The following is a 72,089-nucleotide window of genomic DNA, read 5'->3' as shown; positions in this document are numbered from 1 at the left end:
TACAACAGCCAAAAAAATCACATAGGATGTTGCATTGAGAGTAGTTAGATATCTAAAAGGTCAACCTGGACAAGGCTTGTTATTCGGGAGTTCATCTAATAGTCTGATAACTGCATTTTATGATGTTGATTGGGCCTCTTGTCCTCTTAGTAGAAGAACTGTAACAGGATATGCAATTAAGATAGGTGAGGCTCTTCTGTCATGGAAAGCAAAAAAAATAGACCATGGTGTGTAAGAGTTCAGCTGAAGCTGAATACAGAAGCCTAGCGTCTACTATCTCAGAATTGGTATGGTTACTTGAGATGTTAAAAGAGGTAGGGGATGAAGTTCAACTGCCAGTGCAAATATATAGTGATAGCAAGGCTTCTATACAGATTGCTGCAAATCCAGTGTATCATGAGAGGATTAAACACTTAGAAATTGACTGCCACTTTATAAGGGAAAAACTACAATAAGGCATGATCTTAATCAACTATATTCCTACACAAGAATAACCCGCAGATGTTCTAACAATAGGACTGTATAAACTACAACATGGATATTTGTTGTCCAAGCTTGGAGTACTAGATATCTTTACCACTCCAAGCTTGAAGGGGAGTAATGAGATATAATCAGTTGTAGTAGAGCGTAGGAGAGTTAGAAGTAGTTAAGGGGAGTAGGGTCACTTTGCTAATTCTGTTATGAATAAATATCAAAAAGTTAGTCACTAGACTAGTTACAAAGTGTGTCAGTGTGAACTATAAAGATGATCTCTACTGATGTATTACGTAGCCTTTAAGCTCAAATCAATGGAGCTTCTTTTCTTTCAGTTTCTTGTTAAAGCTTTACATTTTATTTCACATCATTTATACATTTCCTCGTATATCTTACATTCCAAGTACTGACCACATACATTTTTATTATATTTTTTGATAATATTAATTCTGACACTCATTATGAGGCTTGTGTTTAGTAAAGATCTAGTTAGCTGCAGTATGTTTGGTGAGTCCTCATCTCACGAAGGACACCACTTATGATTTTTCCTAACTAATATATTTCAGTTTTCACACAGTATAGTGAAATGGGAGTTTTTCTTAGCCCCTCAGTTTGGTAGAGGCTTTCCTACTGACAGTTAGATTCCGCTTAGGGTTGTTGGTTTTAGATTTTTGTTTAGTGCTAAGTTAGACTATTTCAGACTTACTTCCGTATGTAAATATTTTTGTCAAAATGTATTATCTTAGTGTCATGCCATGTCATGAGCTTAACTTGGAATTACTTGTGTCTCTACGCACCGTGACACATCTAGGGGTAGTCTTGGGGTGTAACATAAATAAAGTTGCAATGTCGTGTGTATGCTTCTTGACCCAATCTTTCTTGAAAAATAATAAATGTTTGGTTCATGAACGAATAGACTCAATTTGTAGGTTTCATACAAAAGAAATAAGAGATCACGTTTACACATCTTGACAAGTTTGAGTTACAGTTGAGGTTGCAACTTTGCGTCTTTGACTAATAAAATTTGACAATTTTAAGCGCACCATGGGTAAAAGATTATTCAAGATTGATTTTATGTCAAGTATAATTTTGAAAAAGCAACTTTGTTAGAAGCACATAATTCAGGGGTGCGTCGTACCTTTCTCTAGATCTACAAAATTGTTAGGGAACATGAGTATAAAAATAACAATAATATAATATTTATTTATAAGTGTGCGCAAGCAATGCTTGAGACGAGGAAGGTACTATTCTAAGAAACTATTCCAACTATATGAAATATTTGTCTAGGATTAAACAAGTCTTCTCTATAAGAGAAACAATAACAACAAAATATAATTACTACAAAAACCAGCAAGACGGGTAAATGATTTTTGTTACTAAAGAAATGCTTCGTTCTTCGTTGATCCTTTGAGAACTCATATTCGCAGTTTATAAAAGAAGATATGTATGACTTTGAAATGAAGAAAAGAAACATGTTTGAGTGGATGATAAGTAGCTAATGTGACTACATGTTACTTCACGTGAAGGGACATACAAATGAAAGACCAAACCCATCACATGGAAATCCATAACTTGAGACACAATTCTATTTATAAAATGTAAAGAAGAATAGTCCTCAACTTAAAGAAAGTCCCCTCTGTCCATCTCAAAGAAATGTATCTCTTTGAATTTTCTTTCCCTCTCTTAATCATCATCATGTGTTTTACTTATTCTACATGGTGGTACCTTAATCATAGATGGTGGAAATTAAGCTCATTGCCAACAAATTTGCCTATTGTTGGAATGTTGCCTGAGCTTATTCGAAATCTTCATCGTGTCCATGAAAAAACAACTTGGTCCTATTTTTGCCAACTTCAACATGTTAGGTACTAGTGATCATGCGAATATCCACTATATCCTTAGTAAAAAATTTCTCAAACTATCTCAAGGGTGTTGAGTTCCGTAAATATTTTGATATTTTTGGAAATGGGATCTTCAAATGTTGATTATGAGCTATGGGAAATTCTTAGGAAGACACAATGTACTTAATGGGACATGCCAAGTTCCAAACTTTGTTAAAAAGAATATAGGTGAAACTATAAAAAAGGGGCTACGACCAATTCTTGATGATTTTGCTGAACTAGACACACTGTTTGATTTGCAAGATATTTTCCAAGATTCACTTTTGATGTTATCTGTGAATTGTTACATGATCATGATCCGAAAAGTTTGTCCATTGGTTTACCTTATGTGCCATGTGAAAAGGCGTTCAACGACATTGTGGATGCACTTCTTTATAGATATATCTTTCCAGAATGTTGCTGGAAGTTGCGAAAAATGGCTTTGAATTGGTAAAGAAAAGAAGCTTATTCAAGCATGGGAAGATTTTGACCAATTCTTATATCTTTGCGTTTCTCGGAAGCAAGAAAATATGATGCATAAAAGTACAATCAAACATGAAGAATTCTCAATTTTAAATGCGTTCATCAAAATGTACAATCAATGGAAAGATGATGATTTGGGTACTTTTCAAACATTTCTAAGGGATACTCTCTTGAGTTTGATGCTTGGTGGTAGAGACACTACAAGTGTAGCTCTCACTTAGAGAAGAGATTCAACAACAATTGCATCAAAAAGAAAGACGAAAATCTCAACTTTTTCTATATACGAGAAACAAGAAAACTTGTCTATCTACATGTTGCTTTTTCTGAAACTTTGAGGCTCTCTCCATAAGCTGCATTTGAGCATAAACTTCCACTTGATTTTGACATTCTCCCGAGTGGTCATCTTGTTATTCCAAACACGAGAGTTATGCTATCGTTCTATATGATAGGGGAGAATGAAAAGTTTATGGAGAAAAGATTGGTAAGACTTCAAGCCAGAGAGATGGATTTCTAAACGAGGATGAGAGATCAAACACGAACCATCTTTTAAATTCACAGCCTTTAATGCCCCAAGGGCTTGTATAGGGAAGGAAATAGCATTCACTTGTAGTGGCAGGTACCATCATACACAATTATCATATCCAAGTGGAAGATCAAATCATTTCTCCAAGTTCTTCTGTTATCATTCAAGTGAAACATGGTCTCAAAGTTAGGCTCCTCAAAAGGGTTCCTATCGTGTGAACAATGATCGGGATTCGAACCTAGATGTCATGTATGTTTTGAGCATCCATTGCATTACAGGTCTCCACGGATTCCAAGGATGTTCAAAAAGTAAGATTTGACCAACATATAATTTTTCGATGCAGGATATCCGCTAGACTCCCTGAAATCACCATAGCTCCGCCCCGTAATCATGCATCTTAATAAAATACATTTGAGTACATCGATACAATTTTCCTCTATTAGTATTTATTTTATAAATGCATCATGAAATGTCTTAGTTTAACTTTCTATTAATGTAATTAAACTCTTCTTATTATATATTTAAATATTTACTATTGTATGAGATCGACTTATATTAACGTGAATCTTTTCACCATGGTTATGGGGTGTTGGATCTTTTAATAACTATTTAGAAAAATTGAGTGGAGATGTTTCTTTTCCTTCTTTTGTCATTTTTCTTTTAAGGGGTAATGACAGGGTTGATCGTTCGATCTACAGTTATGGATGAGGATTCTCGAGACCCCAATAACTTTTATTTAGATCACAAATTTATATTGTGAAACTTTTATAGATATATGAAAAATATTATCTATGGAATTTTAAATAGAGATCTCTTGATGATCTGCGACTAAGAAGGAATCAGGTAAACTCAAATTCTAAAGTTGATTTTGAGTAATGACTAGTTGATGTGAATGTGTGTTGCACATTTATTTCTAATTTTTATTATAGAATTTGTAAAACAATATAGTATATCGGAAAAGTAATTTTGAAGCTATGCAACTTACATTTGCGGTCACCAAACCAAAAATAATAATCATCAACTATACAAAGACTCAAATCATAAAATTTGAAGTCTTATCATGTAAAATATCCTAATATAATTTACTAATATTTATACGTATTAATATTTTTTCTAAAATCAGATATATTATCTAAAATCATTTAAGAGTTTGTTGAAATCTACCAAAGTAAACTACAATGTCATATGAAAATCGTACTTGACCAATAAAATAAAATAACAATTGTGGTCATAAATGTTGGTTGTGCATTAAATTAAAGTTGATTTAGTCAGTTACTTTGCATGATCAAAGATCTCACTCCTAAAAGCAATTGATAAATCAAGGAATAGGAAGAAATGCAGTCATGCACACAATATATATAATTCTATATATAGTCAAACAATTGGTGTGCAATGAGACTTTCTTAGCCCACTCTTCTTTATTACTTGGTTTAATGTATTTGAGTTGATCATTTTTTGGAAAAAGTCTTTTTATCTCAAAGAGATCGTGGTAATTAGGTTTGTATATACTCTATTTATTTGAGATTATACCTAAGGAGATTTTATTAGATATATTATTTATGTTGTTGGTTTCTTTTAGTGGTGAAAAATGGGTGAGTTGGGTGCGGGTTAAAAATGGATAAACATAAAATGGATAATTATTCAACCCGCTCATATTTGATATGTGTAAAAATTGATTAGATAATAAATGGGTTGGGTAAATACTAGTTTGTCCATATTTACCCATATTTCATGAATAAATAGTACTTTATTTAAGAATTGAATATGAAGAAAATATTTTAGTCTTTTTCAGATGAAATATGTTGAAAATTGCTTTATTTAGTTTTATTTTATTATAAAGTAAAAAAAATTAAAAATTTTCGGGGTTGGGGAGAGTGTGTGTGTGTGGGGTGATAGCGGGGTCCAGGGTAGGGTGAAAAAATAAATATTTGAAGTTGAAAATATATTTTTAAAAATAAACTTAATATTTTGGGGGTTGGGGTTGGGGGTTGGTAGGGGGTAGGGGTGGGGGTCGGTAGGGGATAGGGGTTGGGGGGTATGGTGGGTGTCTAGGGTAGAGTAAAAAAATATATATTTGAAGTTGAAAATATTTTTTATAAACAAACTTAATATTATTTTGTGTGGGTTTGGCGGGGGATGAGGGGGCTGGTACAGGGAGGGTGGGGGTTGAGGTTTTGGGTGAAAAATTGAAATTTTGAGAAGTTCAAAATATTTTTAAAAAATAAACTTAAAAAAATGTATTGGGGAGGGAGGGGGGGGGGGGTTTCGAGGGTTGAAATATTAAAAGGGATTCATATATGAAAGTTTTAAAAAATCACTTATAAGACTTGGCAACAGACGGTTTTTTGAAAATTTGGAGAAACTTACAGTACCCATATATGACCCGTAGTTTACCCATACAATACTCATAATTTAATTGGTAAATTATGGATATAGGCCCAAATACTACCCATATTTAAAATCACTCTTTCAACCCATATTTGATGAAATATTTGGGCGAGGGCAGTGAATAGTGGGCTTAAATTGTCAGCACTGGTCCCTTTTGTTAGATTTTTTTCTTTATGATCGATGTCCAAATTTATTTGTTTTTATTCTTTAATAATCTATTCTAATTATTGGTCTTAGCTAAGCAATTACAATCATTATGTCATATAGGATTACATTATCTACTTGTATACAAATTTAAGTGTCTATTTATGTATATTTAAAATTGGAGGACATAAATATTAATTAAAACAAAAATAAAGATCATATTTATATATTACACCTTTAACATTTTTAACCATGTTTTTTTGAAAAGCATAACTATATACCTTTTTTATATTAAAATTCTTATTTTATAGATTTGAAGTATTCAGTCAAATTTTTAGGAAAAAGAGACATACGCTAAATAGTGACTTAAATGTTAAAAATACGCGTAAACTATCATTGTTTTTAGTTTTATGCCTAAAGTATTGAAAGTTATGGGCTAGGCCTGTTTGGCCGGTCTGGCCTAATCAGTGATTTAATAGGGCTGGACTAATTTTTGAAGCCCATATGAGAAAAGAGCTTTTTAACCCACCCTAAATAATTCTGTTGATTTGTGGGGCTTGAGAAATATCGGTAGGGCCGGCCCGTGGTAAAATTAATTAAAAAATATAATGTAATATTAATTTAAAATTAAAGAGAGTCCAAACTCAAAACAGTTAGATTAATATTTCTATTTAGATATTTATAGTTTTACTTGAAATAAAAACTTAATAAATATTATAAAAATAATTTTATTTGTGAATTTGATTAAAAAGTAGTAACGTTAACATCATGTAATATTGTTTTGTCGATATTTATGATGGCATTATAATTTAAAATTTAAATATAATGATTCTAAAAGTAATATAATTTTTTAAAAAGTGGATTCGGCCCACACAAAAAATGAGCTAGTCCAACCTTATCCGTAAAATGTCGAAGCCTATATGAATTAGCACGGATGGGATGAGTTTGCCTATATTTACAGTTGTAGTGAGAATCACAATTAAATTATCACTCATAAATTAAGAAACAGATTAATGTTGATTAATAAAAAAAACATGTAAACACACATTTTATCGCGTTCTGTCCACGTCATTTTTCTTTATTTCCTCCTCCTTCCCCTCCCCCTCCCCCACCCCTTCCTATATTTACGAACATCCTTCTCGGTTTTATACTTTGTTTTCTTCTATTATAGGCTTTTTATTGTCCCCGTGGAATTCTTTTTCATGTGGTAATTTTTCTTTAGAGTGTAATACACATTATCATATATTTGTGTTTTTTCAAATTTATAAGTGATAATTTAAATATGTTTCTCACACTTCAATAATTTAAGTGTAAAGCTTAAGAAATTGTGAAAATTTAGATATATTTTGGACGTCCGCAAATCACCATTATACACCTTTATCACTGACCACCATCATCAGTCATTTTCACCATTCCATGGATTACAAGAACGCTATGTTTGTCACCTTATTTTAATTTTTACTGTCAACTAGATATATTCACATTAATATCATTTGAAAGTTATTTGAATTGATTTATTTTTAGATATTTGTAAATTTAATTAGTTTTTATTTTTAAAAAATATTTGGCAAAAAACTCCAAGTACTTTTACTTTTAGCTTAAAAAGTCAAAAAATAAAAAATATAATGTAAACAGCTACCTATTTTTGGCTTTTGACTTTTGGCATTTAAATCACTTAAAAAGAATCATCCAAACACCCTCTTAGTTGCAATAGATTTCATTTAATTGTTATCATGACGTTTCATAAGCACTAAATAATAATAAAAAGAATATGAAAGCCGTACTAGCAAAAGTGAGGTCTTGTTTATTTATTCATTTATTTTATAATTAAATTATTTTAATTCATATTTTAACGAAGTAAAAAAATGTTTTTAGCTTTTCCTTAGAAGAAATATTGTTGGCTACCTAACATAAAATAATATTCCTTGCAACTTACCTAAATCTAGGAAGTTCTAAAATTGAGCATTTATAAGTCTTATCACAACTTTGATAATGGCCTTATTTACTACTAAAAAATTATTTATTTATTTGAAAAAATATTTATTGTCTATTTTTATAAATATTTTTATTGAATTAATGGAAATCTTATAGTTTCACATGAAAATATAAAGAAATTTTCTCTATTTCTACCATGTTATAATAACGGTCCATCTAGTTATTAAAATCACCTTCAATAATATGCCTGAGTTAGAAATTTTGTATATCAAGTTTAATTAAGTAGGTCAGCTTCTGCTGGGTTAACAAAAAGTTTCATGTATTCTGGGGTGCTACTTAAAATAGATATGATCAAACTCTAACTTGATAATGAGTGGTAAGAAGGATGGAGCACTGCCTAAGACCGCTGCATCGGCCAGCGGTCTCTTGACCGATGTACTGTATAGAAGCAATAGTTCCACCAAAATTTAAACCTTTTTCTTCCGGTTCAAGTTATAAAAAAAAAAGACCTTTGATAAACTCGATATAGAGGAACACATCTCTCAATAAGACGCGTCTCCAACTTCATCTATAAAAACTCTTCATTAATCTCTCAAAAACATTACCAAGGGAAAAAGATTGATGCACGCTATACAACAGCAACTTGATGTCTGAATAGGTTATGGTTTATGAGTATAGACTTTATATGATGTAATGTTAATATGATACATAGAGTTGACATTGAAATCATGATTAGAACTGCCATCTTTATATATAAACAACATATTTCTTTTTTATCTTTTCTTTGCTTTGCTTTTGTAACGACCTGTTTAGTCGTTTTGAGCAGCAGACTTTGATTCTGGAAAAACTGGCAGAAACAACGGACCCCACGACGGACCGTCATGAGCACGACGGACCGTCGAGGGGGTCTTGTTTCAAAACACTTAGAAATTTTGATAATTGGGTACTGAAATCGACTCTCTGAACTTCGTAACGGAATGGCAGGACGTACCGTCACAGGTGTGACGGACCGTCACAGGTGTGACGGACCGTCACAGACTCTTCAGAGAAATTGAGTCTCTGAACTCTGTGACGGAGCAGCAGGACGGACCGTCGCAGGCGCGACGGGCCGTCACAGGCTGCGTAATCCCAGGCAGGGTCGGATTTCTTTAAATGTTTTAAAGGACGTTTTTGAGTATTCCTTCTTTAATTATAAAGTTAGTGGGTTAATGTTAATAAGTCTAATTATTTGGGGGTTAAAAGAGGTAACCTTAAGTTAATTAGTGGGTTATTATTGCCATCTTTTATTCTTAATTATATGCTAATTAGGATAAAAGAAAGAGGGCTTGAATAAAGAAAATAGAAAGAACAAGAAGAGAGAGAGAGAGGATCGATCGAGAAGGGGAAAACACAAAGTTTTGGGAAATTTGCTTGCTTGATCACGAATCTTCGGTGGAGGTAGGTTATGGTTTTTATACTATACGTAGTAAACTCTTAATAGCGAATGATATGTATGGGTAGTATTGTAAACCCTTCTATATGCTTAATTGTATGCTTGCATGAATGTGATTATGTAATTGTGATGAGATAAGCATGATGAAGTTATTGAATCCTAAATCTTGAAAAAGAAACCCTAATCTACTTTGTTAATGATGATGCCTTAGTATACGAGAAGGCTTGATGAACGAAAGTAGTGAGATTAGGGGATCGGGTGCCACGTTCCGGTACCAGGATAGTATATGAAGATCGGAGTGTCACGTTCCGACACCAGGATAATATATGGATCGGGTGCCACGTTTCGGTACCAGGATAGTATATGAGGATCGGAGTGTCACGTTCCGACACCAGGATAGTATATGGATCGGATGCTACATTCCGGTACCAGGATAGAATATGGATCGGGTGTCACGTTCCGACACCAGGATAGAATGAGGATCGGAGTGTCACATTTCGACACCAGGATAGTATATGAGGAGCGGAGTGTCACGTACCGACACGAGAGGAATAAAGATAATGAATCTTGAAAGATGTTAATATATTCAATTTAATGAACCTAATTCCCAAATGAGTATGATAAGGAGACGTGAGTCCTCATTGATGTGTTTGGTGTTGTAACCAAGGGTTATGGTAATTGTAAATGTTGCATGTTAAGGATATTAGTTGATTTTATGATGTTATCTGATATATACTGTTTTCTATTTTGAGTTGGCCGATGATACCTACTCAGTACTTGTGTTTGTACTGACCCCTACTTGTATATGTTTTCTTTTGTTCATTGTGGAGTGCAGCAAACGTACCGTCATCTTCAACTCAACCGCAACTCTAGCCAGTCTTCATTACACCAGATTTTAGGGTGAGCTAAGGCTTCTAGCTTGGACTGGGTCTTCTTCTTCGTGTCTTGATGCCTTGAAGTTTCGGCATAGACTAGCTTTTCATTTATTTTAGCTTCTTAGATACTCTTAGATTTAGTAATTTGAGATAGATGTTCTTGTGATGATGACTTCCAGATTTTGGGATAATAATAGTTATTGATTTTATTAATGAATTTAAGTCTTCCGCATTACCTTCTGTTGATATTATATTGAAATGTTAAGGTTTAGATTGGTTGGTTCGCTCACATAGGAGGGTAAGTGTGGGTGCCAGTCGCGACCCGATTTAGATCGTGACAAACTTGGTATCAGAGCATTAGGTTTGTTGGTCTCATCACACAAGAACGAGTCTAGTAGAGTCTTAAGGAACGATAGGGGGACGCCTTTACTTTTCTTTGAGAGGCTATAAGACTTTAGGAAAATTCCATTCTTTCTTCCTTTCGTGCTATTACTTGGGTCCAATTGGTATCTAGGTGATACAAATTGGTATCTGACCATCTTCACTCTATTTCGCAGATGGTTAGAACTAGAGCAACGACTGCGCCAACATCAACATCGGCAAGACAAGAAGCGTCTGAACCAGCCACTGGGTCTGTAGCTAGAGGAAGAGTAGCGGCAAGAGGCCGTGGAAGAGGTCGTGGGAGGACGTCCTCTAGAGGGAGAGGACAAGCACCTAGCCCATCTGGTACTAGGGTGGTAACTACTCCACCGACTGAGGAAGTAGTAAGAGAAGGGGAGGATGGGGAAAATGAACAAGTACAGGATGAGGGATTGCCACCCCAACCTACCCCAGAGATGATCAATCAGGTTCTTGCTTACCTTAGCGGGTTATCTGATCAGGGCCAGACACCTCCAGTGTTTTCAGCACCAGCACCTCAGGTTCCGGAGGTACAACATGCGGCTATTGTGGCTCCCCGCATGGATGCCTCATTTGAAATAGGCATGTTTCCTCGTCTGACTACAGGGCCGATAATGACAAATGATTAACATGAACTTTTCAGTAAGTTCTTGAAATTGAAGCCTCCAGTCTTCAAGGGTGCTGAATCTGAGGATGCCTACGATTTTCTGGTTGACTGTCATGAGCTACTACACAAGATGGGTATAGTAGAACGGTTTGGTGTTGAGTTTGTGACTTATCAGTTTCAAGGGAACGCCAAAATGTGGTGGCGGTCACATGTTGATAGTCAACCAACTGAGGCACCACCTATGACTTGGGCATCATTCTCTAGCTTGTTTATGGAGAAGTATATCCCCCGGACTTTGAGGGATAGGAAAAGAGACGAGTTCTTGAGCCTAGAGCAAGGTAGGATGTCGGTTACTGCTTATGAGGCTAAGTTTCGTGCATTATTCAGGTATGCCACCCAACTTTGTTTCAGTCCACAAGAGCGGATTCGCCATTTTGTGAAGGGTTTGAGATCAGAGTTGCAAATTTCAGCCTTACAGGTAGCGGCTACGGCGAAATCTTTTCAAGAAGTGGTACACTTCGTGATAGAGGTAGAGGGAGTGAAGCCAGATGACTTCACCATGGCAACTACATCAAAAAGGTTTTGAAAGGGAGGTGAGTTTAATGGTTCTTACTCTCAACTTCAAGAGTTGTTGAGCAAAGGCTTCATCAGACCAAGTGCATCTCCTTGGGGTGCTTCGGTGTTATTTGTGAAGAAGAAGGATGGGAGTTTTCGGATGTGCATAGACTACCGGCAGTTGAACAAGGTAACTATTAAGAACAAGTATCCCATTCCTTGCATTGATGACTTGTTCGATCAGTTACAAGGTGCTTGTGTCTTCTCTAAGATTGACTTGAGATCCGGTTATCATCAATTGAAGATACGGGCAACGGATGTGCCAAAGACTGCTTTTCGAACTAGGTATGGCATTACGAATTTGTAGTAATGTCTTTTGGTCGTACGAATGCCCCTGCTGCTTTCATGAGCTTGATGAACGGGATTTTTAAGCCATATTTGGATCTCTTCATGATCGTATTTATTGATGATATACTGATATACTCAAAGATCAAGAAAGAACATGAGGAGCATTTGAGAATGGTACTGGAAATGTTGAGGGAGAAGAAGCTCTATGCAAAATTCTCCAAGTGTGAGTTTTGGCTAGATTCAGTGTCCTTCTTGGGGCACGTGGTGTCTAAAGAGGGCGTGATGGTGGATCCTTCTAAGATTGAGACAGTGAAGAATTGGGTAAGACCTACTAATGTGTCAGAAATAAGGAGCTTTGTTGGTTTAGCCAGCTATTACCGTCAATTTGTCAAGGGATTCTCTTCCATTACTTCCCAATTGACGAACTTGACTAAGCAGAATGTTCCATTTGTATGGTCGGACGAATGTGAGGAAAGCTTTCAGAAACTCAAGACTTTGTTGACTACTGCACCAATCCTTACCCTGCCAGTGGAAGGTAAGAATTTCATTGTTTATTGTGATGCATCCTATTCGGGTTTGGGTGCCGTGCTAATACAAGAGAAGAATGTAATTGCTTATGCTTCGAGGCAATTAAAGGTGCATGAACGTAACTATCCGACCCATGATTTGGAGTTGGTTGCGGTAGTATTTGCATTAAAGCAATGGAGACACTATCTATATGGGGTTAAGTGTGAGGTCTATACGGATCATCGTAGCCTACAGTATGTCTTTATTCAAAAGATTTGAATTTGAGACAGAGGAGATGGATGGAACTACTGAAGGACTACGATATCACTATCTTGTATCATCCGGGAAAGGCTAATGTTGTGGCAGACGCCTTAAGTAGAAAGGCAGGGAGCATGGGAAGTCTAGCTCACTTGCAAGTTTCCAGACGTCCATTGGCTAGAGAGGTTCAGACTCTAGCTAATGACTTGATGAGATTAGAAGTAAATGAGAAGGGAGGATTGTTGGCTTGTGTGGAGGCAAGATCTTCTTTTCTTGACAAGATTAAGGGAAAACAGTTTGATGATGAGAAACTAAGCAGAATCCAAGATAAAGTATTGCGAGAAGAGGCTAAGGAAGCACAAATCAATGAGGAAGGTGTTTTGAGAATCAAGAGAAGGGTATGTGTACCCCGCGTCGATGATTTGATCAACACTATTCTGACAGAGGCTCATAGTTCAAGGTATTCTATACATCCTGGTGCAACCAAGATGTATCGTGACCTAAAGCAACACTTTTGGTGGAGTAGAATGAAGTGTGATATTGTTGATTTTATTGCCAAATGTCCAAACTGTCAACAAGTAAAGTATGAACACCAGAGGCCCGGAGGAACACTTCAGAGAATGCCCATTCCTGAATGGAAGTGGGAAAGGATTGCAATGGATTTCGTAGTTGGTCTTCCAAAGACAATGGGTAAGTATGACTCTATTTGGGTAATTATGGACAGATTAACTAAGTCTGCTCATTTCATTCCGGTCAAGGTGACTTATAATGCAGAGAAGTTAGCCAAGATTTACATCTCAGAAATTGTTCGGTTGCATGGGGTTCCACTCTCCATCATATCAGATAGAGGTACGCAGTTTACTTCTAAGTTTTGGAAAAATTGCATGTGGAATTGGGTACTAGGTTGGACCTTAGTACTGCGTTCCATCCTCAGAACGATGGTCAGTCTGAGCGAACGATTCAAGTGTTGGAGGATATGCTTCGTGCATGTGTGATAGAATTTGGTGGTCATTAGGATAGCTTCTTACCCTTAGCAGAGTTCTCCTACAACAATAGCTATCTCTCAAGCATTGATATTGCCCCATTTGAGGCACTATATGGGAGAAGATGTAGGTCTCCCATTGGGTGGTTTGATGCATTTGAGGTTAGACCTTGGGGTACTGAACTTCTGAGAGAATCGTTAGATAAAGTGAAATCTATTCAAGAAAAGCTGTTAGCGGCTCAAAGTAGACAGAAATTATGCAGATCGAAAGGTTAGAGACTTGGAGTTCATGGAGGGTGAACAAGTCTTGTTGAAGGTTTCACCCATGAAAGGGGTGATGCGTTTTGGTAAAAGGGGTAAATTAAGACCAAGGTATATTGGTCCCTTCGAGGTTCTGAAGCGCATAGGGGAGGTGGCTTATGAGTTAGCCTTGCCTCCAGGGCTGTCCGGAGTACATCCGGTGTTTCATGTGTCTATGTTGAAAAGATACCATGGGGATGGAAACTACATTATCCGTTGGGATTCAGTTCTGCTTGATGAAAATTTGTCTTATGAGGAGGAGCCTGTTGCAATTTTAGATAGAGAAATTCGCAAGTTGAGATCAAGGGATATTGCATCCATCAAAGTTCAATGGAAGAATCGACCAGTCGAAGAAGCCACTTGGGAGAAAGAGGCTGATATACAAGAAAGATATCCACACCTATTTACAGATTCAGATACTTTTTGTCGCCCTTATTTTTCTTCTTATGATCGTTCGAGGACGAACGATGAGTAAATTGGTATCTATTGTAACGACCTCTTTAATCATTTTGAGCAGCAGACTTTGATTCTGGAAAAACTGGCAGAAACAACGGACCCCACGACGCACCGTCATGGGCACGACGGACCGTCGAGGGGGTCTTGTTTCAAAACACTTAGAAATTTTGATAATTGGGTACTGAAATCGACTCTCTGAACTTCGTAACGGAATGGCAGGACGTACCGTCACAGGTGTGACGGACCGTCACAGACTATTCAGAGAAATTGAGTCTCTGAACTCTGTGACGGAGCAGCAGGACGGACCGTCGCAGGTGCGACGGGCCGTCATAGGCTGCGTAATCCCAGGCAGGGTCGGATTTCTTTAAATGTTTTAAGGGACGTTTTTGACTATTCCTTCTTTAATTATAAAGTTAGTGGGTTAATGTTAATAAGTCTAATTACTTGGGGGTTAAAAGAGGTAACCTTAAGTTAATTAGTGGGTTATTATTGCCATCTTTTATTCTTAATTATATGCTAATTAGGGTAAAAGAAAGAGGGTTTGAATAAAGAAAATAGAAAGAACAAGAAGAGAGAGAGAGAGGATCGATCGAGAAGGGGAAAACACAAAGTTTTGGGAAATTTGCTTGCTTGATCACGAATCTTCGGTGGAGGTAGGTTATGGTTTTTATACTATACGTAGTAAACTCTTAATAGCGAATGATATGTATGGGTAGTATTGTAAACCCTTCTATATGCTTAATTGTATGCTTGCATGAATGTGATTATGTAATTGTGATGAGATAAGCATGATGAAGTTATTGAATCCTAAATCTTGAAAAAGAAACCCTAATCTACTTTGTTAATGATGATGCCTTAGTATACGAGAAGGCTTGATGAACGAAAGTAGTGAGATTAGGGGATCGGGTGCCATGTTCCGGTACCAGGATAGTATATGAGGATCGGAGTGTCACGTTCCGACACCAGGATAATATATGGATCGGGTGCCACGTTTCGGTACCAGGATAGTATATGAGGATCGGATTGTCACGTTCCGACACCAGGATAGTATATGGATCGGGTGCCACGTTCCGGTACCAGGATAGAATATGGATCGGGTGTCACATTCCGACACCAGGATAGAATGAGGATCGGAGTGTCACGTTCCGACACAAGGATAGTATATGAGGAGCGGAGTGTCACGTACCGACACAAGAGAAATAAAGATAATGAATCTTGAAAGATGTTAATATATTCAATTTAATGAACCTAATTCCCAAATGAGTATGATGAGGAGACGTGAGTCCTCATTGATGTGCTTGGTGTTGTAACCAAGGATTATGGTAATTGTAAATGCTGCATGCTAAGGATATTAGTTGATTTTATGATGTTATCTGATATATACTGTTTTCTATTTTGAGTTGGGCGATGATACCTACTCAGTACTTGTGTTTGTAATGACCCCTACTTGTATATGTTTTCTTTTGTTCATTGTGGAGTGCAGCAAACGTACCGTCATGTTCAACTCAACCGCAACTCTAGCCAGTCTTCATTACACCGGATTTCAGGGTGAGCTAAGGCTTCTAGCTTGGACTGGGTCTTCTTCTTCGTGTCTTGATGCCTTGAAGTTCCGGCATGGACTAGCTTTTCATTTATTTTAGCTTCTTAGATACTCTTAGATTTAGTAATTTGAGATAGATGTTCTTGTGATGATGACTTCCAGATTTTGGGGATAATAATAGTTATTAATTTTATTAATGAGTTTAAGTCTTCCGCATTACCTTCTGTTGATATTATATTGAAATGTTAAGGTTTAGATTGGTTGGTTCGCTCACATAGGAGGGTAAGTGTGGGTACCAGTCGCGACCCGATTTGGACCATGACAGCTTTTCTACTAGTTATTCCGGGCATCAACATGATGCGTTATATAAAAATCTAATTTATTTTTAAGGATATTGTTGACTTTTTCGAGTTTTTATTTTACTTGTGTGTTATATAAAATGTAGAATTGAAATCCACTACATTAATCGCATTTATTGATTTGTACAAAGTGCTAATCATCTATTGAGTGAAATCTTGGTAACTACTGTCTCTGTTTACGTTTAGACACATGCACTAAGAAAAAAATAACTCTCATAAATATTTTATCACACTATATCTATTTGATGTTCAATATCAAATATTAGAATATAATTAAAAATAAATAAATAATTAATAATAGCTGTAAAATATAAAAATAAATAATTATTTTTCCGTAATATGTGAAAAATAACAAATAAAAATAAAATTCTTTTTTTAAATAAAGATCAAGTAAATATGAACAAAGTGCATTTTAAACTAGCTCATTATTCTTATCTACATAGGCATGCCCATGCTCAGCACTGCCCCAATTAACGGTCCAACGCTACATCTTATATATTTGAGCTCATGTTAAGAAAACAAAGTCTAAGTATGATAATTTAAAAAGAAAACAATATAAATTTATGATAACTTTGGAAGTAATAAGGACGATAGATACGAAACAAAAGGAAATAAAGTAATAACCAATTCATTGAATTAATATATGTTAGGTTATTAGCATTTTAATATTAATATTTAACATATTAAATTGATTTATTTTGGAGTTATAAGAATGAACATTGGAATGGATGACTTCTACATCATCCATTAGAATTGGTTATCCATCTACGTATTTCATTCTTAATTCCTCCATTACTCTTTGTAACCTATGTAACTCCCATTGTTACCTATGTAACTCCCATTGTAACCTATGGAACTCCTAAGGTCATTATCTTCACTATTTACTACCTTCATTATCTTCCTATTCATTGCTACGAAGACTTCTTGTAGTATAAATAATGATAGTCTTCATTTGGTTTTAGATACACACAATTCACAAGAGAAAACAAAGAGTGAAAGAGTTAATCTAAAAGAGAGTTTTTATTAGTTGAAGGGAGGTGTTCTTTTTTGTGGAGCTTTGAACTCAACTCTTGTCCAGAGTTGTTGAGTTATACTTTGTGAAGGTTGTTGTATCCTGGAGGGGACAAGTCAAAGAGGAAACCTGCTGGACCGGTGAAAACATTTGCTGCAGTGGGCTTGAATCTCCTTAAAGAGAGCGAGATATCCGCGCCTCAGCCTGAAGAGATTAATTTCTTCATTTTATTTTCAATTGTAATCTTGAAATTTTATTATCTTGTAAGTTTTTTCACTGACAATTTTAAGGAGATTCAAAGATGACTACAATTGAAAAAACCGCGAATGTCAAGATGGGAGATCTTAACAAGTCATTTCGGTTCAATGGTAACCATTTCAAAAGATGGAAGTGTAAAGTACTTTTCTACTTAAGTCTTCTCAATGTTTCTTATGTATTAACTGAGAAGAATCCAAATAAAGAAGACATCACCACTATGAATGATGATGAAACTATTTCTCATCTAGAGAAAGTGGAAAAGTACGATGGTGATTCCTATAAGTGTCGGTATTATCTTCTTAATTGTCTATCTGATAATTTTTATGATTATTATGATAGAACTTACTCTAGTGCAAAGAAAATTTGGAAGGCATTGCAGAGTAAGTATGATACTGAAGAGGCTGGAGCGAAAAAATATGCAGCTAGTAGATTTTTTCGTTTCCAAATAGTGGACAACAAATTAGTGGTAGATCAAGCTCAAGATTTTATCATGATTGTTGGAGATCTTAGGTCCGAAGAGGTTAAAATTGGAGATAACCTTATTGTTTGTGGTATAGTGGATAAACTTCCACCTTCTTGGAAGGAATTTCAAAAAACTATGCGCCACAAACAAAAGTAAATCTCTCTTGAAACCTTGATGATGAAAATCCGCATGGAAGAAGAAGCAAGGGGCCAAGATGCACTTTTACGAACAGAAGAGAACAACATCACGTCGAAGGTAAATTTAATTACTTCGAATAATGCTACTCCTGAAACTCACAAAATTACTTCTTTAAAGCCTAAGAAGAAAAAAATCAAAAAAATAATGGTAGACCTCCCAAGAAAAATAATGGTGAAAATCACCAAGCACAAAATCAACAAGTTCAAGAAAAGGGGTCATGCTTTGTTTGTGGCAAGAGTGGGCATATTGCTCGATTTTGCAGATTCCGGAAACGTGATCCTAACCCTCAGGCAAATGTTACTGAAGAAACTTTTGTGGCGGTGATTACCGACATAAATATGGTTGAGAATGTTGATGGATGGTGGGCTGATTCTAGTGCAAACCGTCATGTCTGTTATGACAAAGACTGGTTTAAAAAATATACTTATTTTGAGAAGCCCAAAACCATCATGCTTGGTGATGCTCACACTACTCAAGTGCTTGGAAAGGGAGATGTTGAATTGTGTTTTACTTCTGGAAGGATATTAACATTGAAAGATGTACTTTTTACTCCTTCTATGAGGAAAAATTTGATGTCTAGTTTTCTTCTTAATAAAGCAGGCTTTAAACAGATTATTGAATCTGATCAATATGTAATAGTGAAGAAAGGTATTTTTGTGGGGAAGGGGTATGCATATGATGGGATATTTAAGTTGAATGTTGAAATGAATAAAACGTCTACTTCTGTTTATATGCTTTCTTCTACTAATTTTTGGCGTGCTCGTTTGTGTCATATTAATGATACTTATATTGGAATCATGAGTAGTTTAGGATTAATCCCAATGGTTAAAAACAATTTTGAAAAATGTGAGGCTTGTAGTAAAGTCAATATCACTAAAAGGCCTCATTTTCAAGTTGAAAGAAAAATTGATTTGTTAGAATTAGTTCATACTGATATTTGTGAACTTGGTGGAATTCTAACTCGTGGAGGTAATAGATATTTTATAACTTTCATTGATGATTTTTCTAAGTTTACATATGTTACTTGATGAAAAATAAAAGTGACGCTTTTGAAAATTTCAAAACTTATCTCAATGAGGTTGAAAATCAGTTTGGAAGAAAAATAAAAAGAATTAGGAGTGATAGAGGTCGTGAATATGAGTCAAATGAGTTTAATTCTTTTGTTAGATCATCGGGAATAATTCATGAAACTACTCCTCCTAACTCTCCTTCGTCTAATGGAGTAGCAAAAAGGAAAAAATAGAACTTTGGTTGAATTGACTAACGTCATGCTTATTGAGTCACATGCACCTTTAAATTTTTGGGGTGAAGCTATCTTAAGTGTTTGTTATGTGTTGAATCGTGTGCCTCATAAAAAGTCTAAATTGACACATTTTGAATTGTGGAAAGGTTACAAGCCAAGTTTGGGATATCTAAGAGTTTGGGGTTGTCTAGCCTTTGTGAGGCTAATGGATCCCAATATTACAAAGTTAGGTAAGAAAGTTACTACTTGTGCTTTTCTTGGTTATACTTTAAATAGTACAGCCTATAGATTTTTAATCTTGAAGATAATATTGTAATAGAATTTGGTGATGCTATTTTTCATGAAAATAAATTTTCTTTTGATACTAAAAATAGTGGGGATCAAAGGATTGAACAAAATATTTTTTCACTACCTAGTTCTTCTACTTCAACTTTGAAAAATAAAGAAGTTGTTGATTTTGAGTTAAGAAGAAGTAAAAGAGCTAGAGTAGAAAAAGATTTTGGTCCTGATTTTATGTGTTTAATGTTGAAAATGACCCTCTAACTTTGAAAGAAGCATTATCTTCACATGATTCTATTTTTTGGAAAGAGGCTGTGAATGATGAAATGTAATCTTTAATTTCTAATAAAACTTGGAAGTAAGTTGATTTACCACCGGGTTGTAAAATAATTGGTTGTAAATGGGTCTTACGGGAAAAGTTGAAACCAGATGGATCTATTGATAAATACAAAGCTAGGCTAGTTGCAAAAGGTTTTAAACAACTACAAGGCCTAGAAATTTTGATACTTTTTCTCCGGTAACAAGAATTACATCCATTAGACTTTTAGTTGCTATGGCTGCAATTTTTGATTTCCAAATTCATCAAATGGATGTAAAAACTGCTTTTCTAAATGGAGACCTAAATGAAGAAATTTATATGGACCAACCCGAGTGTTCTGTTGAAGCAGACCAAGAGAGCAAAGTATGTAAACTTACTAAATCTCTATATGGCTTGAAACAGGCACCAAGCAATGGCATGAAAAGTTTGATTCCTGCATGATTGAAAATGATTTTAAAACAAATGAGTGTGATAAGTGCATATATCATAAGTCTTGGAATAATTCTCATGTGATTATTTGCCTATATGTTGATGATTTGTTGATCTTTGGCTCTAACATGAATGTTATTAATGAAGCTAAAAATGTTCTTAGAAGCCATTTTGATATGAAAGATCTTGGTGAGGAAAATTTTATTCTTCGAATAAAAATAACAAGAACATGTGAGGGGATTTTCCTTGACCAGTCACATTATGTTGAGAAAATTTTGAAAAAATATAACTTTCATAATTCCAAGCATGTTGCTACTCCTTTTGATTCAAGTGTTCACTTATTTCCTGTTGAAAGTGAAAATGATGTAATAAATCAAAAGGAATATGCTAGTATAATCGGAGGTTTGAGATATGTGATTGATTGCACTAAGCCTGATATTGCATATGCAGTAGGAGTACTTGACATATTTACAAGCAAGCCAGGTAATGAACATTGGCATGCTATAACAAGAGTTATGAGATATTTGATTGGAACAAAAAATTGTGGTTTGTTCTATAAAAAATATCCTAATGTACTTGAAGGCTTTTGTGATGCGGATTGAAACACTTGGTCAGGTGATTCCTGTTCTACCACTAGTTAGGTCTTTACTTTTGGTGGTGGTGCTGTTTGTTGGAGATCAAAAAAGCAAACTATAATTGCTAACTCTACCATAGAGGCTGAACTATTTGATTTAGCCTCAGCTAGTGAGGAAGCGAATTGGTTAAGAGATTTGTTGTTTCAAATTCCTTATTTTGAAAAATCAATTCCTCCTATTTTAATTCATTGTGATAGCACCGCTGCAATTGGTAGAGTTCAAAACCGTTATTACAACAGTAAATCAAGACCTATAAGGAGGAAACACAGTAATGTAAGATCGTATTTGACAAATGGTACCACTAATGTTGATTATGTCAAATCTTGTGATAATCTTGCAGATCCTCTTACAAAGGCCTTAACAAGAGAAAAGTTCTGGAGCACATCGAGGGGGATGGGATTGAAGCCTACAAATTCTTGAGTCATATATGAGGAAACCCAACCTGGGGACTAGAGATCCTATAACCAGGTTCAAAGGGAAAAACTAATCATATGATGACTTGTTGTGAAAAATGCACTATTTTTTTCCTCCCTATGATGTGAGTGCATTATTTCCTGTAGTTTGCGAAGGTTGAGTTGATAAAACTCTTAATGAATATCTGTAGCCCGTATGGGTGGAGTGTTAATCTTACAAGAGCACTCTCGACATATTTCACCTATATGATGTGTGGAAGTAGGTCGCTTCCTATGAGAATGGGGCTTATTCTCAAATGCACTCATGAAACCGGGATAGCACATGGCCATAACGTGTTGACTGTTAAAGCTCATGTCAACACCTTGATTATTATGTGTGAGCAGTGATATTTTATTTCCCTTAAGCAGTCATATTTCAAGTCTGAGACCACTACGACTCTGGAGTAATAGTTACTGTTTCACTAAGTGGAGGTACAATGCAGAGCACACTTCATTATGCATAGTAATCTTCCTTCAACTGATATACTCTCTTATCTAAATATTAAAATGAGTGGGAGATTGTTAGGTTATTAGCATTTTAATACTAATATTTAACATATTAAATTGCTTTATTTTGGAGTTATAAGAATGAACATTGGAATGGATGACTTCTACATCATCCATTAGCATTGGTTATCCATAAATATATTTCATTCTTAATCCCTCCATTACTCTTTGTAACCAATGTAACTCTCATTGTAACCTATGTAACTCCCATTGTAACCTATGTAACCTATGTAACTTCCATTGTAACCTATGAAACTCCTAAGGCCATTATCTTCACTATTTACTACCTCCATTATCTTCCTATTCATTTCTAGGAAGACTTCTTGTAGTATAAACAGTGATAGTCTTCATTTGATTTTAGTACACACAATTCACAAGATAAATCAAAGAGTGAAAGAGTTAGTCTAAAAGAGAGTTTTTATTAGTTGAAGGGAAGTGTTCTTTTTTGTGGAGCTTTGAACTCAACTCTTGTCCAAAGTTGTTGAGTTATACTTTGTGAATACTGTTGTATCCTGGAGGGGACAAGTCAAAGAGGACTACTGCTGGACTGGTGAAAACATTTGCTGCAGTGGGCTTGAATCTCCTTATAGAGAACGAGATATCCGCACCTCAGCCTGAAGATATTAATTTCTTCATTTTATTTTCAATTGTAATATTTCAATTTTATTATCTTGTATGTTTTTTCACTAACAATATATAAGTATGAAAAACATCCTTAACCATATTACTTGTTAACTTCCAGATTTGGAACAAAGAGTTCAAATTATTTAAAAACTATTGGAAAAGGGTTTAAAATATTCGTTAACTATGCCAATTGGTACAGAATTACCTATTTTCTATCTTTTAGGCCTAAAATGTACTTGTCATTAACCTTTTGGCTCTATTTTTTCCTCTTCTTTAACAACTCAAATTTATTAATGATGTGTCACTATTTTATTGGCTTCCCTAATTATTAATTTAAATAATTTAAAATTTTATTTCCACCAAAAGAGCCCCGCCCATTTTAAACAACCTAACTTTGATTTTCCCTGCAAAAAAAATTACAAAAAATGTTAGCTTCAGGACAAAACAGTTCCTGAAAATGGAGGTACCGATGAAAAAGAGGAAGAACGAAAAAGAAAACACCAAGATATTGAAAATGACAACAAAGAAGAAGAAGAGAGACAGATTGCAGGATTGGGATAATGTGAATAATCAAAATTCTGGACAAAATGAAAGTGGAAATCAAGAATCAAGAGGAGATGAAGGCAATGAAAATGGAGAAAATCAAGAAGAGAATGATGACAACAGAGAAGAGGAGGAACTACAAAAATGACCTCTCTTCTCTATCTTCATTTCATCTTTCTCATCGCATTTCTCCTAATTTCCCTGCAATATCAAGCAATTGCTCTTCTTCTCAGGCGCCGATCTTCGATAATACTCACTTCGCCAAGTGCGCCGATCTCTGATCCCTTCTCTGGAATCGTCTGTTCACTAGACTTACAATTCAACAAATTCGACACTTTCAATTGCTTTCATTGCTACTCTGTATTCTTTTTATGGCTGCATTTCATGGGGAATTTACCCAATGATGGTGGTGGACAGAGTGATAATAAAATGGGTGAATCTTTAAGAATTTAGAGTAATAATACTAGTTTCTACGTCTTCGTTATGTTTCTTGGAGTCTGTTTTTTTTAACTTGATCAAATTGACAATATTCCAATTTGAAATGATTCAATAAATTAGTTCTTATTTTCTTTATAAAAAAGGAGGAAGAAGATGACGACAACAACAAGAAGAAGACAACAACAAAGAAGAAGAACATGACGACAACGAAGAAGAAGAAGATCAAAGTTGGGTTAAAAGATTTGGATAAGAATAAGTGGGGCATTTTTAGGTGGGTACATGAGTTTTAAATCGGCAAAGAGACAAATATACCCGTGTACTATAGGAAATAATTTAAATATACCCTTAGTCATATTTTTGGGTTAAATATACCCTTCATGTTAAATATACCTTATGATTAACTGAGGATATGTGAATGACCAGGATTAAAAGAACTATTCAATTAAAATAAATCAAATTCGGATATAACTCGCCACACTCAATAATCTAACCCGACATAATGTATTGACCCACTGAATTTATCTTACAACCAAGAAACTAAACGTTCAATTGAGTTCTCTCCAGAATTCATAAACCGTGCTCCTCTACAAGACTTCGTACACCAACTATGGATTCCAAAGAGCAAGTGGACTGCTGCAAATTGCAATAAAAAAATCCAGAGATTGTTACGGCGTGACAAAGTCCAGCTGAAAAATGGGAAGAAGCACACGAGCTTCTACAATTATGGGATCAATTTATTAACGAGTTGTGGACTTGGTCCTGGAATGACATTTGCTAATGAAATTCTTAAAAAAAAAAAAGACAGAATTTTGGTGTAGTTGGTTTAGTAACTTGTGCTAGAGGAGAAACTAGTTTGGATTGATGGAGAATTGGGACTCATCCTTATGATAAATTTGTTAAAAGAGCAAAAATTCCTGAAAAAAGTGGAGGAATTATCAGGGGGTATTGTGATATCATGGTGAATGACTGAAAGTGATGTAAATGGAGGAAATGGATACAAAAAATTTGGACAAATTTATGAGATAAGTGTCAAAAACACACTTAAACTATTAATTTTTTTTTTCAGTTTCATACATAAATATTGAAAGTGTGAGTTTTATACCTAAACTATCACTTTTTAGTTTGAAAAACACACCCTAGTAGTGTGTGTAGAGCATTTTTTATTTTATATGAAAAAACTGACACATTACATTTCACATATATAAAATATTTTAACTAGATAAAAATTAAATAACAAAATATAATATTAATTAACAATTAAAGATTACTATCCATGTAAAAAATTAATTTATTTTTCTTATCTCACTCCACCACCCCCTCCACGTACCCCCTCCGCTGCGACAACCCCATCCTTTTAAAAAAAATTATTTATATAATATTTTTAAAAATATAATATTTCATCCTCCCCCTCCCGATAGAAATTGATATTATTTTATTTACAAAAATCTACCTCATCCTATTTAATTTTTCACTCCTAATTTTTATTTTTTTTACGTTTTTTATTATTTTGTGTTAGATATACACGTACATATATTTTTAGAAAAAAAATTCTACTAGTGTACCAAATATAACATAAACAACTAAATAATATAAAAAGTCTTGTGGCGGCAAGTAAAAAATATTTTGGATATGTATATCTAAACACTGAGAAAAAAATTGAAATCGAAGGGTTAAGTGGGATGGGTAAAATTATATTTTTTAAAAAATAAAATAATATCTAATCAGTAGTTGATGAGAGGGAGGAGATGAAGTAAAAATTGAAATATTTTTATAAAAGAAATTTAAACAAAATAAACAACTTTAAAAATTGGTGTGTGGTAAGAAAAATATTTTATATTTTATCTTATAAAGAAAATATTATTTTTTTATAATAGTATTTTAATTTTTAATATTAACTATACTAATAATTTATTTATTTTTTGTCAAGGTCGAATATTTTGTCCATGTGGAGTGTGATGTGGAAATTCTTTAAAATAAAAGAGAGAGAGAGAGAGAGTATTACACATACCATGATGAGAGTGGTATAAAAGAGGGAGGTGTGTTTCTCAAACTAAAAAATGATAGTTTAGGTATGAAACTCAAACTTTCAATAGTTGAGGTATGAAACTAAAAAAAATGTATAGTTTAGGTGTGTTTTTGACATTTATCTCTAAATTTATTCATGATTTGCATAGTGATTTGAATTAAAGTTGAAGAAGGTTTTCTAGAGAGAACTCAATCGGACATTAAATTATGTCGGGTTAAATTATTGGGTGGGGCGGAGCGAATTACATCCGAATTTAATTTATATTAAATTAAATAATTATTTTAATTCTGGTCGTCCACGTGTCATTAGTTAATTGTAGGGGTATATTTAGCCTTAAAGTATAACATTAGGTGTACATTTAGCCCAAAATATAAACTAGGGGCATATTTAAACTATTTCCTATAGTTCAGGGTATATTTGACCTTTTGCCATTTTTAAATTAGTTAAATTATTAGGGTAGTTAATAAAATAGTTACACTTCTTCAATGAATTTGTGTTGTTAAAGATGGGGGCAAAATAGAGCCAAAAGTTTGACGGCAAGGACATTTTAGGCCCAAAAGGTAGAAGAAGGTTAATTTTAATTTGTACCAATTCATATAGTTGAGAGGAAATTTAGACCCTTTTCCGAAAAACAATTAATGTAAAAGATTCTTCCTCAGTTATTTGTCACTTTCTTTTGAAACAACCTTATTTGCAATTCAATATGCATTGTTTTGAATCTACAAGATTCAACATTCAATAGAAAATTGATTATGTAACATGTCGATCAGTTCATAAAGATATTTTTATTCAAATAATATAGGTGTAAGTCAGTAAAAACGCTTACTTGCCTATAAAATAATCTCTCAATTGTTGTAAATGAAACTTTATATCTACATTTTTCATATATTATCTGCACATCAGAAAAGAACCATCAACAGATCATGAGGTATGTATCATAAATTGTCTATCTTTCTGATACAATGAAGACAATATCATGATATACATAACTAGAATAGCTTGTATAAAAGCAACAATATAATACCAAAATTTTCATTAATATTAGCATAGAAAATATAATAGGAAATATCATATGTATTTTTTTAGTTAGCCTCGTCTTACAAACGACCTAGGTTGTAAATAGTAGGTAATGAGAAGCCTCGTCCAACAAAACGACCTAGGTTGTAATTAGTAGGTAATGAGAAGCCTCATATACAAAATCATAATACTAACTAGAACTGTCAATATGGGCTATGTATGTTGGGCCAGCCTGGCCTAATCTGAAATTTAATAAGGATGGGCTAAGATTTTTGGAGCGTATTTAAGAAAAGATCTTTTTAGCCCGACCTGAATAATTCTACTGAATTATAGGGTTTGAGAAATATCGGTAGGGCTGGCCCATGGGCCAATAATAATTAATCAAAAAATATAATATAATATTAAAATTTGAAATTAAAGAGAGTTCAAACTCAAAACAATTAAGTTAATATTTCTATTTAGATATTTATATTTTTCTTTGAAAACACTTAATAAATATTAGGAAAAATGCACAAGTACCTCCCTATACTATGACCGATATCCCAGAGACAAACCTTAAGTATTCTAAGGTCCTATTACCCCCCTGAACTTACTTTTTTTTTAATTTTGTGCACCTTTTTAGTTTACATGGCATCCAAATATCTCCCACGTGCCTCAATTGCGTGGAGTTACGGAGTGTGCCACGTAAGACAAAAGGTGTATAAAATTACAAAAAAAAAAAGTTCTGGGGGATAATAGGACTTAGTTTAGTTAAAGTATGTCTCTGCAATTTTGGTCATATTCGAGGGGGGTAATTGTTTTTTTTCTCTAAATATTATATAAAGATAATTTTATTTATTGATATGATTAACAAGTAGTAACGTTAACATCATATAATATTATTTTGTCAATATTTATGATTTTTAAATTATAATTTATAGTTTAACTTAATAATTATAAAAATATAATTTTTTACAAAGTTGTCTGGCCTGACAAGCCTGTAGCTCACGTACCTATTGGTTGGACCGACCGGTTTTCTAGCCCACACAAAAAATGGGCTAACCCGACCTAACCCATAAATTATCAAAATCTGTATGAATTAGTTCGGATGGAATGAGTTAGCCTATATTGACAGCTCTAATACTAACACGTCGCTTGAAAATAACCAAAAGAAAAAAAGCTATTATTGAATACATGTATCTCAATTGAAATGAATTATAACACATATCATTGTAACTAAAATATTTCTGGGAGGTATGCCCTGGATTGCTTACCACTTCATCATTTAATTTCTCATGCTTGCTGTTATTATATTAAATACTGCATATATTCTTAGGGAATCGACCAAAATTGTGAAAAAATATTACATCTTCCAACATCAAATAGTATAACTTATTTTACTTGTGCAAATCAATACAGAAAATCACATATAACATCAAAGGAAAAAATAATGAAAAAAAAATTAAATGCTATCATCTTCTCAATCATAAAAACAGTAAAGACGTAATTGAAATACAAATATTTCATATTGTGGTAGAAAAGGTTTTCAACAACCTATCCAAGATGAAGCGTCACATCTAAGTAAATGCAAAAATATGTTAAGATCAACCATCTGATATGCTAAACTTGTTCCTAACCAAAACGATCCTTAGGCAATTCATTTGAGTAAAGGGAAGGCTGATAGAAATTCCTCAGGGTATATTGATCTGAAATATAGGACAATGTAGAAATAATTGAACATGTGTCTAATAATTCTTATCGAATCACTCAAATACGATAAACACACGCTAGTAATCGCACATATATACATAGTGACGGAGCTAGAAATACTATTGAGGGGTTTCAAAAAAAAATTAAACACACTAATATCCATAAATAAATGAGTCGGGTAGGATCATATATAAATGGATGAATAACAAACAAGTTGACAAAAAAAATCCTTAGTTCAAATAATTTCTTACAATTACAACTTAGCTTAAAAACAAATTTAAAGTACATATTTATAAAATGATACTCTCTTCGTTTCACAAAGAATGATCTACTTTGACTTAATATGGAGTTTAAGAAAATAAAGTATACTTTTGAATCTTGTGATTGTATATTAAAGTTATATCAAATGTATAAAATTGCCCTTTAATCTTGTGGTCTTACACATGTTACGTGAAAAATTGAAATTAAAATGTTACAAAAAATAGAAAGAGGTCTTCTTTTTTAAACAGATTAAGAAAAAAAAGAGATCATTCTTTTTTGAAAATGAGGTAGGAATAAAGTAGAACAACTCATTCAAAAATTCAACAAGCTCTTCAATTCCTTTAGAATTTTTTTCGGCTTTTCAAAGTGCAAACGGAGAGCAAGCACAAATTTAACATTAGAAAGACTAACAATAAACACAAACCAAAGCACACTTTTTCTTCACAAATATTTTCTGGTGCACTGCACATATAGAATTTTGATTCTTTTTAAAAAAATAAAAATACAAGAACTTACCAAGTTTGTCATCGATGGTCGAATCTCGAATGGAGAAGAGAAGGAAATGATCTGCGGAGGTAAAAGGACCACCAGCGGCAGCAAGCAGAAGCAAGCGTCAGGCGAGCAGAAAAACGAGAGTCAGTATTCTAGTTGAAAGAGAAGTTAGGAGGAAAAAATAGAATATTGAAATCCCTAGAAAAAGCGGGATTTTTTTTAATTTGTTGACTTTTCAATTAGAGATTTAAAATATAAAATTTTAATCATTAGTGAAACATCGACGCTTCAAAATTAGAAATACGAGGTTTGCTTGCTGGATTCGAACCCATGACTAAGCCCACAAGATACGCTTTCTTGAAGTCTATTTACCATTGAGATACTCCTTTGACATATGCTTTGGGGTTCATTTTAAATATATACACGTAACCAATAAAATCGATCTTATATATACAACATAACTTTTAATAAAACTGTTACCAAAAACTAGATCCTTAGTGGCTACAAAAATTGCTACAAAATCCTAGAATATCACCACTAAAGATTTTCATTGATTTTTAGCATTAAATTATAATTTTTTCTCTCTTCATTCTTTTTTTAAAAAATTACAAATGATGTTGATCAATGAGAAGTTTGAAGATATTATATGTTTTATTTTATGTCATATACAAATGCATGAAATGTACAATAATGTATTATGTAGTAGGAAATTTGAGTCCAGAAGTAATTTATACAATTTTCGTAATTTATGGATGTTTTTAATATTAATAGTACATATTATTTATTTTAGAAAATTAGGTCGTAACTGAAAATTAATTATCATATTTTCTTGTTGAAAAAATAGGTCTTACTAGCGAATGTCTATTGCAACCTTGGCCGCCTCTAAAAATCACTCAAAACCTTCAGTGGCAATATTTAGGAATTTCGTGTCGACTTCTCGCCACTAAGGGTCTAATTTTGTAAGTAAATCCTACTTGGCCCAAAAGCATTGAGGGCAAATATACATGTCATTCATGTCATGTGACCAAGCTTAATAAAACTTATAGATACCTTAATCAATAAGCTTACTTAAGTCATACACATTGGTTTCATGAAAATATGTATGATTTGAGAAAAACATATTCATAAATTTAAGATATTTCACAAATTCACGTTAGTTGGGACTTATAATTAAATTCATAGATCAATACATTGGTTCACATTGAATTAGTTGAAAACCACGTCTTTAAGTCCAAATTATAATAAAGCAATGAAATTCATATGAACAGAACCAATTCGAAATTGAATGAAAACCTAATCAATTCTTTGGGAATTTAAATTTGAGATTGAAGAAACATTGGGGACTTAATTGGTAATTGGAACCCATTGATGAACTCCCAACAAACCTTGATTGAATCCCTAAGAAATGATGAATAAAGGATACTTAAACTTGAATAACCCTTCTTGCTCCTCTAGAAGAAAATCTTGAGGAGTCAGCCTAGTATAGTAATATATAATTTGAACTAATTTTTTAGCATGTTTCTCTGAGATTTATTAATCTCATCTGAAATATTATTCCTATTAGTGACATCACCTTCACTTTGTTGGTGGGAATTAATACTTACCCGCTGAACCTTTCTTGAAGAAATCTTTCAATATTATCAATTTTTGATAATTTAAAGTCCTTAATTTCTGAAGGCAGTTGAATAGTAGGAGTAGCCTTCTTCTTTTCTTTATCAATGATTTTAGGCTTCCCTAATTCAGAACATAAATGACTAATTTTATCATGTAAAGAAAGAATATGCTCTCCTAGAATACTCAAATAGACATTCATGTAATTGTTTAGTCTTATCAATGTGTTTATATGCTTAGCAGAAATAAGTGCAGTGTAACTTCCAAACATTTCTGCAAATGCCGTATGATAGATGGTCTTATTATCCTTTTCAATTTGAAAAGATTGTTAAGAGAGGTAAAAGAGATTTGGTAATAATACCATCATGCTCTAACATGAAAATATAATCATAAATGTATTTTTTCATGAACCATGGTACAAATGCAATAGATTTATTAACCTTAGAAAGATCTTTATAAGAATCTTCTCGAAAAAATGTTCGTTGAGTTTTATCACAACATTAAAAGACCATTTTCTAAAAGGTTCCCATTTGGGATGAAAAAATTCATTTGAAATTTTTTACTTACGGTGATCCTAGTCTAAAATCAAGTCCCGATCTAACCATTCAAACAATTTGGTAAGTCCATATTAGACATAATAGGCTCCATATCAGGAGTAACAATATGATTTATCAACTCTTTTTGCTTCTTTCATATAAGAAGTTGATGCTTTAAAGTTATCTTCATCTCTAATCTAAGAAGTAGACGCTCTAGATGACATATCAACAATATAATCAACAGGAGAAATGTAAGATGAGTTAGATCTAAGCATTCATGAAGGAAGACCGATATCATCAACATAACTCATCAATTAATTTTGATCAGTGAATTTAGGAATAATTACATGAATATACAACTTAAGTTTACATATTCTCCATATTTCCCTAATTTTTTTAAAAATTACTAAAATCCCTATTTTTTAATAATTTTAATCTAACAGATACATAAATAAATTAGAATCCTAATTAATACAAACCAATTAAATCTTACCCCTAATTATACTCTTTATTTTCTCCAAATAAAATACCCATACACGACTCCCATAATTAATCCTAACCAATTAAATATTATCCCTTATTTTACTCTTTATTTTTCCAAAATAAAGAAACATTATTCACCTTGTTCACCACTCCCACTAATTAATTACTAAACTGTTCATCTTCCTCTTAGTTGTCAGCCATTTTTCTCAATCAGTCTCCCTTTGATTCCTTCCGTCCGTCCACCTTCCTCTAAGTTTTCCGCCATTTTCTCCGTCCGTCCGGCTTTGATTCCGTCTGTCCGCCTTCCTCTAAGCTGTCAGCCATTTTTCTCTATCTGTCCTCCTTTGAAAATCAAAGTTGTGATCTCCGTCCGTACGCTGTCGTCTAATCTGTCCGCCTCCGTCCGTACGCCTTCGTCGTTTTAAACTGTCCGCCATTTCTGTCCGCCATTTTTTTCTAACAATGGATAACCAAAGTTCGAAGAATCATAAAACACAAAAAGAGGAACATGCAAAGACACCCAAGAAGAGGGGTAGAAAGCTTGCAATGGCCATATCTAGACCTCCACTGCCACCGGTACGTATTTCGATTTTTTTTAAATTTTTTTTGTCACATGCAATGTATTTTTGTGTTATCAGAAAAAATATTTTTAGTTTATTTATCTGATTCAGAAAATACTTTTTTTTACATGTTGTTTATTAAGTATTACTAATGTATAAATAAGTTGAAATTCAAAAAAAAATTATGTAAATCAAAACCCAGTTGCCCATCCTCTTGGTTGTCACCTCCTTTTGGGGTTTATGCTTAATAGATCTTTAATAAGAATATAATTTTAATTTCCTGTATCAATTTTATTTTTTAGAGTAGTTATCTGATTCAGAAAATGCTAACAGACTCATATTTGTAGTACTTATAAATAAGTTGAAATTCAAAAATTTTTTTATGTAAATCATACCCAGTTGCCCATCCTCTTGGTTGTCACCTCCTTTTGGGGTTTATGCTTAATAGATCTTTAATAAGAATATAATTTTAATTTCCTGTATCAATTATATTTTTTAGATTATTTATCTGATTCAGAAAATACTAACAGATACATAATTGTAGTTATATTTATGTATCAAGTATAACTTTGAATTTTTTGTATCAGTTAGTATCAAGTAGACAGAATTATAATTGTAGTTACAATTATGTATTAAGTATGAATTTGATTTTTTTTGTATCAAATATAACTTTGCATTTTTTGTATCATGTTAGTATCAATTAGACAAACTTATAATTGTAGCTAAACTTATTTATCAAGTATGACTTTGCAATTTTTGTATCATTTTAGTATCAAGTATATAGACTTATAATTGTAGTTACACTTTTGTATCAAATACGAATTTGCATTTTTTGTATCATGTTAGTATCAAGTAGGCAGAATTATATCATGTTAGTATCAAGTAGACAGACTTATAATTGTAGTTACACTTATGTATCAAATACGAATTCGCCTTTTTTGTATCATGTTAGTATCAAGTAGACAAACTTATATCATTTTAGTATCAAGTAGACAGCCTTATAATTGTAGTTACACTTATGTATCAAATACGAATTTGAATTTTTTGTATCATGTTAGGCTATAAAGTGTCTGTTAGGTATCATTTTGGCTGACTTACGATACGTTTTTAGAATTATGTATCAATTTTATTTTTGCATTTTATGTATCATATTAAGCTTGTATGTTATATTAAATATCAATATCACTTTTTTCAATTGCAGAATATAAATTATGTGGTTAAACAAATTCCCAAACACTCTCTTAAGTTTGGTTGTACTTACAATTCAAACATATTAAGAGACTTAGAGGAATCGATGGGGGTTGAGGGTATAGAATTATTTAGGAATAGTATATTTGGTTCATATTTGAATATTCCTAAATGTAATTACCAAGGTCAGATCACAAAGTGTTTACTCCTTTTAGAGGTGGAGCAAGATAATCTAGCCGAGGAGCTTCACATTCGTCATGCTAAAGGAAATATCTTAACCTTTACCATGAAAGAATTTGCAATTATTACTGGATTTAAATGCAATGGAAATATTAAGAATTTTACATATCCAGATTCGAAAAGAAGTAGGCTAGTTCAGAGGTATTTTCCGGGGCCTAATTACAGTGTAAATAAACAACGTCTGGTAGATCGATTTATGTTGGGTGGTGGGGATGATATTGATGATCAACTTCAGATGACTATCATGTTTTTCATCCACTCTTTTGTATTATCTCAACTTGGAACTGCAACAATTCCAATTGAAGGTTTTTTAATGGTTGAAGATGGCACTTATCGGCAGTACCCGTGGGGTCAACGTGCTTTCAGAAGTTTAATGAATTCACTTAGACAAGAGTTTGAATCAGAGAAAAAAATGTATCGATTAAATGGTATGCCATATGCACTTAATGTATGGATATATGAATGTGCTTCTGTGTTGGATAATGAGATTGCAACTAAAGAACAAAATCTTATTCCAAGAATTTGCAATTGGAAAGTTGTGGCTGAAAAGCCCAAATTTGAGATGTTTATGGAAAGCGTTTTCACTGGGGTAATTAATATATAATTGTTTTTAGTATTTTTTTGTTACTTATCGATACATTTTTTGTTCGTTCTAACAATGATTCAATATTTTGTTATTTTTCAGCATAACTGTACAAATATTCAGCCAACTGGAGAGGAATGTACAGCACTGCAATTACCTCAACCCAGTTATGTAACTCATGATGAACCTGGTACATCAAATGTTAATATTGATGTTGGGAAGCCACAAGAGGTTCCTGGATTTGAAGACTTTTCATCTGAACCACCAGATCAATTGTTGAGGAGATCAACACGAGTCTCTGGCATAGGATCTACCCCACCACCGAAGAGAAGAAAGGTTGTACATCCACATAAAACAAAGGTTTCCAAATCAACAACAGTAGAAAAGCAACGAACTCAGAATGTTTACACTCCAGATTTACCAACTTTTCAAGCTGACAATGTATCTAATGTTCCCGTAAATTCAGATTTTCAAAAAGTAATTTTCGAAAATTCACAATTAGAGGGACTGAAGCAATACTTGAAGGGTTATGTTAGTATTATAATCATATATTTTTTTGTGATTATCTTATATGTTTTATAATTATTGTTATTGATTACGAATTCTTTATAAATTGTGCAATTTGCATATAGGTTGACCAACAAGTTGGTTGTCTTGTGGAGTTGATTAAAAAAAATCATTCTGAGTTGATGAAAGTTGTTGGAGAAAGACAACAAAACTGAAAAGGTATTATTTTTCTTTTTTTTGTTTCATTTTCATTGACACCTATCGATTTTATTTTTTTGAACAGAAACATACTATTGATTAAGATATTGGTGGATCTGCTGTTGATGCTGATGAATAGGTTAATGAAACTGAAAAGGTATTATTTTTCTTTTTTTTTGTTTCATTTTCATTGGCACTTATCGATTTTATTTTTTTCAACAGAAACATAATTTTGATCAAGATATTGGTGGATCTACTGTTGATGCTGATGAACAGGTTAATGATATCAATATCGAAAAAGTTTTTATATGACACTTAAAAATAATTTTTTTATTCATCTTTTTATTTTCTGCCTTTTAATTTAATAGAATTATGTATTATGTTTTGGTATTGTACAGACAGATAAAGTGGACCAACAATCTGTTTCACCTAATCACATGGATTGTTCAAAGGAACAACAGATGGAGGATGTCGTAGAGGTTATACACTCACCACAGCGTAGTCATGTTTTGATTGAAAAAGTTTCTCTTAATAATGAAAATGTAAGTACAAATATTATGAATCAGTATACATTAAATTTTTTGTTTGTGTCCGAATTTAGTCTAACAAAATATTTATTAGAATTATACAACTGGTGAAGCCTCTCACTCAGACACAAAGATTTTAAATGCGGATGAACATGATGTTGATACACTTCAGCACAACATTGAAAAGCACACTACAAGTATATTTTCTGTTGATACATCTACAGAAGTGGAAAACAATGTCCAACCACTATGTTTGATTAGTCATGTGGAACAAAATGAGAGTGCTTTTTGGTTATCTGATAGCCAACTACCCACCCAACTACGTGTAAAGAAATCTTCACTTCCTCCTGATACTGAGACTCCAGCACCACGACACAGGATGCCTGCAAGAATTTTACGGTCTCTATATTTGACAGATTTTGGATCCAACGATTAAGGCAAGGCAAAAATAGATGATGATGTTCTCCCACTCTATCCATTTGAAGGTTGTGGTATTCTTGAACAATTGCCATTAGGTATGATGGACGAGTTCTCGCAATGGATTGAAAAAGGTCTCTTAAAATCACCTGCGAACAAGTAAGTTATTATAATATGTCTTGCTAATTTTGTGTTGTATAATATTATTTTAATTTGTTTCTAAAAATTATATATGTGTGTAGGAAACAATCCGAGGACAAATACAGAGCAAAGTCTACTTCATTTGGTGTTGATTATATTGATTTTGTTGTCGCATTCCCTATGGACAAGAATTGGTTTTATACCATGTCACAACCGAATAGATGTTGGACTGATGAGGTATCATATACATTATTTTGTCAAATTTTGATTTTTAGGTATCACTTCAAAACTTACTATATTATATCTAGTTAATAATAAGTATCAAATACTAATACACTTTTTTGTATCATGTTGTTATTAATATGATTGTTATTAATATTAAGTATCAATTTGATTATTTAAAATATATTTATCAGTTAGGGTATCAAATTAGTTCCTGCATATGTTTTTCACTTATCAAATACATTTTACCATGTACTATGTTTTCTCTTAGTTTGCAGCATATAGATGTAATCTTTTACTATCTCCGCAAGAAGTCCAAACAAAGAAGCATGGATCAGTATAGATATACTACAGTCAATTGCTTGTTTAAGTCTCATATAAACAAAGCATATTCAAGGTATTATAACAGTCATGCAGATGATACAATTACCACACAAGAACACATGATTCGTGCTGCTGCCGTATCAGTTCATGAAAGGTCTATCATTAACATCATTAATGGTTTTTCTATTCCTGCTGCTTTACCATGGCATTTAGTAGATGAGGTTTACATTCCTATGAACTGTGATGAAAATTTCCATTGGGTGTTGGCTGTTGTGGTTCTAAAAGAAAGGCTTATAAGGGTGTATGACTCAACTTCGAGATCAAGGAAGAGAGTTCATTTTACAGACATCAAGAAGTTGTCTCAAATCCTTCCAAACTACCTTCATGATAGTGGCTTCTTTGAAAAAAGGAGCGAACAGATTGGGCAGCATTGGATGCATATAAAGACATGAAAACTGGAGAAATTTTGGGTCCACAACATTCGTTTAATGTGGAGTTTGCTCAAGACAACATGCAACAAAAAAGTGATAGCCTGTGAGTATTGTTTATTATTTTATTTTATTTTTTGTATCTAATTCATCCTTATAATTAATCTTATTATTTTTGTAGTGATTGCGGACTGTTTGTAGCTGTATATGCAGAATTTTTGAGTGACAAAATCAATATGTCATGTAATAGTTTTGAGAGTAGCTATCTTAGCAAAAGATATGCGATTCTTTTATTGAAGTATGGTCTCGACAAGATGAATGCTGGATATGTTAGCAACAGTGATGACCGTCCAAGAATGAAGAATGTATTAAACCCATCATCTGAAGATGAAATTGTTAATGTAGGCTAGTTAATTTTCAATGTTTGATTTTTTTGTTTGGAGTTAAACAAGATGTTTGAAGTATTTATTAACATAACAACACATATTGTTAAATTATGAAAGTGTTTTGATTTTTAAAATGGTTTATTCTATTACTTTAATTTTTTTTAATCACCGTTATGAATTCAGGAATTATGTATACTGTTAGTGAGACATTAATGTCATTATTGTATCAAAACTATAATAATAATTACACTAATGTAATTATTGTCATTAAAAACACTTATTATATATACGTAAATATATTGTATGATACAAAAAAAATAAAATTATGTACGTAATTAAATTATGTATATGATACATGATTTATCAAAATATATAATATCACAAACAGTGATACTAGTTATTACACTTGATACACGCCAGTTTTTTTTTTAAAAAAATAAAATCTTTTGTACAAATAAGATATATTCAGTACTATGATTTATATATATTACGAACAATTAATTTCCCTTCAAAATATGAATTTTTTTTAAGTATCTACACACATGATACTATATTACTAAATTATATTAAATTAGAACTAAAAATAATTTGGTTGAAATTTCCGCAATTAATATTGATTAAAGTAAGTTTGAATAAGGATTATAAAATAAAGTAGTTGATACATAAATATAATGTCAAATTTAAATAGAGTTTAACAAAAAGTAAAGAATTGTATGATACAAAAAAAGAAAATTATACACGTAATTAAATTATGTATATGATACATGAAATATCAAAATATATAATATCACAAACAGTGATACTAGTTATTAAACTTGATACACACTATTTTTTTTTTAAAAATAATATCTTTTGTACACATAAGATATATTCAGTACTATGATTTATATATATTACGAACAATTATTTGCCTTCAAAATATGAAATTTTTTAAGTATCTACACACATGATACTATATTACTAAATTAAATTAAATTAGAACTGAAAATAATTTGGGTGAAATTTCCGCAATTAATATTGATTAAAGTAAGTTTGAGTAAGGATTATAAAATAAAGTATCTGATACATAAATATAATGTCAAATTTAAATAGAGTTTAACAAAAAATAAAGAATTAGAGAACACACTGCGAAATGATCAATGAAATTTATTGAATCAGAATCTCTGTGTAACAGTGGAACCAAATGCTACGCTATTACATTTATTTAAGGAACTCCTGAAACATAATCATTATGAATCTTTTGGAAAGAAAGTACATGTTCTTCTATTGTGACCTTCTTGTCCGCATCGTCCACAACAATTTGTGTTTCCGCTTAGCTTTTCATCTGCATTTTTCTTTCTTTTTTTTCTTAGTCTACCAGGCATTTTTTTGTATCTTGGTGGCAATACAACTTCTTCCAAAACACTTTTCGGAACTATCCAATCACTTTTGTCCGGCATTGGTTCCATTGGAACTGCATAGGTGTTTGCTAATGCATCAGGTTTATAGTAATCAGAATAGTATGGGTGTACATCTTTGATATTCTTCTTCTTAAGAACAGCCATTGCATGCGCACAAGGTATTTCATCATGCTGAAATCTACCACAAGAACATTTCTTTCTCTTAAGGCAAACGATGTATCTTATACCACCTTCATAAACTGAAAAAATGAATTCTGAAGATGCAACAACCTGCAATAGTTTTTAAAAAGTTACTGTTGGATTTTTTGATACAAAAAAAATCTTAAAATATTTAAGCAAGATACATATTATTTGATATATGAATAAATACCTTCATTTTCGAACATTTGGACGCATTTATAATCAATATCTCTTCAAATTTCCTCCCTAATGTTTCCTTTGTATAAGATGCTATTTCTCTATTTTTGCAGTTTCAAGAACCAAATAGAATTCTGGCTTCTTCCAAAAAGTCCAAAACAGGTAATTGCCGTGCATCAACAAGACAACCATTGATACATTCCGCAATGTTAGATGTCATCATTCTACCCCTATTCACGGTTGCATGAGATCTAGACCACCTTTCATAGCCAGCCTCTTCAAGATACTTTTTAACTCTGCCATCTACTTTTTCCACTTTAGCCATCAATTTTTCAAAATTCTTTTTCCGATAAGCCTTAGCCATCGAATAAAATAGATCACTTAGAGTGTTTTTACTTCTCTTGTAGTATGTACGAACATTTTTCCACAAGTGCCATATGCATGCAAAATGTGGAACATTTGTATAAACTATACTAACACTCTTAATTATGCTTTCGTTTCTATCAGAAACAACACACATTTTTTCTCTCTCACCAAATGCATTTTTGAACTGTGTGAAGAACCATGTCCATGAACAATCATTTTCCGTATCGAAGATCCCGTAAGCTAATGGTAATATGCAACCTTAACATAGTCAACACACAATATTAATGTACTTGATACATAATGTTGAAACAATGTTATTATTATCATTTTAAAAAAATTATAATTATGCAGCAACATGATATACCTGCCCCATCAAGAGTACTTGCGAATACAAACGTCCCTTTGTAAGCTCCACTAAGATGTGAACCATCAACAACAACAGGCCTACAGAACTCAAACCCTCTCATCAAAGGCCTTAAAGCAATGAATAGATACATAAATTCATTTTTTTCTGATTTGTGCATCCGTATATAAGAATTTGGATACACCGTTCCCAACATATGTATGTATCTTGGCATATTTTTATATGTATCTGCAGGATTGCTCCTTATCAACTCTAGTGCACGTTCTTTAGCACGCCATGCTTGCTGGTAAGAAATCTCAACACCATACATTTCCCTAACATCATCAATTATATCATTTGGAGTATGTTTTCGCTTATGATTTACCAATTTTGGAGCTGTAAAAGCACCAATAAATCCAACAATAGCTTGTACTTTACTTAATACCCTATCCCTTAATGGACATGTATGCTCACTGTTGAAGTATCTTACTTTGAATATATTAGTGTTTTTCCTAACAGACGTCTTTAATTTCCAACAACAATTCTCCGAATAACACTCTAAAACATAGCTGCAATTATACCAATATAAATTTGTTAGTTAGTACAAAAAATGTATACTTGAAACTTTAAGATTTGATACAAAATTTTTGATATTTACACACGTTCACAGACACGTCCATAACATTGATATGTGTATACCTTTTCTGATCCCATGTATCCAAGTTTCGTTATCTTCCAGTGAAATGAATACAAAATAAATTAAATTGTCACAATTATAATTCCATCTTTGACTTATACAAAATAAATTTTTAATTATCCAACACCAAGTGATATACTAACCATGTAAATAATCCAAATTTATCCAAAAATATCATTATCTAAAGTGTGTAAAGAAAAATCAAATATGAAATACTTATATACCTTTTTGTATCTGACCGTTTGACTCTAAAATTGAAGCTAGTTTTAATTTTGTATTTCATCATTACAGCCACAAGAGTTGCTTTATCCTTGTACAATTGTTTCGTCTTCACATTTGATATATTTGTATCCGATATATAATTTTCTTTCTCCATCTCGGTTATGTAACAAGAATCACCAATGTTTGATTCAACAACGTTTAGAGCATTAGCGTCTCTTTGTCCACCTTCAATACACATAATTGCACCACTGCTTGAATCAAAAATTTGTAACTCCTCTGTACTTTTATCATTTGTATCGATGCAAAGCGGATACATACTGAATCCAACCTCTTGCTTCTTTATTTCTATAAACAGCTTCACACCCATATCATTCCTAATTATCATCGGAGAAGAATTGCCCTCTACAATATATCGGATAATAATATTTTTTTTCAATTCATCAATATTTAATTCAGTAGCAATTGCTGAGATTAGATTCATATATGAAATATTTTCTCCAACCACTATCCCATCACTTTTGTACTGGTTGTATTTAACCTCACTCTCCCATATTCCTGAATGCCTTAGCAATATCGTAATATTCATTACGACCGGATACAAAATTACCTTCAACGAAAATTTGAATATGGTTTCTGCCAAAAAAATGGAAGATCATTAATCAAAATTAAAAATTTCGTTACTGCATAAAAGAAGAGAAGATGACTAATGACAAATTTTAAGGGAATATAACTGCTTTTAAAACACACAACTTAATGCCTTTATTTAAGGGAATAATAACCGTGGCACATAAAAAGTAGGCATTAATTTAAATTTCTATTTTTAATCCCCCTAATTACTCAACAAACGGATCCCCAAAATTTCTCAACAAACGGATAAAATGGAATACAATATAATGTATCTAAGTGTTTTATTATGTATCAGAAACTTATTAAAAATAAAGAATTTTTTGTAAATTTAAAAAGAGTAGGGATAGGAGGTAATTTATGTTTTACACTATGATTTATATAATTTTTACTTTAATTTTTACTGTCCCATCAGGTGTCGACTCAACAATAGAAATATCAGGATTTATATTATTTTTGGATGAGGTTGTCTCTTCAATTACCCACTCCTTAGGAAAGTCAATCTCATCCTATTTAATGGCTCTTCTAGTTATAACTTTATACTTACTTAAATTTGTTTCTATCAAAATCATTTCATTTTTAAAATGCATAATTTTACACATAAGGTTCAAATTATATAATGGTTTATAGTAAACTAGGTAATTTGTCCGCGCTTTGTGCGGTCATAAATATTAACTGCATTGAACTTGCAAATATTTTTTTACTAATATCCATACTTAAAAATAATGTGAAAATAGGTTCTTAAAAAAGTATTAGCAATATTCCAAAATGAATTTGATTATCTGTGACTATCACATAACTCAAGAACCTCTAATGGATGAATTATTCATGAAATAATAAATCATTTGTTCTTTAATCAATATTAAAAGGAAAATAAAGAAGAAAATAAGAATATATATACACAAAGGTATTTCGTAATTAAAAAAATAATTAATTTGCATAGATTATACAATTATGATGTGTGACTTAGGAGAAAATTCATTTTTTAACATATTAAAATAAATTACGCTTGATCATGAAATTATAACTTTTGAACTTCTATAATGAATTTCTTCAATTGATAAGTGAATATCTATGTAAAAACAGATAATATGTAAGCTTAAGTATAATACTTTTAAGTTATAAAATTTATATCTATGTAAAAATAGATAATATGTAAGCTTAAATATAATACTTTTAAGTTATAAAATTTAATATAGAATATCAAAACATAAATTCTTGGAACTGAGTACTATAATTATTTTCTGCACAATGAATATACGTACTATATATGTATATGTTCAATATGACCGAAGACAATGACTTTGCAAAAACATAAATAATAGAGTTTAAAACATGTATTAAAAAAATAATTAATATCATATGCATGAACTAATGAGTGTAAGAGAGCATACCAGTATATGTAAAAATATAATGAAATAGAAAAGAAAAATCGAGTCCAATGAATGAACATAGTCACCTTAAGAAAATTGTTCCCCTCCAATACTGGAGGTTTAAAGAATACATCCTCTCAGGATGGAACAATTTTATTCACCAACTTATTGATACAAAAACAGCGGTGTCAGTAAGTCATTCAACAGGAGCAAAGGACGCAAATATTTAATTTTGCGGAAGTAGAAAAAGATCAGAATTTTTGTTGTTTTAAAATGAGAAGAAATCTCTTCATTTATAGAAAACAAAGGGTAGTGTGAACAAATGTTTATAGTGTCTTATCAGAAAGGTTACAACTATTCAAAAAAGTTGCAACCCTTCGAAAAGTGAACACCTTTTTATAAAATATGCAGCTTTTTATAAAGTCACAACTATTTATTAAAGTCACAAACTTTCATAAAAGTCACAAAAAGAAGTCGCAACTCTTCATTAAAGTAACAACTTTTCATAAAAGTCACATTTTCTCATAAAAAAGGAAGGCTAATTTTGAAAAGGGAAAAGGGTCAAATATGCCCCTAAACTATTCAAAATTGTCTAGATATACCCTCAGTTTAAAGTTTGGTTCACTGATGCCCTCGTCATCCAACTTTTGGTCCAAATATGCCCTTATGGACGTTCGTTGCCACGTTGGATATATCCAACTCATTTTTTATTTCTTTAAATGCCACATGGAATTGCCATGTCATTTTGGCCTTACCACATAACATTTATATGAAAATGGAAAAATATTCGGACTCATAAACACCTAATCCGACCCATAAATCAACCCCTTTTAAATACATTATCCGACCAATTTTCAACAAATTTGTTTAATTTTTTTTTTGATAAATTTTGAAAATGAGTAATTGATAAATAAAAAAATAGGAAAATATGAAAAAAGTATAAAATTAACGCAAAAAATTCATAAATAATTATAGTAACATTAAATTCAATTTAAACATTTTTTTTAATTTTTTTGATAAATTCCGAAATAAGTAATTGATTAATAAAAAATATGAAAAATTTTTAACATTAACGCAAAATTTAAAAAATAAATACAGTAACCTTAAATTCAACAATTTCAATATTTTTTTAATTTTTAATTTTTTTGACAAATCCCAAAAATGAGTTTATTAACAAAAAATATAAAAAAATATAAAAATTACGCAAAAAATTCAGAAAATAAAAAATAGGAATATATGAAAAAATATAAAAAATAATTGTTGAAACTATTGAATTTAAGTTAACTATATTTATTTGTGAATTTTGACGTATATTTTTTATTTTATTTTCATATTTTTCCATTTTTATTAAAAAATTACTCATTTTCGGGATTTGCCAAAAAATATAACAAATTTTTAAAAAATGTAGATTGAAATGTTAATTTATATTTTTTTTTATATTTTTTATTAATCAATTACTCATTTTCGAGATATATCAAAAACTAAAAAATCTATTTTTTTTTTGAAATGTTAGATTTAATGTTACTATATTTATTTGTGAATTTTTGGCATTAATTTTATATTTTTTTTTCATATTTTTTCTATTTTTTATTAATCAATTACTCATTTTCGGGATTTATCGCAATAATAAAAATTAAACAAAATTGCTAAAAATGGGTCGGATAGTGAATTTAATAGGAGATGATTATGGGTCGGATTAGATGTTTATGAATCCGAATATCTTTCCACTTCATATAAATGTTATGTGATAAGGTCAAAATGACATGTCAATTCCATGTGACATTTAAAGAAATGAAAAATGAGTTGGATATGTCCAACATGGCAACTAACGCCCATAAGGGCATATTTGGACCAAAAGTTGGATGGCGAGGGTATGAGTGAACCAAACTTTAAACGGAGGGTATATCTAGACCTTTTTGAATAATTTGGGGGCATATTTGACCCTTTTCCCTTTTGAAAATATAAATTTATAAGGAAATTCTTGCTTGTGGTGTTTCCATAGAGTTCTCTTTTATATAAATATATGATTATATAGCAAATACATATAACTCCAGTACCAAAAAAACCTATAACCATGCAATTTAATACTTAATATTAAAGCATTTAGTGAATTTTCATCATTCAATGAAATTTATAAACTAGGATATGCATTAAAATACACAGGGTCATAGGCCAAACTGTTTGAGTCGTCCCTATCAGGGTGTTTTTCTAATTCTTGTTCCTACCATCCCTTTATTAGCGCTCAGGTAAACCTTTTAAAGCGAGTGTCTTAAAAAAAATTTGCACCAAGCTAATGAGCCTACAAATCGGACTCATTTAGGGATATATTTTGATATGAATAGTATCCTTAATGCTTGTTTTGAATCAATTACGAATGAATAATCTTGATTTTCAGGTACTTTGAGTTTGAAGCAAAGCATGGACACTACTTGGCAAAAAAAAAAGAAAAAAGGATGAAAAGAACGAAGAAATGAAGGCTTCAGGATCGCTGAATCCACTTGGAGAATTGCCGATAAGTCTGAAGATTGAATTTTGTTTTGGTGTGCTAAGCACCAAAGGAAAGGATCAAACCGGCGATGAAAAGGAGCTGTCGCCGCATCACTAAGAACTTCCACGAAGTAGTAACTTATCGTCCAGTGATCCTGACACGAAGATGCTTGGACTAAGCGCAAGACGGTGATGAAGTTACCAAATGGAGAATCGCTTATTTGATCGGCGATTCTCACTAACTATGTCGAGTGATCCACAACAGCACTAATCTTTGAAAACTATATATACTTGTTGAGCGCTTTAGCTTATTATCGATTATCATCAGACTTTTATCGAATATTATTAGAGTTCTTCTAGTTTTTTTTAAATCATATTTTATTAGTTTAAGAACATTTTTGAGCTCTAAGTTTGAGAACGTTTTTGGAGAAGAACTTGAAGACTCAAAGGGTTTCATCTTAAGGATTTCAACTTGGGTCTCTTGTATTCTTCATTATTGGACTGTAACAAGCCTTAAATCTTCATACCCATTTGAAATGCACACTCATTTTGGTATAACTTTCTATATCTCATTCATGTTTAGCTAAAACCTAAATTTTTGGGGTGTGATTTGTGAATATGGGTTAACTTAGTTGTTGGGTCTTGCTTGTTGATAGTCTATTCGTAGTTTGAATGTGATTTCATTTAGTAGTTGTGTATGAATCTAATGAGGTTATAGTTGCAAATAAAATCTCATATACATATTTTCAACTTGCTCGAGAGAGAAGTCGAGAAACTAAGAATATTAAAGTGATGGTCTGTGGGAGCGGGTCGACATAAGGTTCAACTCGAGAGAGTGAAACCTAGTATCACACCGCAGACTCAGCTCGAGAGTGTGAGTGCTTAAGGTGGAGGCTATGCTTCATGCGGCAAGTCACTTGTCCGAGAGGAACCCATTTGAAACAATGTAAGTTGCTCGAAAGAGAGTGTATCCCCCTTAAATTCTAGCCTAGTCGCATTTAGTCTATAAAATTTCTATTAAAAGCATGTACCTAATAATCTTGTTTATCCCATATTCCTATCATATCCAAGGAATATCACTCTCCTTGATTTAGAACTCTTTGTTAACTTCATTGTTTTTACTTACTAGTTGTGATAAAACGCCCCACGATAATGACGCTTGTGTCACCCCCTTTAAATCAATATGTTTTTATTCGATAATGCTTTTAGATATGACTAGTTAAAATGTGATTTTATTTTTATATTAATTCTCGCAACCACTCCCTGTGGAAACGAACGCAACCCCTGGTTGGGTTACTATACTATGGTAGAGATTATCGACACTAGCATTGGAAGTTGTTTTTTATTACATCACCAATCAAAATGGCACCAGTGTAGGGGAGTGGTGTTATGTGAAAATTTTAGATTAGAAGAATTATTGTTCTTCTAAGTTATATTTTTCTTACTTTACTTTCAGTTTCATTTTGTTGGTTTTGGTAAATAGATGGATTATTCTCTGCGGGAAGTAATGGTGTTCCGAGATGAAATTCTAACCTTTAGGCAATGGGAATATGAACCTCTTCATGAGTCTTGGTCAAGGTTCAAAGCACTACTGCATCAATACCCTACCCGTTGAATGTCTGACACAGTCATTCTATGAACCTTCTAACATAATGATGGCTAATCAATTGGTCTAGGTAGTCTGGTACGACAACCCTATGTGATAGTAGTCAAATTGCTTGACAACTAAGCTAAGCTTGTTCAAGCAACAAAAAGGAGAGACTTCAGGTTAGTGGCCTTACTAACTTTGTTAGATGAGCTGACAAAGAAGATTGCGGATCTTGAAGTTTAGTGCAATAAGAAAGAGCGCTACATTCCTTCTCATGAACGAAGAAAAATTAAGAATAAGGAGGATGGGCAGAACAAAGAAATTTTCAAACTTCTACTACAGAAATTTAATGAGCAACATAGAACACTGGAGGAGATTAGAGAGAATGTATTGTTGTTAAACCAGTTGACAACCTCCCATAATATGCTCATTCAATTATTAGGCTTCCCAATGGACCAAGTGTTGAATGAAACTTATCCGAGTTTTAAAACAGATTTGCCTAATGAGATCAAGGCAAACCCCATCAATGGAGCATAAGTGTTAACTTGCGTCATGCCATGATGTTAACTATGACACTATTTGGGAGAAACCCAAAACCATTAAATGTTTTTAATTTATTATTTACAAAATAAAGGTGTGTTGATTTTGTAGGATTGGGCATGAAAAGTGTAGGATGAGGTGCATAAACCCAGTAGTAAAATCGTCTAGAAGCTCAGCGAGGTCGACTCATATAGACATTAGATTCAGGAAAATCTCACTTCATAGTATGTATCAATCTGTGAACTATAGGAGCAACATGGAGAGTCACCGACTAGATCAACGACCCCGATGAAGACTGTCGCTTGGATCCTCACTCAGATTAAAGGTTCTGTAAAACTCAATGAGATAGATAATCACTCAACAGATCACCGAGTACCTTAGAAAATTCAACTAATGTCACCAAATGGGTGAGATCTGGATGTTTTTATAAAGCCACATGTTTTGCTTTTCAGCTTTTACCAAGTTCCCTCACTTTTCATTTTCAAACTCACACCTGCATCTCTATATTTTATATTTCTACACCTATATTGTATTTTGGTTAATTGAGTTGTGCTTGGATTTAGACTGCATTGACGCCTAGCATATGAAATACATCTTAATTAACACAAAAGGTTGGTTTATGCACCCTAAGTTCTTTTTATTGGATTTTGTTCTCAAATGCAATAACATTATCTTGTTGATGTGCGTTGGATCTTTCTAGTAGGATTACAGTGTTTGTTTTCCTGAATAACGTCTCAAAATTCGATAGGTAATGAGTAAAATGATTGATTCTTTAAAATTGTGCTTTAAAATAGATGAATAACTTGGGGTGTGCATAATTATTACTGGGACTAGGCTTAATTTGAGTGGTGCATGTTTTGATTCTGTTTTCAAGGGTTGCAGGGTTGAATTCTAGAAGTTAGGTTGTTCTTGTTTACATTGTGTTTTATCTGATTCTTGTGGATGTTTGAGCTTATGAATTCATTTTTTTAATGACTGAAAAATGATTTTGACCCTTCCAAATTTTTTACATTTTTCATAAATTTCCGCCACCTCTTGTATGTACTTGAAAGCATGGTTGTTCTTAGGCAAATTTATGTCTCTATTTGATCAATACCGATGACTTGAATAGTGCTTGCAATTGAATAAACATAATGTATGAGTACTACGAGGTCAAATGAAGTTGCATAGACAATATGTGAACTCATTACATCTCGATGTGATTAGTCAATTGTCAAATCGATTCTCTTGTAACGACCAATGCACACTAGCAAAAGTGTGGAGACTTGTTTGACTTTAGTGTCGAATATCTTGTATGATTATCTTACTTTGGACCATGCATGAAAACACCTAGAATTTGTCCCGTTTGTCCAATTGACTAAATAAGGCTTTATCTTGATATGATTTTAGGACACTTTATAGAGTGTGCGCCAATTTGATATATATCTCTTTGTTACCTACCTTGTGTGTCTGAGCCTCTCTTGAACACCCTTTGAGATTTACCTTTCTTTGGAAGAAACTTGACAAAAACATAACCTCTCTTAACCCTTTATCCTTAATCCTATTGATTTGTGCTTAATAGAATAACCAACTTAGGCAAAAGACTAAGTTTGGGGGTGTGGTGAAAAGAGAAGGCAACTCAAGAAAGTGCAAAATGGATCTCGTATTGAGAAAAATGCAATCCCTTCAGATAAAAAAAATATAAAAGAGAAAAAAAAAGGATAATGCACAAGTACTCCCTCAACCTATGTCTGAAATTTCAGAGACACACTTATACTATACTAAAGTTCTTTACCCCCTGGACTTATTTTATTAATAATTTTCTATCTGTTGACACTCAATTTTGACCGACCTTTAACCTTTTTTAGGAATGCTATTCGATTAAATACACATTTTTAAATTTATTTAAAGTTCAAAATTTTTAGTCGATTTTGCTTGAAAATTATATAGTTTATTATGTTTTACTTTATAAAATTATCGTAAATATTACTAAAATATTTTAAAATTAATAATGAATTTCAAATATTTTAAAATTTAAATGATTTTCAATTATACAAGAAATATTTTAATATATGTAGTATTTTTATTTAATAGTAATTTCTATACTTTCCTTAAAATTATTTAAATTCTAGCCTATTCTATTATAATTTATTTCAATGCTAGCCACTCCAATCAAATTTTATTTCAATCATAACCCTCTTTCATCTCAATTTAATTGCAATTGTAGCCATTCCATATTCAATCCAATCTGATTTCAATACATTTCATCTTTTAATCTCATTCATCTATTTTATTAATCGAATCCTATTTTGAACTATCAAAGATCTAAACCTAAGAAGATTAAATTTTTTTTTCATCCTCTCTTCCTCCCCCTCTCTGCTCCAACGGCCGCCCAACCATTCTCCTCCCCTTCCCCTTCATTCTCTCCATTTTTTCCGGTGAGACAGCCACCAGCGAGGACGACAATCGGCGTCGTCTCTCTCCCTTTGCCTTTTCTCCCTCTCTTCCCCTCTCTCCAGCCGACACCCCTCTCTCGCGTCACTTCTCTTCTTTCTCCCAGCCCCCTCTCCCTCTTTTGTGTTTCTCCCCTCTTCTCCTCCTCCCTTCTCACAACAGCTGCGATTAGCAGACCCAACGCCCCCTGTTTCCCTCTTCTTCCCCTCTTTCTCCCTCCATTCTTCTCCTCTGACCGACCCTCTCTCTTATCCTCTTTTCTCCGGCGATCCCTCTCCCATTCCTTCTCTCCTTTTATCATCGGTGCCTCCCTCTCCCGTCGTCCCCTTTCCTCTCTCCTCTTCCTCCTTCTTTTCTTTTCTCTTTGCAGGTCCAGAAGACCGACAGAATCCCAGGCGAGCTCCACGAGCAACAGCCAGTAGCAGGCGAGCAGCAGCCGGCGGAGCCTCCCTCCTCTATCGCTTTTTCCTTCTCTTTTCTCCCTCTAATGCTTCCTCCTTATTTCTTCCTCTCTCTATCCCCTCCCGTCTTCTCTCTCCTCCCCTTTTCTCCTTCCCTCTCCATTCTCCCCTTCTTCTCCTTTTGCAAGGACAACAGAACTCTAGTGGCTTGCTTCTCCAACGAAAACAATAGTAGCCCCCACACAACAACCAACAACAGCTCAAGCAGTCGAGGCCAAAGTAACATCAACAACAACCCCAGGCAGCTGCTCCGGCCAGCAAGGACGGATAACAGCAACAACGAACCCTCAAATCCCATCTGTCTCTATTCCTTTCATTCGACTAAGTTCAAGACGAATCTCAACAGATCCGTCTCTAGTATAAAAATCTTATTATTTATTACTTCATCCGTTCAATCCTTTATGATTCATATATTCTTGTCAATAAAGTTTACTATGTTCATTATACTTGTTATTGTTTTGTTGATTAAATGTTACAAATTGCAATTTGAGATTGTTTGAACGTTCTTTTACGTAGGTTTGGTTTTCAAAAAAAAAAAACAGTCTGTTAACACCCTTGTTTTACTTAGGCTCTTAATTGATTTATGCGTGTTGTTGAAATTAGAATTAAAATAATTTGTATCTTAATTTGATTATTTATAATTTTAGTAATTGTTAGTAATATAATGGTCTACCTTGATTGGTTTTTCTGACATATCTAAATATGGTAGATGAATTTTTGATAAGTCTTTGCTCATTTTGGTAAAATTAATAAAATTATTTGTTCTTGAAAAAAAAGAGAAGAGATTTATTCAGTTGGGAAATATTTGTTTACTGATTTGAGGCTCTCTTAATTAAGGAAAATAATATGAATTTAATCACTCCTTCCTTTAATATTTGGCTTGATTATTCTTACTTGTTTGTTTATGGCAACCTTATATTTTGTTGTTCATGTAATTGGTAAAATAAATTAAAAATAAATTTGATTTTGACTCTTCTACACTTAAGGAAAATATATGTTTTATTCCTGATTTTATTTCTTACTTGTTTATATTTAGAAATGATATGTTTTAACAAAATTTGATTTGGCCCTTCCTTAGGTATGAATAAACTACACTTCCTAATTTATTCTTATTTATTTATATTTTATAGCATAATAATATTTAATATTATTTTGGAGCTTCTTTCTTTAAGGTAAAAGAATGTTGTCTTCTTAACTTTGTTATTAATTATTTATTTTTGGTAATGAGCATTTAAATATTTTTTCTGATTTTTGGCTCCTCTTTATTTAGGGAAATATATATTACTCTTCTTATTTTATTACTTGCTTATAATCTGTAAAAATATTAAAATAATTTGACTGATTAGACTTCCTTCAAAATAAGAAAATTGTGATTTAATTGTCTCGTCAATTTATAATATTTATTTTCCTTATTTGTTCCCCCCCCCCCCCCCCTCTTCTACTATATAAAGAGAATTATTCATTCTTTATCACAAATATTCACATCTTGAGAAGAACTAACATTCTCCCAACTCACACTAAACTCATTAATTCTCTCTCTCAACACAAGAACTAGACTCCTACCTCTCTCATTGCTCTCTTGCTACTCTTAAAAAATAAATTAAGATCCCGGTAAAATATTCAAGTGCTTTTCATTGCTACTTTGTTTTTGTTCTAACAAAAGTTGGGTCAACTTGTTTTCATTTCTACTATTTCTTTTATGCTTAACCGGGTAGTATTCTTAATTAGCATTTTACTATTAGCCAACTCTCTATTATTTTTATTTGTTTTGCATTTATTATTATTGTTGTGTGGAAGCACTCTTTATCTTTTTCCCCTATGTGTGTTGATATGTCTATGCCTATGTTTTGTCCTTTTTATTTGTTATGTGTGTTGTTTATATATGTATATATGAGAGTAATTGGTTAGTATGAATATTTTACATTACAATCATTCTTCCATTGTATACGTGTTACCTTACTTATTCTAGCAGGTTTTGGACTTAAAGTTCAAGATGATGAAGAGTAGCCTAGAAGAAATTTCGGACAAAGCTTTGTTTATTTTAATATTGTGTATATTTTCATCTGTTATTTTTATTCCAATATGTGTATAACTCTAAAGCAACTCTTATATATGAAGCAATTTGGGGGATCACCTAGGGAGGGGAAATTATGTGTTAATCATTTTTTATTGGAAACTTGTTTGTGTTTAAAAGCATGCCTATAAGTTCATAATTTGTGTGATAATTGTTTATGTGATAAAATAATTTTAGATCTAACCAAAACAAATAAAAAAATAAAGCAAATCTTATTCGCTCAATCTTTTAGTTAATTTTTCCAACTAATGTTTGAAGTTAATTTTATCCAATTTGGCGTGTTATGCATTCGTATGTCATTTGGAGTTAAAAATCATGCCTATAGGTCTTATTTAAATGTGTTGATTATTAAATCACGTAGCAATCATGTTTAACTAATTTTAGCATGTTCATAATTGATTTGTTTCTTTACTTTGTCATTTTAGCATGTTAAACACCTAGAGATCATGTCAATAGGCTTGTAAAATTTTCTGCATATCAATAACTAAAATAAAATCCGTTATGCATATTTTGACATTTTTTTAAAAATAAAACAATTCCTATTGATTTATTGCATCTAATAAGTTTAATATCTCTTAAACATAATTTCTGCATTAATATATAAATTTGTTATTATTAAATGCTCTCAATTAACTAATTTTTGAATGTTACACATTGCTTAAACTAATTTCCTGTACTCATAATATTTTGCTTCTGCTTCTTTTTAAAATAATTTTATGCATTAAATCTATTGTTGTTCTTAAAATAAATTTTCTGCCTAGATAAATAAAATTTGTTGTCTTAAGTAATATTTTGCATTAATAATTAAATTCTCTATCATTTATAAGTGTATGTGGATCATATCCGTTGTTACTTGAAAATAAAAATAAAATTTTTGATGTCACTAATAATCACTCACTCTAATTTTAGTTCAACACTAAAATATACATTCATATCATATTTTTGCCCTCATAATTAATCTTTGCTTTGTTATTATCACTTTGTATGCTCACGATCTTAGCATGAGAACATTCACCATTATGTGTTGTTTGCAAGCATGTCTAATTGATTTTTTAGTGGCCAAATTGAGACTTGTATTGCTAAAATGACCGTCTTGTTTGCCTTGTTTGTTTGACTTGGTGTCTAGGATGACCTTATATTCCATTTTGTCTAAACCCATCCCAGTAAGAGTCCAAAGCCTCTTGGTTATTAAGTTGGGACGATTAGGCACCTTTTAGGTACGTTATGCATGCGGTGGTTGGGTAGGGGTAGTTGGCCCTATGGAGATGATTACATCGACTCAGGCTTGAAAGACAAACTTTGGTTTTGTATGTCCCTATACGGCAGCCTAGCGGAAAATAAAAGAAAAGTCGAGTGTTGATCCAAAAGTCTCTTAGAGTCTCCCTTCCCTTTGTCCCTTTATTTGTTTGTTTAATTATATTTGTTTGAGGGTAGATTAAAAAAAATAATATATTTTTTGTTTTCTTATCTATTTGTCTATCCTCTCGCTTATGTCTTTATTAATTCCTTAATATATATTTAATTGTTATCACTTAGTCTCGCATGTTTAAATATTAATTTAAATAATAACATGAGCTATTTGTTCGATTTATTTATCACATAGTATCGTATATGAAATAAATAAAAATGAGCTTAATTGTTTATTTATTTCTATCACCTAGCCTTGCATGTTTAAATTAACTAAAAAAATAAAAATTTAATTGCTTAATATTATGCCATCACTTAGCAAGTATATTAATAAATAATAATGAAGTGACCTTGAGTTCTACTTGTAACCCCCACATAGATTGCATGAGATATGGCCCGGAGCCACATTTGTGGACCTTGAGGGATGCCTAACACCTTCCCATCGAGGTAATTTGAATCCTTACTCTAATCTCTACCTCGTTGACCTTAGCTAGACTTCGTTAGGTTAGAGAGGTTCCCTAATGCGCCTTAATTAGTTAGGTGACGACTCCTTAAACTCAAAATCCCAAAAGAGTTGTTAGGTCGTGCACAAAACCTATTTTTTACGAAAATGAGGCACGACAAAATGTCGACTCTGCTGGGATATTAGGTTCGTACCATTACGTGTTTAGTGCTTATTTATGTGGGGTTTACTTTGTTTTGGTTATGTCATTATTTGTTAGGTGTTTATCATGTTTAGTTATCATTTTGTTGTCTTATTTACCGTCTTTTTTTTTATGTTCGACCCCTTCCCTCTTCCTTATTTGTTTATTACCATGTTTCACCTTTCCCCTTTTCCCTTATTTATTTACTTACATATTAATCCCATACCCCCTCTCCTTATTTACGTGAGTTTTTTTTATGTTTACTTTCCTTTATTTATTCATGCTTATTTATTTATTTATTGTTTATAAACTGCATAGATGTTACCGCTTTCCAATTTAAATGCTAACTGTTTATTGCTTTGATAACTGACATTCCACTCATACTTCCTCCAATTGGGACTCTATTCCTTTTTTTTATTTTTGTTCTCGTGATGTTGTGCCTTTCCACCTCTCACAACTGCTCCAATTCTATTCAAATATCAATTATAGAGAGTCGGCATATGCGTGGACGTAACGAATAGTTTTACTACCGCGAAACCACGAGCCTCTCGCATAGAATCCATTTCAAGTCCGTGTCAAGCCAACTCTTAGAAGTCCTGATTAGACCATACATGTTGCATAATCCCTAGGTGGTTTGACCCTTCGTGTAAATCCATATAATTAGCATCTACCCTCTTGTCTAAAGGGCCCCAACAACACCCTTTAGACAAATTGCATACTTATCTGTCAACGTGATCATAATAATTAAATCAAACCAATTTTTTCAAAATGGAGTTTAGAAGTTGTTTATTATTTTATTTGCAGAGTCATAGATGAGTATGAACCCCCAAACACACAAATGGTGACAGAGGTGAGTGAGAGACTTAAGACATGGTGGATGGATATAAGGAGAGATAGGGAAACGGAAATTCATCAGTTGTTGGGTGGCCTCACATTTCTTATTTTTGTCACACCAAACCCTCACCTAACTAGGGCTCTACTAGAGTTTTGGGACTCTATGAGGATGATGTTCAAGTTTACAGATTGCAACTTGACACAACAATTGAAGAAATTAGCGGTTTCATCGACCTTCTATATCATGAGTGTCAAATGATGGTACCTTATAAGCCATCATCAAGGGAATTTCTAAAAAGTATGGGGATGATGTCTAATCCAACCTGGACTTCTTTAGACCTTGGGTGGACTCATTTAGACTTGTTATACTCACGATTCTACCGAGATGATGGCTACTACATTTATGACTAAGAATTTGAGTGCTCCATTGAAGAGTGGGAAAAGTATCGTCTAGATGCCTTTGCCATCGCCTTATTGGGATCCTTGGTTTTTCCTAAATCAAGGGGAAGAATAGATACATGTTTAAGGTACGTCGTTTGAGACCTAGCTCAAAGAGGGGGCGAGCCTAGGAAAACTATAGTGCCCATGATCCTGGCGGAGATAATGAGGAGTCTGTCAGCATGTGTTGGTGGTAGGATGTTCTTCGAGGGATGCAAACTTCTACTTCAACTATGGGCTATCAATCAGTTCCACAAGCGATCTGACGTGGTAGATACCTATCTTGGTCAAGGCGACAAGATTGATAACCATCCAAGAAGGTTGGCATGTTTCGTTGCACCTGTAGTATTTGTGGACTGGCAGATATTTCTGACTGAGCTTGAGAGCCACGGAATTCAATGGAAGCTTCATTGGTTGTCCACGCCTAATGTCATAGTAAGAGGGGACGACCGATACTTCATCGAGCTTATTATCTAAAATGTATCTAACCATATCCGCCTCTTCGAGTACTTCACCAATTTGGGCAAAGTCAAATCATACCACTTCGATCTGAAATGGAGCCATTTAAGTATGAGTTTGGACTATATAACCCACAATTCCACAACATACTTCGACGATGAGAGTGTGTGTTGACCATTCCTATTGGTGGCACGATAGGCTTTATGCATGCATGAGTATCGCATATGGATCTTGATAGAATCTGAAGTCCCAATATCAAGTGGAGAAGGATACCATGGGCTTGCCGATGAAAGGTAAAACATATGGGCACGGAGTGTGTTGAACATGAGATAACAAGTCCCTCCCATCACAAGAGGTCAATTGGCGCCAAGCTCTTGGAGTCGATACCTCCAAGATTTCAGAACTTAGGATGATTTCACCCAAGTTATCCCTTTTCCCTTAGTTTATTTCAGTTTTTTATGATGTATTGTTTGAATTTTATAATAAATGAAAGTTATTTGATTTCTTCTAATCTAAACTCCAAATTGTCAAATAAGGCTTGAATTAATTATTGTGCATCACTTATGTGTCGCTTAGGCCTACCTCAGGCTCAACGAGGCTCCTTTGCATTTAGGGCATTTATCTTAAAATAATGTGTTTGATATCCCAATTTATGTAGTGTTCTAACTTGGGATTTGTTTTTCTTTTATTTTTTTATTCCCTTTACCAATTCCCAATGGCTGATCTGTAGACCATGGCTTATCACACGCGATCAAAGAGTTCACTTCCTCCTCTTCCGACTGAGAATTGCAAAGGAAAAGTGAAAGCAACTAATGCTAGGGTTATGTGCAAAACTATTGAAAAGAAGTGTCTTTCAGATGAGTTGGTATCAAATCTTGAGTAGAAAATAAAGAAGTTAGAAGAAGAGGTGGCATGCGCGAGTGGGAAAAGTTGTTACTCTCCTCCAATCCCACTTTGGAGACAAACGTGGATATGTCACCTTTCGCAAGTCAAGTCACTCTCCAAAATAATCCTTCTCCAGATTACTCTACCTCTCAAAGTCAACCAAGCTCCATTCAAATGCCTTCAAAGAACATCTACTTTCCAAATCACCCATATCCTCCGCAACATCAAACATATGCTCTTAAACCTCAACATCTTACTTCACACCTGCATCATCCTAGTATGCAAGCCCCTCAATATGAAACACCTCTGCACCAAGTTCCCTGGCATCATGCGCCTCTCATACCACTTTCAATCCCTCCATATCAAATGTCTCTGTACCAAAGGCCTCCTATACCATATCGACAACCAACATATCCTGGACATAGTGCCAAAGTCGTCACTCGACTGCATATACGCAAAAACCTCTTCAAGGTTGAGGAGAGACTTGACAAAACTTATACTCCTCTGATTGAGCCTATAGGCCAACTTTTTGAAAATTTGAGGATCGCCGGTCACATAGCTCCTATCCATGAAATAAGGATGACTACGCGTGCATCGTGGATTGAACCCTCCAAGACTTGTGCTTATCATTCAAGAATAGAAGGACATACAATAGAAAAATGTCGTGATCTGAAAGACAAGAATCAACAACTGATTGATACTAAGTCCATATCCTTGGAGGACTTTGCAACAAAGGAAGTTCATATGTGAACGCACCAACATCTACTTGATCCAGTTTTCCAAATAAGGCTTGCGCTGTTTAAGTTCATGTTTTCCACATTCATACACCCATGATAACATATGGGCCAATAAAGTTGGTCAAAATCTGCCATTCAGTTGCTGCTCAAGAATGTTCTCAATATCTCGCTTATGCTCTTTTTGTAATTTTGGACTACGTCAAACCTAATTCCCATTTAAGAGGGGATATGTAGGCGCTCCTATGGGGGTTTGGTCTTATCATAAATAAAACTTTCATTTTCCCATTCTATTGATAACTGGGGCAGAATTTTTGAGAGGGTCTCAAAATTTCCATCAAGATTTCTCCTTGCACATCTTCATACTGGGGTATTGCATCAAAAACATTTCTTCTCAACAACTGGGGCAAAATTTTGAGAGGATCTCAAAATTGCTGAAAATCAATACTAGGTAGAAAATTTTGGAGAATCTAATAAAAAAGAATAAAACCAACAGTCAAGCTACAACTACAACAGATCATACTAACAGAAGTTCTACACTCGGGCAGAAATTTTGAGGGGATCTCAAAATTTTCGACAACACTCCGAAGAACATTCTAGCAGACACCAAAAGAGCACGCTGTGCCAAATCATAGATAACGATCAACCTTCTCCCTTTAAACTAACTGTTTTTCTTTGAATATTGAAAATACAGGTACGTATGCAAAGGAAACTTCAACAATCAACATACCACTTTTGATCCCGACAAATGTCACTCGACCCTTCCAATAAGGCAGATGCCCAAGCTACTGTATGCACTCAAGCAACTGTTGTGCTGGCAAATTACATTCTGGCCGATATTGCATCATTTGCACCTACGCCCGATATCACATTATGCTCGAAGAACTACATCATTATATTATGCCCAAGATCGCAGAAACACATCATTGCATGTGCCCGAAGAAATGCATCATTGCATATGCCTGATATACATTGTGCCCGAAAAAATGCATCATTACATGTGCGCGATATTGCATGTGCCCGAAGAAATGCACTATTGCATTGTGCCCGAAATTTGCATAAGCCCAAGATTGCATCGTGCTCGAAGTTTGCATGTGCCCGAATCAAATCAAGTCACAAATATCAATAGATGCCAAAAATAGATACGCTCTCTTCACTCATTACTTATATTCCGAAGGCGTCATCCTCCAAGGGCATCATCTTTCATGGCCTGCGGACTTCATGTCATGGCCTGAGGACTTATTATATGCTTAGCATGTTCCTAGGGAATCATAGTCTAAAGGCATCATCCTCATGGCCTGCAAACATCATATCATGGACTAAAGATTTAATTTTTGTCTATCATGATCCGAAGGTGTCATAGTCTAAAGGCGTCATTTTCATGGCCTAGAGAAACATTTTCATGACCCGATGATACATTTTGCGTATCATGGCTCTAGACATCCTAGCCTAAGAAGTCATTTTCATGTTCTTAAGACAAACATTCATGGTCAATATGGGAATTACATCATGTTTACATTTACTGCTTATTTTGATATATGTGTTCTAATTACTCTATTTAATTTATATTACAAGTTACAGATGTACAGATTACAAATGAAGTCGCCTTCTGAATGACCGTTTTCATGCTTACAAACAAAGACTGTCAAATTCTTGGCTACTTGCATTATCATTCGGCTACTCAGGATACTATTCAGGCTATTCTGGAGATACTATCAGACTCAAACCGCTACTGTGACCTACTGTCTCTTCATCTAGGCTTGTCTGCCTAACAATAAGACATATAGGCTCGTCTGCCTTACAAAATGACATTTAGGGTCGTCTGCCTTACAATGCGACACTTAGGCTCGCCCTTCTTATAATGCAACATTTAGGCTCGTCCGCCTTGCAATGCGATATTTAGGCTCGACCGCGTTACAATGCGTCTAGGCTCGTCCGCCTTATAATGCGACATCTAGGCTCGTCCCCCTTACAACGTGACATTTAGGCTCATCTTTCTTATAGGATATTTAGGTACGTCTGCCTTAAAACGACAGTTAGGCTTGTCCATCTTATAGGAAATTTAGGTCGTCCTCCTTAAAAGGACATTTAGGCTCGTTCCCATTAAAAGGACATTTAGGTCCTCCTCCCTAAAATGATACTTAGGCTCGTTCGCCTTAAAATGACTTCTAGACTCTTTTGCCTTGCAACAGGATGCTTACGTATATCCACCTTACAAGCAAACATTTTCCTTATATTATATTATCTCTATACTATGAGATCTATTTGAGGTTGACTTTAACCTTCGGAGATGGGTTGCAATTCTTCAACAAGTTAAGCCAAAGTCTACGAGGGCATCTCAAAGCAGATAAGGTTCTTATCACCTCTTGTCATTTATTTAGAACTCATATTTGTTCATACTTTATAGATTTATAAGCTAACATTTTATCTTGAATTTGCAGATATGATTGATCCCCCCTTGATTACAATTATCATGCTATCATCTATCGCAACGAAGACCCTATCAATTCTTTGATACTCATAAACCAAAACTTTCTCAAAGGTTGATAACCTCACTCTATGATGCTCTTCTCGCTTCTCTATCATGCTCTTTTAGCCTCTTAATCTCTCTTCTCGCTACTCTAATCTTATCCATTCAAGCGGACATCGTGCCCTCCAAATACATTAGCGCTGTTTCAACTTTTAAGAGTTTCATTTGCTCTTGAATTTAGAACTACATACGACCTGATTCTCGTATAACAAGAGATATGTAGGCGACTTAATATCAAAGTCTCGCTCGTACCATTTTTCAACTCTATATCGTTTCAATTGAACCAAGTGACATCTCTCGTCGGTCGGACAAAATCGGCTACTAAGTCAATGTTGGTTGCCTGACAATTCATTCTTCATTCTCAATCAACCAAGGGGAAGCTGTTGACACCCAATTTTAACCGACCTTTAACCTTTTTTAGGAATGCTATTCGATTAAATACACATTTTTAAATTTATTTAAAGTTTAGAATTTTTAGTTGATTTTGCTTGAAAAATATATATTTAGTATGTTTTACTTTATAAAATTATCGTAAATATTACGAAAATATTTTAAAATTATTAATGAATTTCAAATGTTTTAAAATTTAAATGATTTTCAATTATACAAAAAATATTTTAATATATGTAGTATTTTTATTAAATAGTAATTCCTATACTTTCCTTAAAATTATTTAAATTCCATCCTATTCTATTATAATTTCTTTCAACGCTAGTCACTCCAATCAAATTTTATTTCAATCATAACTCCTCTTTCATTTCAATTTAATTGAAATTGTAGCTATTCCATATTCAATCCAATCTGATTTCAATACATCTCATCTTTTAATCTCATCCATCTATTTATTAGTCGAATCTTAAACCTTCATCTTATTAAATCAACGGTTGAGATCAAATCCTTCTTTTTCCTATTTTGAACTATCAAAGATCTAAACCTAAGAAGATTAACATTTTTTTTCATCCTCTCTTCCTCCTCCTATCTGCTCCTGCGGCCGCCCAATCATTCTCCTCTCTTTCCCCTTCATTCTCTCCATTTTTTCCGGCGAGACAGCCACCGGCGAGGATGGCAATTGGCGTTCGTCTCTCTTCCTTCACCTCTTCTCCCTCTTTTCCCCTCTCTCCAGTCGACACCCCTCTCTCGCATCACTTCTCTTCTTTCTCCAAGCCCCCTCTCCCTCTTTTCTGCTTCTCCCCTCTTCTCCTCCTCCTTTCTCGCAACAGCTGCGATCAGCAGGCCCAACGCCCCCCCTCTTTCCCTCTTCTTCCCCACTTTATCCCTCCGTTCTTCTCCTCTAACCGACCCTCTCTCTTCTCCTCTTTTCTCCAGCGATCCCTCTCCCCTTCCTTCTCTCCTTTTCTCCTTGGCGCCTCCCTCTCCCGTCGTCCCCTTTCCACCCTCCTCTTCCTCCTTTTCTTTTCTCTTTGCAGGTCCAGCAGACCGACAGAATCCCAGGTGAGCTCCACCAACAACAGCCAGTAGCAGGCAAGTAGCAGTTGGCGGAGCCTCCCTCTTCTACCGCTTCTTCCTTCTCTTTTCTCCCTGTAATGCTTCCTCCTTGTTTCTTCCTCTCTCTATCCCCTCCCGTCTTCTCTTGCCTCCTCTTTTCTCCTTCCCTCACCAATCTCCCCTTATTCTCCTTTTGCAGGGACAACAGAACTCTAGTCGCGTGCTTCTCCGGTGAAAACAGCAGCAACCCCCACGCAATAACCTGCAGCAGCTCAAACAGTCGAGGCCACAGTAACATCAACAACCCCAGGCAGTTGCTCCGGCCAGCAAGGACGGATAACAGCAACAATGAACCCTCAAAGCCCATCAGTCTCTATTCCTTTCATCTGCGACAAAGTTCAAGTCAGATCTCAATAGATCCGTCTCCGGTATAAAAATCTTATTGTTTATTACTTCATCCGTTCAATTCTTTATGCTTCATATATTCTTGTCAATAATGTTTACTATGTTAATTATACTTGTTATTGTTTTGTTCATTAAATGTTGCAAATTGCAATTTGAGATTGTTTGAAGGTTCTTTTGCGTAGGTTTGTTTTTCAAAGAAAAAACAGTCTGTTAACACCCTTGTTTTACTTAGGCTCTTAATTAATTTCCGCATGTTATTGAACTTAGAATTAAAATAATTTGTATCTTAATTTGGTTATTTATAATTTAAGTAATTGTTAGTAATATAATGGTCTACCTTGATTGGTTTTTATGACATATCTATATATGGTAGATGAATTTTTGATAAGTCTTTGCTCATTTTGGTAAAATTAATAAAATTGTGTGTTCTTGAAAAAAAAAGAGATTTATTTAGTTGGAAAAATATTTGTTTACTGATTTGAGTCTCTCTTATTTAAGGAAAATAATATTGATTAATCCCTCTTTCCTTTAATATTTGGCTTGATTATTCTTACTAGGTTGTTTATGGCAACCTTATATTTTGTTGTTCATGTAATTGGGAAAATAAATTAAAAATAAATTTGATTTTGACTCTTCTTCACTTAAGGAAAATATAAGTTTTATTCCTTATTTTATTTCATACTTGTTTATATTTAGAAATGATATGTTTTAATAAATTTGATTTGGCCCTTCCTTATTTATGAATATACTATTCTTCCTAATTTATTCTTATTTATTTATATTTTGTAGCATAGTAATAATTTAATATTATTTTGAAGCTTCTTTCTTTAAGGTAAAAGAATATTGTCTTCCTAACTTTATTGTTACTTATTTATTTTTGGTAATGAGCATTTTAAATATTTTTTCTTATTTTCGGCTCCTCTTTATTTAAGAAAATATATATTACTCTTCTTATTTTATTACTTGCTTATATTTGGTAAAAATATTTAAATAATTTAACTAATTTGACTTCCTTCAAAATAAGAAAATTGTGATTTAATTGACTCCTCAATTTATCATATTTATTTTCCTTATTTGTTCCCCCCTCTTCTACTATATAAAGAGAATTATTCATTCTTTATCACAGACATTCACATCTTGAGAAGAACTAACATTTTCCCAACTCACACTAAACTCAGTAGTTCTCTCTCTCAACACAAGAACTAGACTCCTTTCTCTCTCATTGCTCTCTTACTACTCTTAAAAAATAACTTAAGATTTCGGTAAAATATTCCAGTGCTTATCTTTGCTACTTTGCTTTTGTTCGAACAAAAGTTGGATTAACTTGTTTTTATTGCTACTATTTCTTTTCTACTTAACCGGTTTATTCTTAATTAGTATTTTACTATTAGTTAGCTTTCTATTTTTTTTGTTTTACATTTATTATTATTGTTGTGTGGAAGCACTCCTTATCTTTTTACCCTATGTGTGTTTATATGTCTATGCCTATGTTTTGTCTTTTTTATTTCTTATGTGTGTTGTTTATATATGTATATATGAGAGTAATTGGTTACTATGAATATTTTACATTACAATCATTCTTCCATTGTATACGTGTTACCTTACTTATTCTAGCAGGTTTTGGACTTAAAGTTCTAGGTGATGAAGAGTGTCCTAGAAGAAATTTCGGACAAAGCTTTGTTTATTTTAATATTGTATATATTTTCATCTGTTATTTTTTTTTACAATATGTGTATAACTCAAAAGCAACTCTTATATAAGAAGCAATTTGGGGGATTGCCTAGGGAGGGGGAATTATGTGTTAATCAGTTTTTATTGCGAACTTGCTTGTGTTTAAAAGCATGCCTATAAGTTCATAATTTGTGTGATAAATATTTACGTGATAAACTAATTTTAGATCTAACCAAAAAAAAATCTTATTCGCTCAATCATTTTGTTAATTTTCCCAACTAATGTTTGAAGTTACTTTTATCCCATTTGGTGTGTTATGCATTCATATGTCATTGGAAGTTAGAAATCATGCCTTTAGGTCTTATTTAAATGTGTTGATGATTAAATCACTTAGAAATCATATTTAACTAATTTTAGCATGTTCATAATTATTTTTTTTCTTTACTTTGTCATTTTAGCATGTTAAACACCTAGAGATCATGTCAATAGGCTTGTAAAATTTTCAGCATATCAATAACTAAATAAAATTCGTTGTGCATATTTTGATACTTTTTTAAAAATAAAACAATTCCTATTGATTTATTGCATCTAATAAGTTTACTATATGTTAAACATAATTTGGGTATTAATAAATAAATTTGCTATTATTAAATGCTCTCAATTAACTAATTTTTGCATGTTACACATTGTTTAAAATAATTTCCTGTACTTAGAATATTTTGCTACTGCTTCTTTCTAAAATAATTTTATGTATTAAATCTATTGTTGTTCTTAAAATAAATTTTCTTCCTAAATAAATAAAATTTGTTGTCTTAAGTTATATTATTCATGAATAATTAAAAATTCTCTATTATTTATAAGTGTTTGTGGATCATATCCGTTGTTACTTGAAAATAAAAATAAAATTTTTTATGTCACTAATAATCGCTCACTCTAATTTTAGTTCAACACTAAAATCTACATTCATGTCATATTTTTGCCCTCATAATTAATCTTTGCTTTGTTATTATCACTTTGTATGCTCACGATCTTAGCATGAGAACCTTCACCATTATGTTGTTTGCAAGCATGTCTAATTGATTTTTTAGAGGCCAAATTGAGACTTGTATTGCTAAAATGACCATCTTGTTTTCCTTGTTTGTTTTACTTGGTGTCTAGGAGAGCCTTATATTCCATTTTGTCTAAACCCATCCCATTAAGAGTCCAAAGCCTCTTGGTTATTAAGTTGGAACGATTAGGCACCTTTTAGGTACGTTATGCATGCGGTGGTTGGGTAGGGGTAGTTGGCCCTACGGAGATGATGACATCGACTCAGGCTTGAAAGACAAACTTTGGTTTTGTCTTTCCCTATAAGACAGCCTAACGGAAAATAAAAGAAAAGTCGAGTGCTGATCCAAAAGTCTCTTAGAGACTCCCTTCCCTTTGTCCCTTTATTTGTTTGTTTAATCATACTTATTTGGGGGTAGATTAAAAAAATATTTTTTTTGTTTTCTTATTTATTTGTCTCTTTTCTATCCTGTCGCTTATTTCATTATTAATTTGTTAATATATATTTTATTGTTATCACTTAGTCTCGCATGCTTTAATATTAATTAAAATAATAACATGAGCTATTTGTTCGATTTATTTATCACATAGTCTCTTACGTGAAATAAATAAAAATGAGCTTTATTCTTTATTTATTTGTATCACCTAGCCTTGCATGTTTAAATTAACTAAAAAAAATAAAAATTTAATTGTTTAATATTATGTCACAACTTAGCAAGTATAGTAATAAATAATAATGAAGTGATCTTGAGTGCTACTTGTAACCACCACATAGATTGCATGAGATATGGTCGGGAGCCACATTTGTGGACCTTGAGGGATGCCTAACACCTTCCCCTAGAGGTGATTTGAACCCTTATCCTGATCTCTGGCTCGTTGACCTTAGCTATTAGTTAGGTTAGAGAGGTTCCCTAACGCGCCTTAATTCGTTAGGTGGCGACTCCTTGAACTCAAAGTCCCAAAAGAGTTGTTAGGTCGTGCAAAAAGTAGTGCTACGTAGTGCAAAAAGTAGTGCTACGTAGACCGAAAAGGGGTAGAAAATTACTTATAAAATAAGTTCAAGGAGCTATTAGGACCTTAGTATACTATAAGTGTGTCTCTAGGATTCCAAGTATAAGTTGAGAGGGTACTTGTGCATTTTCCTAAAAGAAAAAAATAAAAAAGTTGTGAAATAAATTTGACAGTTATAAAAAGAAAAAGGGAGTTTTCGACACATTATGGAAAAATGAATAAAGAGATGACTTGTGAGCACTAATGAACTTGATAAAGGAAAAGAAGTGTTGTGAGTACCACATTTCATGAATATCATAGTCATTGAGCCTAAATGACAATACCTTTGCACTCAGCCCCATAACAAGCAGTGGCGGAGCCAAGATTTTCAATGAGGAGGTTCAGAATTTGTAGAAATAGACACACAGAGCAGCGGAAGGGGGTTCGACATCTACTAATATATACATAAAATATTATTTTAACCATGTATAGATAGTGTTCGTACCAAGGTGGCTCCGCCCCTGATTACAAGCCTTAAAAAGACCTTTTTGATCTTGAGAAAGATGAAACAAATGTTGATAGTAAAATAAGGGCAAACCTATGGGTGAAAGCATGCATTGTGTTCTTCTTCGTGAGAGTGAGATTTTTATTTGATTCCCGAACCTTAAATAATTATACATCATATGTGTGAGAATGAAATCATCATTTGTGTGAGGAAATTTGAATGCTTTTGTTGAGCTTGAACTTGTATTTGAAGCAAGTATTGGGACCTTGTGAATCTGTGGTAATGGTTTGTCACAACTTGAATCTTTAGGTACACAATTGATCCTTGCATATGTAGATTGAGTCTTGTTGTGTACATTCATGATTGAATCTTGTGTTGCACTGTTTGAAACATCATTTTTGAACTTTTGAACTTGAGTTTTACTTGAGGACAACCAAAATTTTAAGTTAAGGGTGTTAGTGAGTCCACACATTGGACTCATTTAGGGCTATATTTTGATAAAAATATTATCCTGAAATGCTTGTTCTGTCTCAATTACTGATGAATAACCTTGAATTTCAAGTATTTTGAGTTTGACGCAAAACAGGAACGCTAGTTGGTTAAAAAGAGCAAAAAGGATGAGAAGCATGAAGAAATGAAGGCCTAAGGATCGCCGAGTCCACTTGGTAAATCGCCGATAGGTCTGAAGATAGCCTTTTGTTCCAATGTGCTGAGCTGTGACGAAAAGGATCAAATCGGAAATGAAAAGAAGCAGTCGGTGCATCGATGAGAAGTTTCGTGAAGTAGTACCTTATCGCCGAGGGATCCAGAGTACGAAGATACTTGGACTAAGAGCAAGATGATGATGAAGTTACCAAAGGGAGAATCGCTGATTCTAACTAACTATGCCATGTGATCCGCTGCCAGACTAATCTTTGAAAAGTATAAATACTTGTTTAGTGTTTTAGCTTATTATAAATTATCATCAAACTTTTATCGAACATTATTAGAGCTTTTATAGTTTTTATCATATTTTATCAGTCTTGGAACATTTTTGAGCTCTAAGTTTGAGAGGGTTTTTGGAGAAGAACTTCAAGATTCAAAGGGTTTCAGATCCAAGGATTTGGACTTGAGTCTCTGCGATTCTTCATTCTTGGCCTGTAACAAGACCTAAATCTTCATACCTATTTAAATGCAAGCTCATTTTGGTATAAATTTATATCCTTTTTTCAGGTCTAACTAAAACCCCAATTTCTTGGGTGTGATTTTGTGAATATGGGTTAAATTAGTTGTTGGGTCTTGCATCGTAGTTTGAATGCTAGTATTTTAGTAGTTATGGATGAATTTAACGAAGTTGTAGTCTAAAATATTGTCAGGAGATGAGAGAAGACCCTAGGTGTTAGGCATTCTCGGAGTGCAACCCGCGTACTTGACCTCTCGGAGGTCTTGTACAAGCCCTTTCGCATCTTTCATCGCATATATACATACGAAAAGTATTGCGGAATTAAATTTTTTCACAAACATTCGAATAGTATTTCAAAAACTCTTTCATATAAAATCCATAGGTAATACTAAGTCTCATTTCATCAAATCCTCGACACAAGAGTACTTGGGACACTACCCATACAATAGGAATATAGAACTACTAAGTCTATTTCAATACATCAATAAAAGAAATAAAAGATATCTATGCTCTTGAGTCAAATGAGAACATACTTCAACTTGCTTGAACGATCCTATAATCCAAGCTTAGCTCCAAAAATCAACTTCACCTATGAATCACTTTAGAGATAGATAAAAGCATGGAATTAGTACAACCACATTTTTTAAGTATGACATAATGCATAAAAACCATGAAAACGGACATTTAATGGAAATATGCATCTTTCGATTTAGATATCATAATATAAGCATAAGAACTACATCTAACACCATAGAAACACATAAGATAAACATTAGCATTTAACCACATTTTTTGGAACATTATAGTAAAATAATACATATTACAGTGAACTATTTTAAGCTTCACAGTGAACTAAAATCAATGTTACAGTGAACTTACTTTGCATGCAACATTCTCACTAAAGGCTATCCTAAGACTCACTTAAGTAAGACAAAGAGAAATTGCCCATACAACCTCTCTAAACACAACTAAATGATCCTAGGGACTGCCTATAATGAGATATATACACTTAAAAGACACCACAACACATAACATATAATATGACATTCTCCTTACTAAGTTATCAAAAGACTTACTTAAGTAATTCTAAAAAGAATGTCCATGTTTAACCTCTTCAAGATTACCTAAGTACTGCTTAAGACTACCTATGTTTGGATCATGCCTTCATAATCAACCAACTTTCCTAACTAGAGTTATTCTTAAGACTTGTCTAGGTAAGCTACGAAGTGATCATTCTCATGCCCCCTTCACACCTTAACTAGACAACCCTTAACTACTCTAGATAAGTATTTATTCATTTAACATGTTTTCTCAACTTAAGTCATTACATTCATTAGTTCATTTAAGATACATTCATCACATAAAGGACATTCAAGTAATGGTCTTGGAGAAGACCTAGAGACTCTCACTAACATCTTCAAAGCCTATTGTGCAATCTCTAGATAGTGTCTCATACCACCACCTAAACTTCATAAAACTTCTCCAATACTAGTAGGTTTCCCATATGATGAGAATAGGCAATAACCGACATAGACCATTGTAGCAAAGCATGAAATCCGGAGTAGTAACCTACTCCGATGGAGGGTGTTCTACTTGCCAATGATAGAACTTGAGACACATCCCATGTTGGTACATGGTTAAGGAATATGAAGGGTTTCATTGCACTCTAGCATCATCCTTTAACTAGAGATACTTCCCTTACCATAATCACTCGGTGCTAGCCTTTGTTCTTTTAGAGTATTTTACATTAAAGGATCACATGAAGAGGCTTCATATCTAGTTTCATAACCCAATCACATTCACCCTACCGAAGAGGTACCCTAGGGCTGCCTTACAATGGCGACGAAGATAACTTAGTGAATTTTCTAAGGATGATATGATGTAGTTTCATCCAACGAACCTTAAGTCCATCATTCATACAAGAAGGATACCATTAGGACTTTCGACTTCAAGGATATCATAACCTTGCAACTAGGTTGAAGGTTCCACATAAAGGACCTTCTAAGCAACATTCAAGGTCACATATCATACATACAAACAAGACTAAGAGACTTTAGCATCCTAAGTCAAGAATCTCACATTCACAATGTACATGTATCAAGTAAGGGACACAAATCTACCAAGACAAGACACACATTTTCACATACAACACTAGAAGCACATAGGAATAACCAACATCATCTTTAGGTCACCCTATTCACTACTATACTATCATCAATATAACCATCATACGACTCTCATAACCAAGTAGGAAGAATCATGCATCAACTCTAAGACAACACACATAAAGACATAGTCATAGTCTAACATGATCACCTACCAACATCAATAAATATACACATAAATGCGGGTCGAAGCATCTGGTTGCCGGGTTGGTTAAATGTTGTTAATGAAAATAGTAATTCATTATTCTTAACAATAGGTCCTGGAGACTTTTTGGTTCATCATGCTATTTCCCTTGGTTTACATACAACTACGTTGATCTTAGTAAAAGGTGCTTTAGATGCACGTGGTTCCAAGTTAATGCCAGATAAAAAGGATTTCAGTTATAGTTTTCTTCTTAAACACAAGAATATGGATATGATCATACTTCATATAAATCAACTACCCACACCATCATAATGTATCAAGTAGTGCCAACAATGCCATGATCATCATAATACATAAACCAACGCCAATGAGGCCACAAAATTCATAAGTAAAGCACATAGCACCACCACCATAAGTGGACCATACCAATCACAAAATAATTCAAGGCCTACATTACATAAAATAAAGAGAATTATGGCATCGAACCACCAATCCATTCTCACCACTTCAATACATAGCTAAATCATCCAACTCAATACCATAAGGCCCTTACACATGGCTATGATCATCAATTCAATACAAAAATCATAATGCTCAATGAATATTGGTCAATTCAATATAGATTTATCAATCTAAGACAGACTATAAATTAATTCAATACAATTCTTACATCAGTTAATAACCCATAGAAAAATACACTAGAATTCATAAGCATTGAGACAAGATCAACATCCAAAATATAGCCAATTTGAAGAGATTATGGTTTGTATGGGTTCATGAAGATTTTTGGTTAAAACCATCAAATTAACATCAATTAAATCCATAAAAAATGATTCAAAATGTTTTATGCAATAATCCATGGCTAGATCATAGAATTGGAGAATTCATATTTTTGATCATCTTTGAAAAATCACTGGAATTGACTCCTTGAAGAAAAGAGATTCAAGGATGAAAAATCATACCTTAATTTTGATTAATAGCCCACAAAATTGATGGAGGAAACTTGAAAAAATCAGTCTTCTTCTTGGAGCTTCAAACCTTCATCAATGGAGGTTTTGGAGAGAAGAATGGAGTGGTTTTGTTTTGAGTTGAGAGTTTTGCTGTCACGACCCGCAAGTACACCGTAGAAGTTAGGGAAATCCTCGGATCACGACACATCGTACTCGACCTCTCAGAGATCTTGTACAATCTTCTTAATTCATTACATAACATCATGCATAAATGAAAGGAATTAAAAAAACTTTCTTTAAACATAAACCAAAAGGTATTTCATAATAGCGGAAGCATCTCTTATAACATTGTCTCAAAAACCATCTAACTTTGAAATGAATGAAACATCTTGGGATGCAACCCTCATAAAGTCTAAAACATAACGAAAACATAAAGGAACATAAAGGTTCATCCTCGAAGCTATGAGGAATCATCACTTCTTATGTTCTTGGAAACCTTGGAACTCTACCCTTGAAAGCAACTCAACCTTCTCAATACCCTACATGGACAACATGTAGGCAATATGCGTTAGTACGATATGTACTAAGAATGGAAACTATCACACCAAACATAAGATATCTCAAAGAGTAAATCAATAATAGACATAATCATAAGAGATAAAGTCGTAAGTATAACATGAGTATCATATCATAAATCACATAAGAGTTCATACTTACTTACTTGTCCTTCTTACTCAAGTGAACTATACCACAAGCTACCTCCAAGTATACTTGTGCAAGGCTAAGGTAGCATCTCATACTACTACCAATGTTAAGTACCTCTCTTTGGTCATTCTTGATCATAATCCACTATTATAATTAAGACCTATATTATTCATAATAAAGAGTAATATACTCTTTTAATCATCTCAAAACATGCTTGTGCAATGTACATAAGGCAGCCCATACTACCATTCATGCAAGGTACTAATTTTGGATCCTTTCTTTATTACTTCTTACTTTGGAACCTAGCCCCTACCTTTAATC

The 72,089-nt window shown here is 33.2% G+C and overlaps 4 protein-coding genes and 1 pseudogene across 4 annotated transcripts; 1 reads left to right on the top strand and 4 right to left on the bottom strand.

Moving 5' to 3' along the window:
• The first annotated feature begins 32,422 nt into the window (after positions 1-32,422).
• Positions 32,423-38,703, top strand: LOC138342078 (uncharacterized; annotated as a pseudogene).
• Positions 38,704-38,807: 104 nt separating this feature from the next.
• Positions 38,808-41,756, bottom strand: LOC101245090 (uncharacterized). Its single transcript, XM_069297594.1, has 4 exons — positions 41,069-41,756; positions 40,169-40,716; positions 39,452-40,062; positions 38,808-39,351 (listed from the first exon to the last, which is right to left on the bottom strand). The coding sequence occupies exons 1-3, from the start codon at positions 41,650-41,652 to the stop codon at positions 39,554-39,556; spliced, it is 1,641 nt and encodes a 546-aa protein (XP_069153695.1). The 5' UTR covers positions 41,653-41,756; the 3' UTR covers positions 38,808-39,351; positions 39,452-39,553.
• LOC138342073 (uncharacterized) lies at positions 38,911-39,457 on the bottom strand. The gene is made up of 2 exons (XM_069294258.1): positions 39,452-39,457; positions 38,911-39,351 (listed from the first exon to the last, which is right to left on the bottom strand). Exons 1-2 carry the CDS (start codon positions 39,455-39,457, stop codon positions 38,911-38,913), a joined length of 447 nt encoding a protein of 148 aa, XP_069150359.1.
• Positions 41,757-50,010: 8,254 nt separating the features above from the next.
• On the bottom strand, positions 50,011-50,412 carry LOC138342070 (uncharacterized). Its single transcript, XM_069294254.1, has one exon. It carries the CDS (start codon positions 50,410-50,412, stop codon positions 50,011-50,013), a length of 402 nt encoding a protein of 133 aa, XP_069150355.1.
• Positions 50,413-61,597: 11,185 nt separating this feature from the next.
• On the bottom strand, positions 61,598-62,390 carry LOC104646536 (uncharacterized). The gene is made up of 2 exons (XM_010320230.1): positions 62,094-62,390; positions 61,598-61,996 (listed from the first exon to the last, which is right to left on the bottom strand). Exons 1-2 carry the CDS (start codon positions 62,388-62,390, stop codon positions 61,598-61,600), a joined length of 696 nt encoding a protein of 231 aa, XP_010318532.1.
• Positions 62,391-72,089: the final 9,699 nt, after the last annotated feature.

Source organism: Solanum lycopersicum, chromosome 1, assembly GCF_036512215.1.
Source record: "Solanum lycopersicum chromosome 1, SLM_r2.1".
NCBI classification, from domain to species: Eukaryota; Viridiplantae; Streptophyta; class Magnoliopsida; order Solanales; family Solanaceae; genus Solanum; species Solanum lycopersicum.
This window is presented reverse-complemented; position numbering and strand designations above follow the sequence as displayed.

What these genes read in the sequence shown, in the direction of transcription:
- LOC138342070 (XM_069294254.1), bottom strand. Translation starts at nt 50,412, where the DNA reads ATGATAAAAGGAGAGAAGGAATGGGAGAGGGATCGCCGGAGAAAAGAG.
- LOC101245090 (XM_069297594.1), bottom strand. Translation starts at nt 41,652, where the DNA reads ATGAATATTACGATATTGCTAAGGCATTCAGGAATATGGGAGAGTGAG. An exon ending in AAACGGTCAGATACAAAAAG is followed by an intron (nt 40,717 to 41,068) that starts GTATATAAGTAT and finishes GTATAATTGCAG; the next exon opens with CTATGTTTTAGAGTGTTATT. An exon ending in AAGTACTCTTGATGGGGCAG is followed by an intron (nt 40,063 to 40,168) that starts GTATATCATGTT and finishes GACTATGTTAAG; the next exon opens with GTTGCATATTACCATTAGCT.
- LOC104646536 (XM_010320230.1), bottom strand. Translation starts at nt 62,390, where the DNA reads ATGGGCTTTGAGGGTTCATTGTTGCTGTTATCCGTCCTTGCTGGCCGG. An exon ending in GAAAAGAGAAGGAAGAAGCG is followed by an intron (nt 61,997 to 62,093) that starts GTAGAAGAGGGA and finishes GGACCTGCAAAG; the next exon opens with AGAAAAGAAAAGGAGGAAGA.